Source organism: Leuresthes tenuis, unplaced genomic scaffold (genome assembly GCF_036924035.1).
Source record: "Leuresthes tenuis unplaced genomic scaffold, fLeuTen1.0.hap1 SCAF_5, whole genome shotgun sequence".
Classification (NCBI taxonomy): domain Eukaryota; kingdom Metazoa; phylum Chordata; class Actinopteri; order Atheriniformes; family Atherinopsidae; genus Leuresthes; species Leuresthes tenuis.
In genome coordinates, this window is record NW_027325359.1 from 25,520,456 (window position 1) to 25,583,484 (window position 63,029).

Here is a 63,029-nt window from a genome sequence, read left to right on the forward strand (position 1 = left end):
CTAAAATGTTAAATGTTATGGATACTATTGCTCCCATTAAGGTGAAGGTTATCTCTGGAAGGAAGAAGTCTCCATGGCGAAATTCCACACTGGTGAAAAATGGGAAAAGAGTGTGTCGGAAAGCTGAGCGCAGATGGAGAAAAACAAATCTCCAGGTTCATTATGACATCTATAAAGAGAAACTTCACTCTTATAATTTACAACTGAGGAATGCAAGGAAATCCTACTTCCCTGACATCATCACCAAAAACAGTCATAATGCTCGGGCCTTATTTGCTACAGTTGACAGGCTAACAAACCCTCCTGTGTCAGTGGTAAATGAACTCCATTCCACCATGGCCTGCAATGACTTTGCCAAATTCTTCATAGACAAAGTCCAAAATATTAGACAAGCAGTTGGTACATCAGCAGCAGGTTCAGCATATGTACTGTGTCCACCGAAAACCGGTTTAAACACCATGACACTATTTCAACCCATTAACAGTAAAGACCTGGAGGACATCTTACGTCACCTGAAGTCCTCCTCTTGCTGTTTAGACATCCTACCAACAGGTTTTTTCAAAGGGGTCTCAAAGACTTTGGAGTCAGACCTGTTACTGATTGTGAACCTGTCCTTAACGTCAGGTGTGTTTCCAGAGCCACTAAAAACAGCTGTAATTAAACCTCTGCTGAAAAAGGACAATCTTGATAAGACGCAAATGAACAACTACAGGCCCATCTCAAATCTCCCATTTTTAAGTAAGATCATTGAAAAAGCGGTTTTTCAACAGCTTAATTACTTTTTAACACAAAATAACTGCTATGATACCTTCCAGTCAGGCTTTAGACAGCACCACAGCACTGAGACTGCTCTGACCAAAGTGTTTAATGACATATGTCTGAACACAGACAGTGGAAAAATGTCAGTCTTAGTTTTACTGGATCTCAGTGCTGCCTTTGATACAGTTGACCACAATATATTACTCAAACAACTGGAGAACTGGGCTGGTCTTTCCGGAACTGTACTAAACTGGTTCAAAACATACTTAGAGAACAGGAAGTACTTTGTGTCAATAGGTAACTTTACATCTGAGCAGACAAGAATCACAAGTTCCCCAAGGTTCCATCCTGGGACCTCTTCTGTTTAACATCTACATGCTCCCACTGGCACAGATTATAAAAAACAACCAAATAAACTACCATAGCTATGCAGATGACACACAGATGTATATAACAATGTCACCAGGAGACAGAGGGCCTGTACAGGCCCTTGGAAAATGCATTGAGGAGATTAATGACTGGATGTGCCACAACTTCCTCCAGCTAAACAAAAACAAAACTGAGGTAATTGTCTTTGGAGCCAAAGATAAACGATTGAAAGTCACCACAGAGCTTCAATCTATAAATCTAAAAACGACCAACCAGGCCAGAAATCTGGGTGTAGTGATGGACTCAGACCTAAATTTGGACAAACACATTAAGGCATTAACAAAGTCAGCCTACTATCACCTTAAGAATATATCAAGGCTAAAAGATCTGATGTCTCAGCAGGACCTGGAAAAACTAGTCCATGCATTCATCTTTAGTAGGCTTGATTATTGTAATAGCATCTTTACAGGTCTGCCTAAAAAGTCAGTTAGACAACTGCAGCTCATCCAGAACTCAGCTGCTCGAGTCCTCACTAAGACCAAAAAAGTGGAGCACATCACAGTCCAGCTCTCAAGTCTTTACACTGGCTGCCTGTCCATCAGAGGATAGACTTTAAAGTTCTGATGCTGGTCTATAAAGCTCTGAATGGTCAAGGACCAAAATACATCAGTGACCTCCTGACCCACTATGAACCTTCCAGACCCCTCAGGTCATCTGGATCCGGTATTTTATCAGTTCCCAGAGTCAAAACCAGACATGGAGAAGCTGCATTCAGCTTCTATGCTCCACATGTCTGGAACAAAGTCCCAGAAAGCCTCAGATCAGCTGAAACACTCAGTGTATTTAAGTCCAGGTTGAAGACACATCTATTTTCAGCTGCATTTGAATAAGCTTGAGTTTCAAAACGGAATCATGTTTTAACTATTGATTTTATCTTTCATATATATAATTTTTTCTGATTTTATCTATTGTTCTTATTTCCTTCTTTTGTTTAAATTTTAAATCATGCTTTTTATTTCTTCTGTTTTAATGTCTCTGTGAAGCACTTTGAATCACCTTGTTGTTGAATTGTGCTATACAAATATACTTGCCTTGTCTTGCCTTGCCTTACATTGTCGGGCATTCGCACCTTGTCTTACCCGCTTTTTACAAACTATAGTCAGACATCCACACCTTCTTGCAGCTGAACCACCTCCGCTTACTGTTTTGATCATGTATGGTCTGGCAATACTACCTTTTCTTACCCGTTTGTGAGTAATTATGGCTGGACATTCACACCTACTTTCAGCAGAACACCACCTCTCTCGCTTTTGATGATGTATGGACCGGCATTCTTACCTTTTCTAACACATTTTTCAGCAATTATGTTCGGAGATTCACACCTACTCACAGACGAACAACTCCGCTCCCGCATTTGATGGTGTATAGTCGGGCATTCTCACCCTTTCTCATCAGCTTTTTGCAAATTATGATCTGACATCCACACCTACTTGCAGTCGAACAGTTCTGCTCCCGCTTTTGATTATGTTTGGTTGGATATTCGAACCTTTTCTTAACTGCTTTTTACAAACTTTGGTTGGACGTTCACACCTTCTTGTAGCCGAACACATCCACAGCTGCTTTTGATGATGTATGGTTGGGCATTCGCACCTTTTTTTTACCCATTTTTCAGGAATTATGGGTGGATATTCACACCTTCTTGCAGCTGAACACCTCCTCTCCCACTTATGATCATGTGCGGTTTGATTTTAGAAATTTTTACTTTCATGTTTTCTAGCAATTATTGATGGACATTCACACCTTCTTGCAGCTGAACACCTCCTCTCCCACTTATGATCATGCGCGGTTTGATATTAGAAATTTTTACTTTCATGTTTTCTAGCAATTATTGATGGACATTCAGACCTTCTTTGCAGCTGAACACCTCCGCTCCCGCTTTTGATCATACATTGTCGGGCATTCATAACTTGTCTTACCAGATTTTTACAAACTTTAGTCGAACATTCACACCTTCTTGCAGCTGAACACCTCCGCTCCCGCTTTTGATGGTGTAAAGTCGGGCTTTCGAGCCTTTTCTTACCCGGTTTTTAGAAATTATGGTTGGATATTCAGACCTTGCAGCCGAACACCTCCGCTCCCTCTTTTGATCATACATTGTCGGGCATTCGCACCTTGTCTTACCCGCTTTTTACAAACTATAGTCAGACATTCACACGTTGCAGCTGAACCACCTCCGCTCCCTGTTTTGATCATGTATGGAGTGGCAATACTACCTTTTCTTACCCATTTGTGAGTAATTATGGCTGGACATTCACACCTACTTGCAGTCGAACAGCTCTGCTCCTGCTTTTGATTTTGTTTGGTTGGATATTCGAACCTTTTCTTAACTGCTTTTTACAAACTTTGGTCGGACGTTCACACCTTCTTGCAACCGAACACCTCCGCTTCCGCTTTTGATGGTATATATTCGGGAATTCGAACATTATCTTACCCGTTTTTTACAAACCATGGTCGGACTTTCACACCTTCTTGTAGCCGAACAACTCCACTCCCGCTATTGATTGTGTACAGTCGTGTAGTTTAACCTTTTCTTACCCGCTTTTTACCAACTATGGTCGGACATTCACACCGTCTACAGCGGAACACCTCCGCTTCCGCTTTTGATGGTGTATAGTCGGGCATTCGAACCTTTTCTTACCCGCTTTTTACAAACTATGGTCGGACATTCAAACCTTCTTGTAGCCGAAAAGCTCCGCTCCCTCTTTTGATCATACATTGTCGGGCATTTGCACCTTTTCTTACCCGCTTTTTACAAACCATGGTCGGACTGTCACACCTTCTTGTAGCCGAACAGATCTGCTCCCGCTATTGATTGTGTACAGTCGGGTTTTTTTAACCTTTTCTTACCCGCTTTTTACCAACTCTGGTCGGACATTCACACCTTCTTACAGCGGAACACCTCCGCTCCCTCTTTTGATGGTGTATGTTCGGGCATTCGAACCTTTTCTTACCCGCTTTTTACAAACTATGCTCGGACATTCAAACCTTCTTATAGCCGAACACATCCACTCCTGCTTTTGATGATGTGTGGTTGGGCATTCGAACCCACTTCTTGCCCGCTTTTCATTAATTATGGGTGGACATTCACACCTTGTCGCAGCCAAACACCTCCGCTCCCTGTTTTGATGGTGTATGGTTGGACATTCGCACCTTTTCTCACCCGCTTTTTGCAAACTATGGTCAGCAATTCACAGCTTCCTCTCCACCATACTTGTATGGTAGGATATTCACACCCACTTGCATCCGAAGACCTCCGCCCCCACTTTTGTTGATATTTAGTCGGTCATTCGCACCTTACCCGCTTTTGGCAAACTATGGCCTTCTTGCAGCCAAACACCTCTGATCTCGCTTTTGATGATGTAAGGTTGGGCATTCAGACCTTGCTTCCCCTGCTTTTCACCAAATATAGTCGGACATTCACACCTTCTTGCAGCCGAACACTTCCGCTCCACCTTTTAGTGTTCTATCACACCTTTTTTTCACCGCATTTTATAGATTATGGTTGGAAATTCTCAACCACTCTCATCCGAAGACCTCTCCTCCCGCTTTTGTTAATATATTTGAACTTTAGTCGGACATTCACACCTTCTTGCAGCTGAACCACCTCCGCTCCCTGTTTTTATCATGTATGGTCTGGCAATACTACTTTTTCTTACCCGTTTGTGAGTAATTATGGCTGGACATTCACACCTACTTTCAGCAGAACACCACCTCTCTCGCTTTTGATGATGTATGGACCGGCATTCTTACCTTTTCTAACACATTTTTCAGCAATTATGGTCGGAGATTCACACCTACTCACAGACAAACAACTCCGCTCCCGCATTTGATGGTGTATAGTTGTTGTTTTGCAAATTATGATCTGACATTCACACTTACTTGCAGTCGAACAGTTCTGCTCCCGCTTTTGATTATGTTTGGTTGGATATTCGAAACTTTTCTTAACTGCTTTTTACAAACTTTGGTTGGACGTTCAAACCCTCTTGTAGCCGAACACATCCACAGCTGCTTTTGATGATGTATGGTTGGGTATTCGCACCTTTTTTTTACCCATTTTTCAGGAATTATGGGTGGATATTCACATCTTCTTGCAGCTGAACACCTCCTCTCCCACTTATGATCATGTGCGGTTTGATTTTCGAAATTTTTACTTTATTTTTTTCTAGCAATTATTGATGGACATTCAGACCTTCTTGCAGCTGAACACCTCCGCTCCCGCTTTTGATCATACATTGTCGGGCATTCGCACCTTGTCTTACCAGATTTTTACAAACTTTAGTCGAACATTCACACCTTCTTGCAGCTGAACACCTCCGCTCCCTCTTTTGATTATACATTGTCGGGCATTCGCACCTTGTCTTACCCGCTTTTTACAAACTATAGTCAGACATTCACACGTTGCAGCTGAACCACCTCCGCTCCCTGTTTTGATCATGTATGGTCTGGCAATACTACCTTTTCTTACCCGATTGTGAGTAATTATGGCTGGACATTCACACCTACTTTCAGCAGAACACCACCTCTCTCGCTTTTGATGATGTATGGACCGGCATTCTTACCTTTTCTAACACATTTTTCAGCAATTATGGTCGGAGATTCACACCTACTCACAGACAAACAACTCCGCTCCCGCATTTGATGGTGTATAGTCGGGCATTCTCACCCTTTCTCATCAGCTTTTTTGCAAATCATGATCTGACATCCACACCTACTTGCAGTCGAAGAGTTCTGCTCCCGCTTTTGATTATGTTTGGTTGGATATTCGAACCTTTTCTTAACTGCTTTTTACAAACTTTGGTTGGACGTTCACACCTTCTTGTAGCCGAACACATCCACAGCTGCTTTTGATGATGTATGGTTGGGCATTCGCACCTTTTTTTTACCCATTTTTCAGGAATTATGGGTGGATATTCACACCTTCTTGCAGCTGAACACCTCCTCTCCCACTTATGATCATGTGTGGTTTGATTTTAGAAATTTTTACTTTCATGTTTTCTAGCAATTATTGATGGACATTCAGACCTGCTTGCAGATGAACACCTCCGCTCCCGCTTTTGATCATACATTGTCGGACATTCATACCTTGTCTTACCAGATTTTTACAAACTTTAGTCGAACATTCACACCTTCTTGCAGCTGAACACCTCCGCTCCCGCTTTTGATGGTGTAAAGTCGGGCTTTCGAGCCTTTTCTTACCCGGTTTTTAGAAATTATGGTTGGATATTCAGACCTTGCAGCCGAACACCTCCGCTCCCACTTTTGATCATACATTGTCGGGCATTCGCACCTTGTCTTACCCGCTTTTTACAAACTATAGTCAGACATTCACACGTTGCAGCTGAACCACCTCCGCTCCCTGTTTTGATCATGTATGGAGTGGCAATACTACCTTTTCTTACCCGTTTGTGAGTAATTATGGCTGGACATTCACACCTACTTGCAGTCGAACAGCTCTGCTCCTGCTTTTGATTTTGTTTGGTTGGATATTCGAACCTTTTCTTAACTGCTTTTTACAAACTTTGGTCGGACGTTCACACCTTCTTGCAACCGAACACCTCCGCTTCCGCTTTTGATGGTATATATTCGGGAATTCGAACCTTTTCTTACCCGTTTTTTACAAACCATGGTCGGACTTTCACACCTTCTTGTAGCCAAACAACTCCACTCCCGCTATTGATTGTGTACAGTCGTGTAGTTTAACCTTTTCTTACCCGCTTTTTAACAACTATGGTCGGACATTCACACCGTCTACAGCGGAACACCTCCGCTTCCGCTTTTGATGGTGTATAGTCCGGCATTCGAACCTTTTCTTACCCGCTTTTTACAAACTATGGTCGGACATTCAAACCTTCTTGTAGCCGAAAAGCTCCGCTCCCTCTTTTGATCATACATTGTCGGGCATTTGCACCTTTTCTTACCCGCTTTTTACAAACCATGGTCGGACTGTCACACCTTCTTGTAGCCGAACACATCTGCTCCCGCTATTGATTGTGTACAGTCGGGTTTTTTAACCTTTTCTTACCCGCTTTTTACCAACTCTGGTCGGACATTCACACCTTCTTACAGCGGAACACCTCCGCTCCCTCTTTTGATGGTGTATGTTCGGGCATTCGAACCTTTTCTTACCCGCTTTTTACAAATTATGCTCGGACATTCAAACCTTTTTATAGCCGAACACATCCACTCCTGCTTTTGATGATGAGTGGTTGGGCATTCGAACCTACTTCTTGCCCGCTTTTCATTAATTATGGGTGGACATTCACACCTTGTCGCAGCCAAACACCTCCGCTCCCTGTTTTGATGGTGTATGGTTGGACATTCGCACCTTTTCTCACCCGCTTTTTGCAAACTATGGTCAGCAATTCACAGCTTCCTCTCCACCATACTTGTATGGTGGGATATTCACACCCACTTGCATCCGAAGACCTCCGCCCCCACTTTTGTTGATATTTAGTCGGTCATTCGCACCTTACCCGCTTTTGGCAAACTATGGCCTTCTTGCAGCCAAACACCTCTGATCTCACTTTTGATGATGTAAGGTTGGGCATTCAGACCTTGCTTCACCTGCTTTTCACCAAATATAGTCGGACATTGACACCTTCTTGCAGCCGAACACTTCCGCTCCACCTTTTAGTGTTCTATCACACCTTTTTTTCACCGCATTTTATAGATTATGGTTGGAAATTCTCAACCAATCTATCCGAAGACCTCTCCTCCCGCTTTTGTTAATATATTTGAACTTTAGTCAGACATTCACACCTTCTTGCAGCTGAACCACCTCCGCTCCCTGTTTTGATCATGTATGGTCTGGCAATACTACTTTTTTTTACCCGTTTGTGAGTAATTATGGCTGGACATTCACACCTACTTTCAGCAGAACACCACCTCTCTCGCTTTTGATGATGTATGGACCGGCATTCTTACCTTTTCTAACACATTTTTCAGCAATTATGGTCGGAGATTCACACCTACTCACAGACAAACAACTCCGCTCCCGCATTTGATGGTGTATAGTCGGGCATTCTCACCCTTTCTCATCAGCTTTTTGCAAATTATGATCTGACATTAACACCTGCTTTTGATGATGTATGGTTGGGTATTCGCACCTTTTTTTTACCCATTTTTAAGGAATTATGGGTGGACATTCACACCTTCTTGCAGCTGAACACCTCCTCTCCCACTTATGATCATGTGCGGTTTGATTTTCGAAATTTTTACTTTAATTTTTTCTAGCAATTATTGATGGACATTCAGACCTTCTTGCAGCTGAACATCTCCGCTCCCGCTTTTGATCATACATTGTCGGACATTCATACCTTGTCTTACCAGATTTTTACAAACTTTAGTCGAACATTCACACCTTCTTGCAGCTGAACACCTCCGCTCCCACTTTTGATGGTGTAAAGTCGGGCTTTTGAGCCTTTTCTTACCCGGTTTTTAGAAATTATGGTTGGACATTCAGACCTTGCAGCCGAACACCTCCGCTCCCTCTTTTGATTATACATTGTCGGGCATTCGCACCTTGTCTTACCCGCTTTTTACAAACTATAGTCAGACATTCACACGTTGCAGCTGAACACCTCCGCTCCCGCTTTTGATGGTGTAAAGTCGGGCTTTTGAGCCTTTTCTTACCCGGTTTTTAGAAATTATGGTTGGACATTCAGACCTTGCAGCCGAACACTTCCGCTCCCTCTTTTGATTATACATTGTCGGGCATTCGCACCTTGTCTTACCCGCTTTTTACAAACTATAGTCAGACATTCACACGTTGCAGCTGAACCACCTCCGCTCCCTGTTTTGATCATGTATGGTCTGGCAATACTACCTTTTCTTACCCGTTTGTGAGTAATTATGGCTGGACATTCACACCTACTTTCAGCAGAACACCACCTCTCTCGCTTTTGATGATGTATGGACCGGCATTCTTACCTTTTCTAACACATTTTTCAGCAATTATGGTCGCAGATTCACACCTACTCACAGACAAACAACTCCGCTACCGCATTTGATGGTGTATAGTCGGGCATTCTCACCCTTTCTCATCAGCTTTTTGCAAATCATGATCTGACATTCACACCTACTTGCAGTCGAAAAGCTCTGCTCCCGCTTTTGATTATGTTTGGTTGGATATTCGAACCTTTTCTTAACTGCTTTTTACAAACTTTGTTCGGAGGTTCACGTCTTCTTGAAGCCGAACACCTCCGCTTCCGCTTTTGATGGTGTACAGTCGGGCATTTTAACCTTTTCTTACCCGCTTTTTACCAACTATGGTCGGACATTCACACCTTCTTGCAGCTGAACACCTCCGCTCCCGCTTTTGATGGTGTATAGTCGGGCTTTCGAGCCTTTTCTTCCCCGGTTTTTACAAATTATGGTTGGACATTCAGACCTTGCAGCCGAAAACCTCCGCTCCCTCTTTTGATCATACATTGTTGGGCATTCGCACCTTGTCTTACGCGCTTTTTACAAACTTTAGTCAGAAATTCACACCTTGCAGCTGAACCACCTCCGCTCCCTGTTTTGATCATGTATAGTCTGGCAATACTACCATTTCTTACCCGTTTGTGAGTAATCTTCTAAAAGGTCATACCTGTCATTTTTTCCATTGAAACCATAAATATTTAAGAGGTTAAAGTCTTGCCCCATAAAATTCAAGTGTGCTAAAAGTGCCCGTCCGTCTCGCACCAGAACATGCGGATTTTTAATTAGAATGGCCACACCATCATTTTTTATTTGATTTGAGCCACTCCATATCGATAAATTGGGCCACATTTCCTCCCATTGTCTATGGTTTTTCAAAAAAGGTAGTCCACATTCTTGTATTAAAAACACATCTGATTTTATGGAGTCTAAGAAGGATATAATACTCTGGGCTCTTGTCTTTGATTTCACACTTCTCACATTTAGTGTTGAGAAGGTGAGAACCATTAAAAGGATAAAGGAAAGTAGGTATGTCATTTTCGTTTTTCTAAGTTATCAAAACAAATTACACACTCAGGTTATTTCTTGGGAAACTAGCTCTCCTTTTCGGACTCTCGTGTTGGCCTCTGATGCAATGTTGCATTTAACTTTGAGTCCCTGGGGGTTGATTGCAGAGCTAAAGGGAATCAGAGGACAACTCAGATGCCGTCCTCCTCGGCTGTTGACCTTCGGGGAGGTGAGTACCTTCACTAGACTCACCTGTCTGCTCTTCCTCCTCATTTAGCTTAGCTCCACCCTCTGCCTGTGAATTCTCACAGACTTCAGCACTGAGTGGTGAGGCCTCTACAGGCCCCTCTCCTTTTTGCTCCTCACTTCCAATCCAAGCTTTTAGCGGGAAGTTTGAATTTATTGGGTCAACCTCTTCACTTTGTTCACCAACTGCCACCTCTGGTCCTTCTCTTTGTTGGCTTGACTGTGGCTTTACCGTCTTTAATTTGTTGGCAAAAGATTTAGGGCAATCTCAGAAGAGGTGATTTAATTCTCCACAGAGATTACATTTCCTGCCATTTGGACACTCTCCAAAAGTGTCCCCAATTTCTCTGCACTTCCCACATATCACCTTGGTACAAGCCTCAACCAGGTGCCCATGCTCACCACACTTGCGGCAGAGCTTGGGCTGCCCCTGGTACTGGATGTAACCTCGGTTTTCGAGGTGGCCAGAGTGTCACTTTGCATCTCCGCCCACCCGCTGCACTGAGCACTCTTCAGCCCTTTTAAATGGTATAACTTTGCACTCCCGCACGCTCCAGCGAGCACCATTCAAGCAACAACTTTGCACTCCAGCTTCAAACATCGGCACAGTCGCAACAAGTAAGGCAACTCTACTCAGAGAAGTCACTCTGCACAGTAACAAGATTTCTTTTGCACAGACAGAAAGGGCTTCACCCGCAAAGGTAAAGCCTGCCAAAAATAGCAACAACTCATTAGTGCTGCTCTCCACGGAAGTCTTTAGTAAAAGGCGAAAGACTTGTACATTATGAAGAGAAACCAGAGTACGATTATCTGTCACTGCGGGAGCAGGGCATCAGGCTAGTTGGCATAGCCACCTTCCCCATGGTGAGCTTTGCTTGGTTGAGACGCTTGCTCCCCCTCCTTGCTCCTCGGCTGACCAAGTAGGAAAAATCGGGCCCTATTCGATGGCTGCCTTGTCTTTTACTCTGTGCAAAAGACAAGGCAGCCACAAACACCACGGGAACACCGTATTGAGGCTTTGTTCTGACCGCTCATTCAGTGTCGCGTTTCTTTCAAGCAATTCTCCCGGTTAGCCCGCACTCGGCTCGCCCCCAGAGCTGTGTTAAAGTCTACTTCGCATTCACTCTCTTTTCTCAGCAGACTAAAAGAAACTTCCATCCTGCACCACTGTTTGCTTTTTCACAAGAGCAGAGAAGAGCGCACCGTTCCCAGCGGCACTGCAGTACCGGGTCGATGCTTGGAGTGAACGGAGCAAGCTCCTTTTTCAACTCCTATTGCTAAAAATCCATTTAATATGTAGTCCTCGTACAAAGGCCATATCAGATATTAAACTGATAAGAACAGGTACTACACTTGATCTTAGCCAAAAGGCCGAGAAGCGATAACTGTCCACTGGTTCACGTCCGAGGGCCCTTCCTGGCACAATGCACACTTGTAGCGGTGTTCTTTTTATGGCCATAGGTGGCCAGAGTGTCACTTTGCACCTCCACCCACCCGCTGCACTGAGCACTCTTCAGCCCTTTTAAATGGTATAACTTTGCACTCCCGCACGCTCCAGCAAGCACCATCCAAGCAACAACGTTGCACTCCAGCTTCAAACATCGGCACAGTCGCAACAAGTAAGGCGACTCTACTCAGAGAAGTCACTCTGCACAGTAACAAGATTTATTTTGCACAGACAGAAAGGGCTTCACCCGCAAAGGTAAAGCCTGCCAAAAATAGAAACAACTCATTAGTGCTGCTTTCCACGGAAGTCTTTAGTAAAAGGCGAAAGACTTGTACGTTATGAAGAGAAACCAGAGTACGATTATCCGTCACTGCGGGAGCAGGGCATCAGGCTAGTTGGCATAGCCACCTTCCCCATGGTGAGCTTTGCTTGGTTGAGACGCTTGCTCCCCCTCCATGATCCTCGACTGACCAAGTAGGAAAAATCGGGCCCTATTCGATGGCTGCCTTGTCTTTTACTCTGTGCAAAAGACAAGGCAGCCACAAACACCACGGGAACACTGTATTGAGGCTTTGTTCTGACCGCTCATTCAGTGTCGCGTTTCTTTCAAGTAATTCTCCCGGTTAGCCCGCACTCGGCTTGCCCCCAGAGCTGTGTTAAAGTCTACTTCGCATTCACTCTCTTTTCTCAGCAGACTAAAAGAAAGTTTCATCTTGGGCTCCCTGAAACTTCCATCCTGCACCACTGTTTGCTTTTTCACAAGAGCAGAGAAGAGCGCACCGTTCCCAGCGGCATTGCAGTACCGGGTCGATGCTTGGAGTGAACGGAGCAAGCTCCTTTTTCAACTCCTATTGCTAAAAATCAATTTAATATGTAGTCCTCGTACAAAGGCCATATCAGATATTAAACTGATAAGAACAGGTACTACACTTGATCTTAGCCAAAAGGCCGAGAAGTGATATCTGTCCACTGGTTCACGTCCAAGGGCCCTTCCTGGCACAATGCGCACTTGTAGCGGTGTTCTTTTTATGGCCATAGGTGGCCAGAGTGTCACTTTGCACCTCCGCCCACCCGCTGCACTGAGCACTCTTCAGCCCTTTTAAATGGTATAACTTTGCACTCCCGCACGCTCCAGCAAGCACCATCCAAGCAACATCGGCACAGTTGCAACAAGTAAGGCGACTCTACTCAGAGAAGTCACTCTGCACAGTAACAAGATTTCTTTTGCACAGACGGAAAGGGCTTCACCCGCAAAGGTAAAGCCTGCCAAAAATAGAAACAACTCATTAGTGCTGCTTTCCACGGAAGTCTTTAGTAAAAGGCGAAAGACTTGTACGTTATGAAGAGAAACCAGAGTACGATTATCCATCACTGCGGGAGCAGGGCATCAGGCTAGTTGGCATAGCCACCTTCCCCATGGTGAGCTTTGCTTGGTTGAGACGCTTGCTCCCCCCCTTGCTCCTCGGCTGACCAAGTAGGAACAATCGGGCCCTATTCGATGGCTGCCTTGTCTTTTACTCTGTGCAAAAGACAAGGCAGCAACAAAAACACCACGGGAAAACCGTATTGAGGCTTTGTTCTGACCGCTCATTCGGTGTCGCGTTTCTTTCAAGCAATTCTCCCGGTTAGCCCACACTCGGCTCGCTCCTAGAGCCGTGTTAAAGTCTACTTCTCATTCATTCTTGTTTCTCAGCAGACTCTTGGGATTTTATCTATAAAATGAATTCCTTCACTCAAACTATGTTAAAACTGCTTTGTCCTTCATATTTACCATGTCTAGAAAGATTTAAACAAAAAAAACAACGTTGTACTTTGCAGTAAAAGACAGAGCAAATCTAAAGTTTCATGAATCCGAGAATAAGCTTACTTTCATGAGTTCTTCACGATTTGGGATTTTGCTATAAAATGAATTCCTTCACTCAAACTAAATCGCTAATCTGTTACATGTAAGGCAGATGTCAAATTCACCGAAATAGGATCTAAGGGTATTCGGCCAATCGAGCTGTAGCAGCTTCGGTAAAAGAGTATAAGTTGAAGAGTTTGTGAATAAAGGTGTGCGCACACATAGTGAGCTGTAGGAAAATAGGCAGGGAGCAATGCCGGCTGGGGTATATGTTCTTGTATGTTGTCTGACTGTTTGATTTGAATGTGTTGTGTAAGTGTCCCGTTGAATGTTACATGTTTGGGCTTTGACACGCTTCACTGTGGTTGTTAACTGTGTGGTGTGTCCTGAAATGTTATATGTTTGGGCTGTGTGACATGCTTAATGCTTGTCAGTAGCTACCCACTTATTCATATATAGCAACTGACAACATAAGAAGTCCGGACATACTTTGATAGTAGTTGTAGAAGTATCCTTATTGATAATAGATAAACTAATTCATAGTGATAGAACAGTAGATGAACAGGTGCCTGCACATGTCTCACGAAAATAAAATGGGTGTATGATTGCTGACGGCAGAGCAATACTGCCAAACTTATGAGTTCTTGTGGCAAACTTGATTCAGTGTCTTGACGTGTATACGCTGTTTCGCTGACTTGATTGTCACAAGAAACAAAGTGTGTTTGATAAGATCCGACCATTTTATTACGGGAGGATCAGTATCAGTATTCGGCTGCAAGTAGGTGTGAATGTCCAACCATAATTTGTAAAAAGCGGGTAAGAAAAGGTTCTCATGCCCGACTATACATTAACAAAAGCGGGAGGAGAGGTCTTCGGATGAGAGTGGGTGAGAATTTCCAACCATAATCTATAAAATGCGGTGAAGAAAAAGGTGTGAATGCTACATAGAACACTCAAAAGTGGAGCGGAAGTGTTCGGCTGCAAGAAGGTGTGAATGTCCGACTATATTTGGTGAAAAGTAGGTGAAGCAAGGTCTGAATGCCCAACCTTACATCATCAAAAGCGAGATCAGGTGTTTGGCTGCAAGAAGGCCATAGTTTGCCAAAAGCGGGTAAGGTGCGAATGACCGACTAAATATCAACAAAAGTGGGGGCGGAGGTCTTCGGATGCAAGTGGGTGTGAATATCCCACCATACAAGTATGGTGGAGAGGAAGCTGTGAATGGCCGACCATAGTAAAAAGCGGGTGAGAAAAGGTGCGAATGTCCACCATTATACACCAACAAAACAGGGAGCGGAGGTGTTTGGCTGCGACAAGGTGTGAATGTCCACCCATAATTAATGAAAAGCGGGCAACAAGTAGGTTTGAATGCCCAACCATACATCATCAAAATAAGGAGCGGAGGTGTTCCGTTGTAAGAAGTTATGAATGTCCGACCATAGTTGGTAAAAAGCGGGTAAGAAAAGGTTAAAATACCCGACTGTACACAATCAATAGCGGGAGCGGAGTTGTTCGGCTACTAAAAGGTGTGAAAGTCCGACCAAGTTTTGTAAAAAGCGGGTAAGAAAAGGTTCGAATGCCCGACAATTTATGATCAAAAGAGGGAGCGGAGTTGTTCAGCTGCAAGAAGGTCTGAATGTCCATCAATAATTGCTAGAAAAAATTAAAGTAAAAATTTTGAAAATCAAAACGCACATGATCATAAGTGGGAGAGGAGGTGTTCAGCTGCAAGAAGGTGTGAATGTCCACCCATAATTACTGAAAAATGGGTAAAAAAAAGGTAAGAATACCCAACCATACATCATCAAAAGCAGCTGTGGATGTGTTCGGCTACAAGAGGGTTTGAACGTCCAACCAAAGTTTGTAAAAAGCAGTTAAGAAAAGTTTCGAATATCCAACCAAACATAATCAAAAGCGGGAGCAGAACTGTTCGACTGCAAGTAAGTGTGAATGTCAGATCATAATTTGCAAAACAACAACTATACACCATCAAATGCGGGAGCGGAGTTGTTTGTCTGTGAGTAGGTGTGAATCTCCGACCATAATTGCTGAAAAATGTGTTAGAAAAGGTAAGAATGCCGGTCCATACATCATCAAAAGCGAGAGAGGTGGTGTTCTGCTGAAAGTAGGTGTGAATGTCCAGCCATAATTACTCACAAACGGGTAAGAAAAAGTAGTATTGCCAGACCATACATGATCAAAACAGGGAGCGGAGGTGGTTCAGCTGCAAGAAGGTGTGAATGTCCGACTAAAGTTCAAATATATTAACAAAAGCGGGAGGAGAGGTCTTCGGATGAGAGTGGTTGAGAATTTCCAACCATAATCTATAAAATGCGGTGAAAAAAAGGTGTGATAGAACACTAAAAGGTGGAGCGGAAGTGTTCGGCTGCAAGAAGGTGTGAATGTCCGACTATATTTGGTGAAAAGCAGGGGAAGCAAGGTCTGAATGCCCAACCTTACATCATCAAAAGCGAGATCAGAGGTGTTTGGCTGCAAGAAGGCCATAGTTTGCCAAAAGCGGGTAAGGTGCGAATGACCGACTAAATATCAACAAAAGTGGGGGCGGAGGTCTTCGGATGCAAGTGGGTGTGAATATCCTACCATACAAGTATGGTGGAGAGGAAGCTGTGAATTGCTGACCATAGTTTGCAAAAAGCGGGTGAGAAAAGGTGCGAATGTCCAACCATACACCATCAAAACAGGGAGCGGAGGTGTTTGGCTGCGACAAGGTGTGAATGTCCACCCATAATTAATGAAAAGCGGGCAAGAAGTGGGTTCGAATGCCCAACCACACATCATCAAAAGCAGGAGTGGATGTGTTCGGCTATAAGAAGGTTTGAATGTCCGAGCATAGTTTGTAAAAAGCGGGTAAGAAAAGGTTCGAATGCCCGAACATACACCATCAAAAGAGGGAGCGGAGGTGTTCCGCTGTAAGAAGGTGTGAATGTCCGACCAGAGTTGGTAAAAAGCGGGTAAGAAAAGGTTAAAAAAACCCGACTGTACACAATCAATAGCGGGAGCAGATCTGTTCGGCTACAAGAAGGTGTGACAGTCCGACCATGGTTTGTAAAAAGCGGGTAAGAAAAGGTGCAAATGCCCGACAATGTATGATCAAAAGAGGGAGCGGAGCTTTTCGGCTACAAGAAGGTTTGAATGTCCGACCATAGTTTGTAAAAAGCGGGTAAGAAAAGGTTCGAATGCCCGACTATACACCATCAAAAGCGGAAGCGGAGGTGTTCCGCTGTAGACGGTGTGAATGTCCGACCATAGTTGGTAAAAAGCGGGTAAGAAAAGGTTAAACTACACGACTGTACACAATCAATAGCGGGAGTGGAGTTGTTCGGCTACAAGAAGGTGTGAAAGTCCGACCATGGTTTGTAAAAAACGGGTAAGATAATGTTCGAATTCCCGAATATATACCATCAAAAGCGGAAGCGGAGGTGTTCGGTTGCAAGAAGGTGTGAACGTCCGACCAAAGTTTGTAAAAAGCAGTTAAGAAAAGGTTCGAATATCCAACCAAACAAAATCAAAAGCAGGAGCAGAGCTGTTCGACTGCAAGTAGGTGTGAATGTCCAGCCATAATTACTCACAAATGGGTAAGAAAAGGTAGTATTGCCACTCCATACATGATCAAAACAGGGAGCGGAGGTGGTTCAGCTGCAACGTGTGAATGTCTGACTATAGTTTGTAAAAAGCGGGTAAGACAAGGTGCGAATGCCCGACAATGTATGATCAAAAGAGGGAGCGGAGGTGTTCGGCTGCAAGGTCTGAATATCCAACCATAATTTCTAAAAACCGGGTAAGAAAAGGCTCGAAAGCCCGACTTTACACCATCAAAAGCGGGAGCGGAGGTGTTCAGCTGCAAGAAGGTGTGAATGTTCGACTAAAGTTTGTAAAAATCTGGTAAGACAAGTTATGAATGCCCGACAATGTATGATCAAAAGCGGGAGCGGAGGTGTTCAGCTGCAAAGAAGGTCTGAATGTCCATCAATAATTGCTAGAAAACATGAAAGTAAAAATTTCTAATATCAAACCGCGCATGATCATAAGTGGGAGAGGAGGTGTTCAGCTGCAAGAAGGTGTGAATGTCCATCAATAATTGCTAGAAAACATGAAAGTAAAAATTTCTAAAATCAAACCGCACATGATCATAAGTGGGAGAGGAGGTGTTCAGCTGCAAGAAGGTGTGAATATCCACCCATAATTCCTGAAAAATGGGTAAAAAAAAGGTGCGAATGCCCAACCATACATCATCAAAAGCAGCTGTGGATGTGTTCGGCTACAAGAAGGTGTGAACGTCCAACCAAAGTTTGTAAAAAGCAGTTAAGAAAAGGTTCGAATATCCAACCAAACATAATCAAAAGCGGGAGCAGAACTGTTCGACTGCAAGTAGGTGTGGATGTCAGATCATAATTTGCAAAAAGCTGATGAGAAAGGGTGAGAATGCCCGACTATACACCATCAAATGCGGGAGCGGAGTTGTTCGTCTGTGAGTAGGTGTGAATCTCCGAACATAATTGCTGAAAAATGTGTTAGAAAAGGTAAGAATGCCGGTCCATACATCATCAAAAGCGAGAGAGGTGGTGTTCTGCTGAAAGTAGGTGTGAATGTCCAGCCATAATTACTCACAAACGGGTAAGAAAAGGTAGTATTGCCAGACCATACATGATCAAAACAGTAAGCGGAGGTGGTTCAGCTGCAAGAAGGTGTGGATGTCTGACTATAGTTTGTAAAAAGCGGGTAAGACAAGGTGCGAATGCCCGACAATGTAAGGCAAGGCAAGACAAGGCAAGTATATTTGTATAGCACAATTCAACAACAAGGTGATTCAAAGTGCTTCACAGAGACATTAAAACAGAAGAAATAAAAAGCATGATTTAAAATTTAAACAAAAGAAGGAAATAAGAACAATAGATAAAATCAGAAAAAATTATATATATGAAAGATAAAATCAATAGTTAAAACATGATTCCGTTTTGAAACTCAAGCTTATTCAAATGCAGCTGAAAATAGATGTGTCTTCAACCTGGACTTAAATACACTGAGTGTTTCAGCTGATCTGAGGCTTTCTGGGACTTTGTTCCAGACATGTGGAGCATAGAAGCTGAATGCAGCTTCTCCATGTCTGGTTTTGACTCTGGGAACTGATAAAATACCGGATCCAGATGACCTGAGGGGTCTGGAAGGTTCATAGTGGGTCAGGAGGTCACTGATGTATTTTGGTCCTTGACCATTCAGAGCTTTATAGACCAGCATCAGAACTTTAAAGTCTATCCTCTGATGGACAGGCAGCCAGTGTAAAGACTTGAGAGCTGGACTGTGATGTGCTCCACTTTTTTGGTCTTAGTGAGGACTCGAGCAGCTGAGTTCTGGATGAGCTGCAGTTGTCTAACTGACTTTTTAGGCAGACCTGTAAAGATGCTATTACAATAATCAAGCCTACTAAAGATGAATGCATGGACTAGTTTTTCCAGGTCCTGCTGAGACATCAGATCTTTTAGCCTTGATATATTCTTAAGGTGATAGTAGGCTGACTTTGTTAATGCCTTAATGTGTTTGTCCAAATTTAGGTCTGAGTCCATCACTACACCCAGATTTCTGGCCTGGTTGGTCGTTTTTAGATTTATAGATTGAAGCTCTGTGGTGACTTTCAATCGTTTATCTTTGGCTCCAAAGACAATTACCTCAGTTTTGTTTTTGTTTAGCTGGAGGAAGTTGTGGCACATCCAGTCATTAATCTCCTCAATGCATTTTCCAAGGGCCTGTACAGGCCCTCTGTCTCCTGGTGACATTGTTATATACATCTGTGTGTCATCTGCATAGCTATGGTAGTTTATTTGGTTGTTTTTTATAATCTGTGCCAGTGGGAGCATGTAGATGTTAAACAGAATAGGTCTCAGGATGGAACCTTGGGGAACTTGTGATTCTTGTCTGCTCAGATGTAAAGTTACCTATTGACACAAAGTACTTCCTGTTCTCTAAGTATGTTTTGAACCAGTTTAGTACAGTTCCGGAAAGACCAGCCCAGTTCTCCAGTTGTTTGAGTAATATATTGTGGTCAACTGTATCAAAGGCAGCACTGAGATCCAGTAAAACTAAGACTGACATTTTTCCACTGTCTGTATTCAGACATATGTCATTAAACACTTTGGTCAGAGCAGTCTCAGTGCTGTGGTGCTGTCTAAAGCCTGACTGGAAGGTATCATAGCAGTTATTTTGTGTTAAAAAGTAATTAAGCTGTTGAAAAACCGCTTTTTCAATGATCTTACTTAAAAATGGGAGATTTGAGATGGGCCTGTAGTTGTTCATTTGCGTCTTATCAAGATTGTCCTTTTTCAGCAGAGGTTTAATTACAGCTGTTTTTAGTGGCTCTGGAAACACACCTGACGTTAAGGACAGGTTCACAATCAGTAACAGGTCTGACTCCAAAGTCTTTGAGACCCCTTTGAAAAAACCTGTTGGTAGGATGTCTAAACAGCAAGAGGAGGACTTCAGGTGACGTAAGATGTCCTCCAGGTCTTTACTGTTAATGGGTTGAAATAGTGTCATGGTGTTTAAACCGGTTTTCGGTGGACACAGTACATATGCTGAACCTGCTGCTGATGTACCAACTGCTTGTCTAATATTTTGGACTTTGTCTATGAAGAATTTGGCAAAGTCATTGCAGGCCATGGTGGAATGGAGTTCATTTGCCACTGACACAGGAGGGTTTGTTAGCCTGTCAACTGTAGCAAATAAGGCCCGAGCATTATGACTGTTTTTGGTGATGATGTCAGGGAAGTAGGATTTCCTTGCATTCCTCAGTTGTAAATTATAAGAGTGAAGTTTCTCTTTATAGATGTCATAATGAACCTGGAGATTTGTTTTTCTCCATCGGCGCTCAGCTTTCCGACACACTCTTTTCCCATTTTTCACCAGTGTGGAATTTCGCCATGGAGACTTCTTCCTTCCAGAGATAACCTTCACCTTAATGGGAGCAATAGTATCCATAACATTTAACATTTTAGTATTAAAGCTACTGACGAGCTCACTGACTGAACCCCCGGACAGGGCAGGTGCTAAGGAGAAAACCTGGTTAAAGATCTTACTACTGTTTTCAGTTTTGAGATCACTGCTGTTGAGACATTTGTGTGCACTGAAATCGTACTCTCAAAGAAAACACAGGAATGGTCAGACAGGCCCACATCAGACACAGTAATCTTTGAAATGCTTAGACCCTTGGAGATCACTAAGTCTAGAGTGTGCCCCCTATTGTGCGTAGGCTCTGTTATATGCTGAGTCAGCCCAAAGTTGTCCAGAGTGTTACTCAGGTCTTTAGTCCCTCTGTCCTGAGGATTGTCCATATGGATGTTAAAATCACCAACAATAATTATACAGTCAAAATCAACACAGATCATAGACAGCAGTTCACTGAGGTCTTCAGAAAAATCTGAACAGTATTTAGGGGGCCTGTAAATATTCAGAAACAGGACACTGGGTGAGGCCTTCACCTGTATAGCCATATATTCAAAGGACTGAAAACTTCCAGGAGATAACTGCTTACATTGAAAGGATTCATTGAATAAGACTGCGACCCCTCCTCCTCTCCTGCTCACTCTGGCCTCGCTGATAAAACTGTAACCAGGAGGGGTTGACTCAATAAGAACAGCAGCACTGTTATTTTGTTCCAACCAAGTTTCAGTTAAAAACATAAAATCCAGGGTGTGCTCAGTGATAAAATCATCAATTAAGAATGTTTTCCCAGCTAAAGACCTAACATTTAATAAAGCCAACTTAAGTGTTTTAGAGGTATTATTTGCCCCCTCGTGTTTGGGTGCAGTCTGTGGCACACAAGGTATGTTTACTTTATTTAAAGATCTTTTTGAGTGCAACTCTCTGTGTTTTGACTGGGTCACATTTCTCCTTCTGTCACCTAAAAGTACAGAAATTTTAAGATCTTCTAATAAACAGGGTCCCAGCTTGTCCTGGGAAAAGTCACGACTGTCAGAATTCACACAGCCTGGACCCCTCACACATCACACATCAGACTGCGGAGACAGTACATGGTGGCAGCGTGAAGGGACAGAAGGGGGTGGGGCTGGGCTCCGTCGCTTCGGCTGCTCTAGTAGGGGCGGGGCTCGGCGGGGAACCTTTGGCCGCTTTGGTGGGGGGTTTATGGGGGATAAAAAGGGATTGGGCTGGGGGGTAGATCTAAGCCCAGCATTGACCCGTTCCATCATCTCCTCAGTGAATTTCAGGTGAGGGGAGGAGGAGGGAGAAAGGGAGGGTGAGGAGCACAATGACCTGTCAGGGGTTTGGGGGGCTGGGGAAGGTCCTGGTCCTGGTCCCTGGTCCTGGTCATTAGTGCTGTTGAGAGGGTTTGGGGCAAATAAAGACCTCTCTTCTTGCCTCTGATGTCTCTCCTTTCCAAAGTTCCTCTTGGGTGGGGGCAGATGGAGTTCCTCCTCAAGGTTTCTGCTGGGATTTGTTTGTTCCTCTCTATGAGATAACTCCTTGTTTATCTCAGCCTTGGCCCCGAGCACAGATGGATGACGTAGGAAATAAAATATGTTGGAGGTGAACAGTTTCACCCCTGACTTGTTAAAATTAAATCCATTTGCCATGTATGATCAAAAGAGGGAGCGGAGGTGTTTGGCTGCAAGGTCTGAATGTCCAACCATAATTTCTAAAAACCGGGTAAGAAAAGGCTCGAAAGCCCGACTTTACACCATCAAAAGCGGGAGCGGAGGTGTTCAGCTGCAAGAAGGTGTGAATGTTCGACTAAAGTTTGTAAAAATCTGGTAAGACAAGGTGCGAATGCCCGACAATGTATGATCAAAAGCGGGAGCGGAGGTGTTCAGCTGCAAGAAGGTCTGAATGTCCATCAATAATTGCTAGAAAACATGAAAGTAAAAATTTCGAAAATCAAACCGCACATGATCATAAGTGGGAGAGGAGGTGTTCAGCTGCAAGAAGGTGTGAATATCCACCCATAATTCCTGAAAAAAGGGGAAAAAAATGGTGCGAATGCCCAACCATACATCATCAAAAGCAGCTGTAGATGTGTTCGGCTACAAGAAGGTGTGAACGTCCAACCAAAGTTTGTAAAAAGCAGTTAAGAAAAGGTTCGAATATCCAACCAAACATAATCAAAAGCGGGAGCAGAACTGTTCGACTGCAAGTAGGTGTGGATGTCAGATCATAATTTGCAAAAAGCTGATGAGAAAGGGTGAGAATGCTCAACTATACACCATCAAATGCGGGAGCGGAGTTTTTCGTCTGTGAGTAGGTGTGAATCTCCGACCATAATTGCTGAAAAATGTGTTAGAAAAGGTAAGAATGCCGGTCCATACATCATCAAAAGCGAGAGAGGTGGTGTTCTGCTGAAAGTAGGTGTGAATGTCCAGCCATAATTACTCACAAACGGGTAAGAAAAGGTAGTATTGCCAGACCATACATGATCAAAACAGGGAGCGGAGGTGGTTCAGCTGCAAGAAGGTGTGAATGTCCGACTAAAGTTCAAATATATTAACAAAAGCGAGAGGAGAAGTCTTCGGATGAGAGTGTTTGAGAATTTCCAACCATAATCTATAAAATGCGGTGAAAAAAAGGTGTTATAGAACACTAAAAGGTGGAGCGGAAGTGTTCGGCTGCAAGAAGCTGTGAATGTCCGACTATACTTGGTGAAAAGCAGGTGAAGCAAGGTCTGAATGCCCAACCTTACATCATCAAAAGTGAGATCAGAGGTGTTTGGCTGCAAGAAGGCCATAGTTTGCCAAAAGCGGGTAAGGTACGAATGACCGACTAAATATCAACAAAAGTGGGGGCGGAGGTATTCGGATGCAAGTGGCTGTGAATATCCCACCATACAAGTATGGTGGAGAGGAAGCTGTGAATTATTGACCATAGTTTGCAAAAAGCGGGTGAGAAAAGGTGCGAATGTCCAACCATACATGATCAAAACAGGGAGCGGAGGTGTTTGGCTGCGACAAGGTGTGAATGTCCACCCATAATTAATGAAAAGCGGGCAAGAAGTAGGTTCGAATGCCCAACCACACATCATCAAAAGCAGGAGTGGATGTGTTCGGCTACAAGAAGGTTTGAATGTCCGAGCATAGTTTGTAAAAAGCGGGTAAGAAAAGGTTAGAATGCCCGACCATACACCATCAAAAGAGGGAGCGGAGGTGTTCCGCTGTAAGAAGGTGTGAATGTCCGACCAGAGTTGGTAAAAAGCGGGTAAGACAAGGTTAAAAAACCCGACTCTACACAATCAATAGCGGGAGCGGATGTGTTCGGCTACAAGAAGGTGTGACAGTCCGACCATGGTTTGTAAAAAGCGGGTAAGAAAAGGTGCGAATGCCCGACAATGTATGATCAAAAGCGGAAGCGGAGGTGTTCGGCTGCAAGAAGGTGTGAACGTCCGACCAAAGTTTGTAAAAAGCAGTTAAGAAAAGGTTCGAATATCCAACCAAACAAAATCAAAAGCGGGAGCAGAGCTGTTCGACTGCAAGTAGGTGTAAATGTCCAGCCATAATTACTCACAAACGGGTAAGAAAAGGTAGAATTGCCAGACCAAACATGATCAAAATAGGGAGCGGAGGTGGTTCAGCTGCAACGTGTGAATGTCTGACTATAGTTTGTGAAAAGCGGGTAAGACAAGGTGCGAATGCCCGACAATGTATGATCAAAAGAGGGAACGGAGGTGTTCGGCTGCAAGGTCTGAATGTCCAACCATAATTTCTAAAAACCGGGTAAGAAAAGGCTCGAAAGCCCGTCTATACACCATCAAAAGCGGGAGCGGAGGTGTTCAGCTGCAAGAAGGTGTGAATGTCCATCAATAATTGCTAGAAAACATGAATGTAAAAATTTCGAAAATCAAACCGCACATGATAATAAGTGGGAGAGGAGGTGTTCAGCTGCAAGAAGGTGTGAATGTCCACCCATAATTACTGAAAAATGGGTAAAAAAAAAATGTGCGAATGCCCATCCATACATCATCAAAAGCAGCTGTGGATGAGCAAACCAAAGTTTGTAAAAAGCAGTTAAAAAAGGTTCGAATATCCAACCAAACATAATCAAAAGCGGGAGCAGAACTGTTCGACTGCAAATAGGTGTGAATGTCAGATCATAATTTGCAAAAAGCTGATGAGAAAGGGTGAGAATGCCCGACTATACACCATCAAATGCGGGAGCGGAGTTGTTCGGCTGTGAGTAGGTGTGAATCTCCGACCATAATTGCTGAAAAATGTGTTAGAAAAGGTAAGAATGCCGGTCCATACATCATCAAAAGCGAGAGAGGTGGTGTTCTGCTGAAAGTAGGTGTGAATGTCCAGCCATAATTACTCACAAACGGGTAAGAAAAGGTAGTATTGCAAGACCATACATGATCAAAACAGGGAGCGGAGGTGGTTCAGCTGCAAGAAGGTGTGAATGTCCGACTAAAGTTCAAATATATTAACAAAAGCGGGAGGAGAGGTCTTCGGATGAGAGTGGTTGAAAATTTCCAACCATAATCTATAAAATGCGGTGAAAAAAAGGTGTTATAGAACACTAAAAGGTGGAGCGGAAGTGTGAAGAAGGTGTGAATGTCCGACTATATTTGGTGAAAAGCAGGTGAAGCAAGGTCTGAATGCTCAACCTTACATCATCAAAAGCGAGATCAGAGGTGTTTGGCTGCAAGAAGGCCATAGTTTGCCAAAAGCGGGTAAGGTGCAAATGACCAACTCAATATCAACAAAAGTGGGGGCGGAGGTCTTCGGATGCAAGTGGGTGTGAATATCCCACCATACAAGTATGGTGGAGAGGAAGCTATGAATTGCTGAACATTGTTTGCAAAAAGCGGGTGAGAAAAGGTGCGAATGTCCAACCATACATGATCAAAACAGGGAGTGGACGTGTTTGGCTGCGACAAGGTTTTAATGTCCACCCATAATTAATGAATAGCGGGCAACAAGTAGGTTCCAATGCCCAACCATACACCATCAAAAGCGGGAGCGGAGGTGTTCAGCTGCAAGAAGGTGTGAATGTCCATCAATAATTGCTAGAAAACATGAATGTAAAAATTTCGAAAATCAAACCGCACATGATAATAAGTGGGAGAGGAGGTGTTCAGCTGCAAGAAGGTGTGAATGTCCACCCATAATTACTGAAAAATGGTTAAAAAAAATGTGCGAATGCCCATCCATACATCATCAAAAGCAGCTGTGGATGAGCAAACCAAAGTTTGTAAAAAGCAGTTAAAAAAGGTTCGAATATCCAACCAAACATAATTAAAAGCGGGAGCAGAACTGTTCGACTGCAAATAGGTGTGAATGTCAGATCATAATTTGCAAAAAGCTGATGAGAAAGGGTGAGAATGCCCGACTATACACCATCAAATGCGGTAGCGGAGTTGTTCGGCTGTGAGTAGGTGTGAATCTCCGACCATAATTGCTGAAAAATGTGTTAGAAAAGGTAAGAATGCCGGTCCATACATCATCAAAAGCGAGAGAGGTGGTGTTCTGCTGAAAGTAGGTGTGAATGTCCAGCCATAATTACTCACAAACGGGTAAGAAAAGGTAGTATTGCAAGACCATACATGATCAAAACAGGGAGCGGAGGTGGTTCAGCTGCAAGAAGGTGTGAATGTCCGACTAAAGTTCAAATATATTAACAAAAGTGGGAGGAGAGGTCTTCGGATGAGAGTGGTTGAAAATTTCCAACCATAATCTATAAAATGCGGTGAAAAAAAGGTGTTATAGAACACTAAAAGGTGGAGCGGAAGTGTGAAGAAGGTGTGAATGTCCGAATATATTTGGTGAAAAGCAGGTGAAGCAAGGTCTGAATGTCCAACCATACATGATCAAAACAGGGAGCGGACGTGTTTGGCTGCGACAAGGTTTTAATGTCCACCCATAATTAATGAATAGCGGGCAACAAGTAGGTTCCAATGCCCAACCATACATCATCAAAAGCAGGAGTGGATGTGTTCGGCTACAAGAAGGTGTGAACGTCCAACCAAAGTTTGTAAAAAGCAGTTAAGAAAAGGTTCGAATATCCAACCAAACATAATCAAAAGCGGGAGCAGAACTGTTCGACTGCAAGTAGGTGTGGATGTCAGATCATAATTTGCAAAAAGCTGATGAGAAAGGGTGAGAATGCCCGACTATACACCATCAAATGCGGTAGCGGAGTTGTTCGGCTGTGAGTAGGTGTGAATCTCCGACCATAATTGCTGAAAAATGTGTTAGAAAAGGTAAGAATGCCGGTCCATACATCATCAAAAGCGAGAGAGGTGGTGTTCTGCTGAAAGTAGGTGTGAATGTCCAGCCATAATTACTCACAAACGGGTAAGAAAAGGTAGTATTGCAAGACCATACATGATCAAAACAGGGAGCGGAGGTGGTTCAGCTGCAAGAAGGTGTGAATGTCCGACTAAAGTTCAAATATATTAACAAAAGTGGGAGGAGAGGTCTTCGGATGAGAGTGGTTGAAAATTTCCAACCATAATCTATAAAATGCGGTGAAAAAAAGGTGTTATAGAACACTAAAAGGTGGAGCGGAAGTGTGAAGAAGGTGTGAATGTCCGAATATATTTGTTGAAAAGCAGGTGAAGCAAGGTCTGAATGCTCAACCTTACATCATCAAAAGCGAGATCAGAGGTGTTTGGCTGCAAGAAGGCCATAGTTTGCCAAAAGCGGGTAAGGTGCAAATGACCAACTCAATATCAACAAAAGTGGGGGCGGAGGTCTTCGGATGCAAGTGGGTGTGAATATCCCACCATACAAGTATGGTGGAGAGGAAGCTATGAATTGCTGAACATTGTTTGCAAAAAGCGGGTGAGAAAAGGTGCGAATGTCCAACCATACATGATCAAAACAGGGAGCGGACGTGTTTGGCTGCGACAAGGTTTTAATGTCCACCCATAATTAATGAATAGCGGGCAACAAGTAGGTTCCAATGCCCAACCATACATCATCAAAAGCAGGAGTGGATGTGTTCGGCTACAAGAAGGTTTGAATGTCCGAGCATAGTTTGTAAAAAGCGGGTAAGAAAAGCTTCGAATGCCCGAACATACACCATCAAAAGACAGAGCGGACGTGTTCCGCTGTAAGTAGGTGTGAATGCCCGACCATAGTTGGTAAAAAGAAGGTAAGAAAAGGTTCAAATATCCGACTGTACACAATCAATAGCGGGAACGGATGTGTTCGGCTACAAGAAGGTGTGAAAGTATCACCATGGTTTGTAAAAAGCGGGTAAGAAAAGGTGCGAATGCCCGACAATGTATGATCAAAAGAGGGAGCGGAGGTTTTCGGCTACAGGCGGAGGTTTTCGGCTTTGGTCTGAATGTCCGACCAAAGATTGTAAAAAGCGGGTAAGAAAGGTTTGAATGCCCGACTATACACCATCAAAAGCGGGAGCGGAGGTGTTGCACTGTAAGACGGTGTGAATGTCCGACCATAGTTTGTAAAAAGCAGTAGGTGTGAATGTCAGATCATAATTTGCAAAAAGCTGATGAGAAAGGGTGAGAATGCCCTACTATACACCATCAAATGCGAGAGCGGAGGTGTTTGTCTGTGAGTAGGCGTGAATGTCCCACCCTAGTTGCTGAAAAATGTGTTAGAAAAGGTAAGAATGCCGGCCCATACATCATCAAAAGCGGGAGAGGTGGTGTTCGGCTGCAAGAAGGTGTGAATATCCAGCCATAATTACTCACAAACGGGTAAGAAAAGGTAAGAATGCCAAACCATAAATTATCAAAAGCGGCAGCAGAGATGTTCGGCTGGTATTTATAAATGTCTAGATAGATTTGAACAAAAAACAACGTAGTATTTTGCAGTAAAAGAAAGAAAGGTTCAGAAATCCGAGAAAAAGCTTTTCATGAGTTCTGCATGATTTGGGATTTTGCTTATAAAATGCATTCCTTCAATCAAACTATGGTAAAACGGCTTTTACCTTCATATTTATCAATGTCTAGATCGACTTCAACAAAGAACAACATTAGATTTTGCAGTAGAAGAAAGAGAGACACTGAAGGATCAGGAATCCGAGAATAAGCTTATTTTCATACGTTCTGCATGATTTGGGATTTTGCTATAAAATTAATTCCTTCACTCAAACTATGTTAAAACTGCTTTTACCTTCATATTTATCAATGTCTAGATCGACTTCAACAAAGAACAACATTGTATATTGCAGTAGAAGAAAGAGCAACACTGAAGGAACAGGAATCCGAGAATAAGCTTATTTTTATACGTTCTGCATGATTTGGGATGTTGCTATAAAATGAATTCCTTCACTCAAACCAAGTGAAAACTTCTTTGTCCTTCATATTTATCAATGTCTAGATCGACTTCAACAAAGAACAACATTGTATATTGCAGTAGAAGAAAGAGAGACACTGTAGGATCAGGAATCCGAGAATAAGCTTCTGTTCATGAGTTCTGCATGATTTGGGATTTTGCTTATAAAATGCATTCCTTCAATCAAACTATGGTAAAACGGCTTTTACCTTCATATTTATCAATGTCTAGATCAACTTCAACAAAGAACAACATTAGATTTTGCAGTAGAAGAAAGAGAGACACTGAAGGATCAGGAATCCGAGAATAAGCTTACTTTCATACGTTCTGCATGATTTGGGATTTTATGTATAAAATGAATTCCTTCACTCAAACCAAGTGAAAACTTCTTTGTCCTTCATATTTATCAATGTCTAGATCGACTTCAACAAAGAACAACATTGTATATTGCAGTAGAAGAAAGAGAGACACTGAAGGATCAGGAATCCGAGAATAAGCTTCTTTTCATACGTTCTGCATGATTTGGGATTTTGCTATAAAATGAATTCCTTCACTCAAACTATGTTAAAACTGCTTTTAACTTCATATTTATCAATGTCTAGATCGACTTCAACAAAGAACAACATTGTATATTGCAGTAGAAGAAAGAGCAACACTGAAGGCACAGGAATCCGAGAATAAGCTTATTTTCATACGTTCTGCATGATTTCGGATTTTCCTATAAAATGAATTGCTTTGCTCAAACCAAGTTAAAATTGCTTTGTCTTCATATTTATCAATGTCAAAGCAGTTTTAACATAGTTTGAGTGAATAGTTTGAGTGAATATTGCAAAGTACAACGTGTTTTTTTTGTTTTGTTTAAATCTATCTCGACATTGATAGATATGGAAGGACAAAGCAGGTTTAACTTGGTTTGAGCAAAGCAATTCATTTTGTAGCAAAATCCGAAATCGTGAAGAACTCATGAAAGCAAGCTTATACTCGGATTCCTGAAACTTTTAGATCTTAGATTTGCTCTTTCTTTTACTGCAAAGTACGTTGGGTTTTTTTTGTTTAAATCTTTCTAGACAAGGTAAATATGAAGGACAAATCAGTTTTAACATAGTTTGAGTGAAGGAATGCATTTTATAAGCAAAATCCCAAATCATGCAAAACTAACGAAAAGCTTTTTCTCGCTTTTCACTGCTTTTTACAAACTGGTCGGACGTTCACACCTTCTTGCAGCCGAACAATTCCGCTTCCACTTTTGATGGTGTATATTCGGGCATTCAAACCTTTTCTTACCCGCTTTTTACAAACCATGGTCGGACTTTCACACCTTCTTGCAGCCGAACACCACCTCTCCCGCTTTTGATGATGTATGGTCCAGCATTCTTACCTTTTCTAACACATTTTTCAGCAATTATGGTCGGACATTCACACCTACTCACAGCCAAACACTTCCGCTCCCGCATTTGATGGTGTTTAGTCTGGCATTCTCACCCTTTCTCATCAACTTTTTGCATATGATCTGATATTCACACCTACTTGCAGTCGAACACCACCGCTTCCGCTTTTGATGGTATATATTTGGGCATTCGAACCTTTTGTTACCCGCTTTTTACATACCATGGGTGGACTTTCACACCTTCTTGTAGCCGAACAACTCTGCTCCCGCTATTGATTGTGTACAGTCGGGTATTTTAACCTTTTCTTACCCGCTTTTTACAAACTATGGTCGGACATTCACACCTTCTTACAGCGGAACACGTCCGCTCCCTCTTTTGATGGTGTATGTTCGGGCATTCGAACCTTTTCTTACCCGCTTTTTACAAACCATGGTCGGACTTTCACACTTTCTTGTAGCCGAACACCTCCGCTCCCTCTTTTGATCATACATTGTCGGGCATTCGCACCTTGTCTTACCCGCTTTTTACAAATTATAGTCAGACATTCACACGTTGCAGCTGAACCACCTCCGCTCCCTGTTTTGATCATGTATGGAGTGGCAATACTACCTTTTCTTACCCATTTGTGAGTAATTATGTCTGGACATTCACACCTACTTGCAGTCTAACAGCTCTGCTCCCGCTTTTGATTTTGTTTGGTTGGATATTTGACGCTTTTCTTAACTGCTTTTTACAAACTTTGGTCGGACGTTCACACCTTCTTGCAACCGAACACCTCCGCTTCCGCTTTTGATGGTATATATTCGGGAATTCGAACCTTTTCTTACCCGCTTTTTACAAAACATGGTCGGACTTTCACACCTTCTTGTAGCCGAACAACTCCACTCACGCTGTTGATTGTGTACAGTCGGGTAGTTTAACCTTTTCTTACCCGCTTTTTACCAACTATGGTCGGACATTCACACCGTCTACAGCGGAACACCTCCGCTTCCGCTTTTGATGGTGTATAGTCGGGCATTCGAACCTTTTCTTACCCGCTTTTTACAAACTATGGTCGGACATTCAAACCTTCTTGTAGCCGAAAAGCTCCGCTCCCTCTTTTGATCATACATTGTCGGGCATTTGCACCTTTTCTTACCCGCTTTTTACAAACCATGGTCGGACTGTCACACCTTCTTGTAGCTGAACACATCCGCTCCCGCTATTGATTGTGTACAGTCAGGTTTTTTAACGTTTTCTTACCCGCTTCTTACCAACTCTGGTCGGACATTCACACCTTCTTACAGCGGAACACGTCCGCTCCCTCTTTTGATGGTGTATGTTTGGGCATTCGAACCTTTTCTTACCCGCTTTTTACAAACTATGCTCGGACATTCAAACCTTCTTGTAGCCGAACACATCCACTCCTGCTTTTGATGATGTGTGGTTGGGCATTCGAACCTACTTCTTGCCCGCTTTTCATTAATTATGGGTGGACATTCACACCTTGTCGCAGCCAAACACGTCCGCTCCCTGTTTTGATCATGTATGGTTGGACATTCGCACCTTTTCTCAACCGCTTTTTGCAAACTATGGTCAGCAATTCACAGCTTCCTCTCCACCATACTTGTATGGTGGAAGATTCACACCCACTTGCATCCGAAGACCTCCGCCCCCACTTTTGTTGATATTTAGTCGGTCATTCGCACCTTACCCGCTTTTGGCAAACTATGGCCTTCTTGCAGCCAAACACCACTGATCTCGTTTTTGATGATGTAAGGTTGGACAATCAGACCTTGCTTCACCTGCTTTTCACCAAATATAGTCGGACATTCACACCTTCTTGCAGCCGAATACTTCCGCTCCACCTTTTAGTTTTCTATCACACCTTTTTTTCACCGCATTTTATAGATTATGGTTGGAAATTCTCAACCATTGTCATCCGAAGACCTCTCCTCCCGCTTTTGTTAATATATTTGAACTTTAGTCGGACATTCACACCTTCTTGCAGCTGAACCACCTCCGCTCCCTGTTTTGATCATGTATGGTCTGGCAATACTACCTTTTCTTACCCGTTTGTGAGTAATTATGGCTGGACATTCACACCTACTTTCAGCAGAACACCACCTCTCTCGCTTTTGATGATGTATGGACCGGCATTCTTACCTTTTCTAACACATTTTTCAGCAATTATGGTCGGACATTCACACCTACTCAGAGCCGAACACCTCCGCTCCCGCATTTGATGGTGTATAGTCGGGCATTCTCACTCTTTCTCATCAGCTTTTTGCAAATTATGATCTGATATTCACAGCTGCTTTTGATAATGTATGGTTGGGCATTCGCACCTTTTTTTACCCATTTTTCAGGAATTATGGGTGGACATTCACACCGTCTTGCAGCTGAAAACATCCTCTCCCGCTTATGATCATGTGCGGTTTGATATTCGAAAATTTTCTTTCATGTTTTAAAGAAATTATTGATGGACATTCAGACCTTCTTGCAGCTGAACCCCTCTGCTCGCGCTTTTGATGGTGTATAGTAGGGCTTTCGAGCCGTTTCTTCACGGTTTTTACAAATTATGGTTGGACATTCAGACCTTCTTGCAACCTAACACCTCCGCTCCCTCTTTTGATCATACATTGTCTGGCATTCGCACCTTGTCTTACGCGCTTTTTACAAACTTTAGTCGGACATTCAGACCTTCTTGCAGCTGAACCACCTTCGCTCCCTGTTTTGATCATGTATGGTCTGGCAATACTACCTTTTCTTACCCGTTTGTGAGTAATTTTGGCTGGACATTCACACCTACTCAAAGCCGAAAAACTCCGCTACCGCATTTGATGGTGTATAGTCGGGCATTCTCACCCTTTCTCATCAGCTTTTTGCAAATTATGATCTGACATTCACACCTACTTGCAGTCGAACAGCTCTGCTCCCGCTTTTGATTATGTTTGGTTGGATATTCGAACCTTTTCTTAACTGCTTTTTACAAATTTTGTTCGGAAGTACACGTCTTCTTGAAGCCGAACACCTCCGCTTCCGCTTTTGATGGTGTATAGTCGGGCTTTCGAGCCTTTTCTTACCTGGTTTTTAGAAATTATGGTTGGACATTCAGACCTTGCAGCCGAACATCTCCGCTCCCTCTTTTGATCATACATTGTCGGGCATTCGCACCTTGTCTTACCCGCTTTTTACAAACTATAGTCAGACATTCACACGTTGCAGCTGAACCACCTCTGCTCCCTGTTTTGATTATGTATGGTCTGGCAATACTACCTTTTCTTACCCGGTTGTGAGTAATTATGGCTGGACATTCACACCTACTTGCAGTCGAACAGCTCTGCTCCCGCTTTTCATTTTGTTTGGTTGGATATTCGAACCTTTTCTTAACTGCTTTTTACAAACTTTGGTCGGACGTTCACACCTTCTTGCAGCCGAACAACTCCACTCCCGCTATTTATTGTGTACAGTCAGGTAGTTTAACCTTTTCTTACCCGCTTTTTACCAACTATGGTCGGACATTCACACGTCTTACAGCGGAACACCTCCGCTTCCGCTTTTGATGGCGTATAGTCGGGCATTCGAACCTTTTCTTACCCGCTTTTTACAAACTATGGTCGGACATTCAAACCTTCTTGTAGCCGAAAGCCTCCGCTGCCTCTTTTGATCATACATTGTCGGGCATTCGCACCCTTTCTTACCCGCTTTTTAAAAAACCATGGTCGGACTGTCACAACTTCTTGTAGCCGAACACATCCGCTCCCGCTATTGATTGTGTACAGTTGGCTTTTTTAACCTTTTCTTACCCGCTTTTTACCAACTCTGGTCGGACATTCACACCTTCTTACAGCGGAACACCTCCGCTCCCTCTTTTGATGGTGTATGTTCGGGTATTCGAACCTTTTCTTACCCGCCTTTTAAAAACTATGCTCGGACATTCAAACCTTCTTGTAGCCGAACACATCCACTCCTGCTTTTGATGGTGTATGGTTGGCTATTCGTGCCTTTTCTTAACCATTTTTCAGTAATTATTGGTGGACATTCAGACCTTCTTGCAGCTGAATCCCCTCCGCTCCCTGTTTTGATTATGTATGGTCTGGCAATACTACCTTTTCTTACCCGTTTGTGAGTAATTTTGGCTGGACATTTACACCTACTCACAGCCGAACAACTCCGCTACCGCATTTGATGGTGTATAGTCGGGCATTCTCACCCTTTCTCATCAGCTTTTTGCAAATTATGATCTGACATTCACACCTACTTGCAGTCGAACAGCTCTGTTCCCGCTTTTGATTATGTTTGGTTGGATATTCGAACCTTTTCTTAACTGCTTTTTACAAACTTTGTTCGGAGGTTCACGTCTTCTTACAGCGGAACACCTCCGCTCCCTCTTTTGATGGTGTATGTTCGGGTATTCGAACCTTTTCTTACCCGCCTTTTAAAAACTATGGTCGGACATTCAAACCTTCTTGTAGCCGAACACATCCACTCCTGCTTTTGATGGTGTATGGTTGGCTATTCGTGCCTTTTCTTAACCATTTTTCAGTAATTATTGGTGGACATTCAGACCTTCTTGCAGCTGAACACCTCCGCTCCCGCTTTTGATGGTGTATAGTCGGGCTTTCGAGCCTTTTCTTCCCCCGTTTTTACTAATTATGGTTGGACATTCAGACCTTGCAGCCGAAAACCTCCGCTCCCTCTTTTTATCATACAATGTCGGGCATTCGCACCTTTTCGCTTTTGATGATGTATGGTCCGGCATTCTTACCTTTTCTAACACATTTTCAGCAATTATGGTCGGATATTCACACCTACTCACAGCCGAATACTTCCGCTCCCGCATTTGACGTTCACGTCTTCTTGAAGCCGAACACCTCCGCTTCCGCTTTTGATGGTGTATATTCGGGCATACGAACCTTTTCTTACCCGCTTTTTACCAACCATGGTTGGACATTCAAACCTTCTTGTAGCCGAACACCTCCGCTCCCTCTTTTGATGATGTATATTTGGGCATTCGCACATTTTCTTACCCGCCTTTTAAAAACTATGGTCGGACATTCACACCTACTTGCAGTCGAACAGCTCTGCTCCCGCTTTTGATTATGTTTGATTGGATATTCGAACCTTTTCTTAACTGCTTTTTACAAACTTTGTTCGGAGGTTCACGTCATCTTGAAGCCGAACACCTCCGCATCCGCTTTTGATGGTGTACAGTCGGGCATTTTAACCTTTTCTTACCCGCTTTTTACCAACTATGGTCGGACATTCACACCTTCTTACAGCGGAACACCTCCGCTCCCTCTTTTGATGTTGTATGATCGGGCATTCGAACCTTTTCTTACCCGCCTTTTAAAAACTATGGTCGGACATTCAAACCTTCTTGTAGCCGAACACATCCACTCCTGCTTTTGATGATGTATGGTTGGGCATTCGCGCCTTTTCTTAACCATTATTCAGTAATTATTGGTGGACATTCAGACCTTCTTGCAGCTGAACACCTCCGCTCCCGCTTTTGATGGTGTATAGTCGGGCTTTCGAGCCTTTTCTTCCCGGTTTTTACAAATTATGGTTGGACATTCAGACCTTCTTGCAACCTAACAGCTCCGCTCCCTCTTTTGATCATACATTGTCGGGCATTCGCACCTTGTCTCACCCGCTTTTTACAAACTTTAGTCGGACATTCAGACCTTCTTGCAGCTGAACCACCTCCGCTCCCTGTTTTGATCATGTATGGTCTGGCAATACTACCTTTTCTTACCCGTTTGTGAGTAATTTTGGCTGGACATTCACACCTACTCACAGCCGAACAACTCCGCTACCGCATTTGATGGTGTATAGTCGGGCATTCTCACCCTTCCTCATCAGCTTTTTGCAAATTATGATCTGACATTCACACCTACTTGCAGTCGAACAGCTCTGCTCCCGCTTTTGATTATGTTTGGTTGGATATTCGAACCTTTTCTTAACTGCTTTTTACTTACTTTGTTCGGAGGTTCACGTCTTCTTGAAGCCGAACACCTCCGCTTTTGATGGTGTACAGTCGGGCATTTTAATCTTTTCTTACCCGCTTTTTACCAACTATGGTCGGACATTCACACCTTCTTACAGCGGAACACCTCCGCTCCCTCTTTTGATGGTGTATGTTCGGGCATTCGAACCTTTTCTTACCCGCCTTTTAAAAACTATGGTCGGACATTCAAACCTTCTTGTAGCCGAACACATCCACTCCTGCTTTTTATGATGTATGGTTGGGCATTCGCACCTTTTCTTAACCATTTTTCAGTAATTATTGGTGGACATTCAGACCTTCTTGCAGCTGAACACCTCCGCTCCCGCTTTTGATGGTGTATAGTCGGGCTTTCGAGCCTTTTCTTCCCCGGTTTTTACAAATTATGGTTGGACATTCAGACCTTGCAGCCGAAAACCTCCGCTCCCTCTTTTGATCATACATTGTTGGGCATTCGCACCTTGTCTTACGCGCTTTTTACAAACTTTAGTCAGAAATTCACACCTTGCAGCTGAACCACCTCCGCTCCCTGTTTTGATCATGTATTGTCTGGCAATACTACCATTTCTTACCCGTTTGTGAGTAATCTTCTAAAAGGTCATACCTGTCATTTTTTCCATTGAAACCATAAATATTGAGGTTAAAGTCTTGCCCCATAAAATTCAAGTGTGCTAAAAGTGCCCGTCCGTCTCTCACCACTGTGCTACCTTTCACCAGAACATGCAGATTTTTAATTAGAATGGCCACACCATCATTTTTATTTTTATTTGAGCCACTCCATATCGATAAATGGGGCCACATTTCTTCCCATTGTCTACTTGCAGTCGAACAGCTCTGCTCCCGCTTTTGATTATGTTTGGTTGGATATTCGAACCTTTTCTTAACTGCTTTTTACGAACTTTGGTCGGACGTTCACACCTTCTTGCAGCCGAACACCTCCGCTTCCGCTTTTGATAGTATATATTCGGGCATTCGAACCTTTTCTTACCCGCTTTTTACAAACCATGGGTGGACTTTCACACCTTCTTGTACCCGAACAACCCTGCTCCCGCTATTGGTGGTGTACAGTCGCGTATTTTAACCTTTTCTTACCCGCTTTTTACAAACTATGGTCGGACATTCACACCTTCTTACAGCGGAACACGTCTGCTCCACCTTTTAGTGTTCTATCACACCTTTTTTTCACCGCATTTTATGGATTATGGTTGGAAATTCTCAACCACTCTCATCCGAAGACCTCTCCTCCCGCTTTTGTGAATATATTTGAACTTTAGTCGGACATTCACACCTTCTTGCAGCTGAACCACCTCCGCTCCCTGTTTTGATCATGTATGGTCTGGCAATACTACCTTTTCTTACCCGTTTGTGAGTAATTATGGCTGGACATTCACACCTACTTTAAGCAGAACACCACCTCTCTCGCTTTTGATGATGTATGGACCGGCATTCTTACCTTTTCTAACACATTTTTCAGCAATTATGGTCGGAGATTCACACCTACTAACAGACGAACAACTCCGCTCCCGCATTTGATGGTGTATAGTCGGGCATTCTCACCCTTTCTCATCAGCTTTTTGCAAATTATGATCTGACATTCACACTTACTTGCAGTCGAACAGTTCTGCTCCCGCTTTTGATTATGTTTGGTTGGATATTCGAAACTTTTCTTAACTGCTTTTTACAAACTTTGGTTGGACGTTCAAACCTTCTTGTAGCCGAACACATCCACAGCTGCTTTTGATGATGTATGGTTGGGTATTCGCACCTTTTTTTTACCCATTTTTCAGTAATTATGGGTGGACATTCACACCTTGTTGCAGCCGAACACCTCCTCTCATGTGCGGTTTGATTTTCAAAATTTTTACTTTAATTTTTTCTAGCAATTATTGATGGACATTCAGACCTTCTTGCAGCTGAACAACTCCGCTCCCTCTTTTGATCATAAATTGTCGGGCATTCGCACCTTTTCTTACCCGCTTTTTACAAAACTTGGTCGGACTTTCACACCTTTTAGTAGCCGAACAACTCCGCTCCCGCTATTGATTGTGTACAGTCGGGTATTTTAACCTTTTCTTACCCGCTTTTTACCAACTATGGTCGGACATTCATAACTTCTTACAACGGAACACCTCCGCTCCTTATTTTGATGATGTATGGTTGGGCATTCAAACCTACTTGTTGCCCGCTTTTCATTAATTATGGGTGGACATTCACACCTTGTCGCAGCCAAACACCTCCGCTCCCTGTTTTGATGGTGTATAATGGTGGACATTCGCACCTTTTCTCACCCGCTTTTTACTATGGTCGGCCATTCACAGCTTCCTCTCCACCATACTTGTATGGTGGGATATTCACACCCACTTGCATCCGAAGACCTCCACCCCCACTTTTGTTGATATTTAGTCGGTCATTCGCACCTTTTGGCAAACTATGGCCTTCTTGCAGCCAAACACCTGATCTCGCTTTTGATGATGTAAGGTTGGGCATTCAGACCTTGCTTCACCTACTTTTCACCAAATATAGTCGGACATTCACACCTTCTTGCAGCCGAACACTTCCGCTCCACTTTTGAGTGTTCTATGTAGCATTCACACCTTTTTCTTCACCGCATTTTATAGATTATGGTTGGAAATTCTTACCCACTCTCATCCGAAGACCTCTCCTCCCGCTTTTGTTAATGTATAGTCGGGCATGAGAACCTTTTCTTACCCGCTTTTTACAAATTATGGTTGGACATTCACACCTACTTGCAGCCGAATACTGATACTGATCCTCACGTAATAAAATGGTCGGATCTTATCAAACACACTTTGTTTCTTGTGACAATCAAGTCAGCGAAACAGCGTATACACGTCAAGACACTGAATCAAGTTTGCCACAAGAACTCATAAGTTTGGCAGTATTGCTCTGCCGTCAGCAATCATACACCCATTTTATTTTCGTGAGACATGTGCAGGCACCTGTTCATCTACTGTTCTATCACTATGAATTAGTTTATCTATTATCAATAAGGATACTTCTACAACTACTATCAAAGTATGTCCGGACTTCTTATGTTGTCAGTTGCTATATATGAATAAGTGGGTAGCTACTGACAAGCATTAAGCATGTCACACAGCCCAAACATATAACATTTCAGGACACACCACACAGCTAACAACCACAGTGAAGCGTGTCAAAGCCCAAACATGTAACATTCAACAGGACACTTACACAACACATTCAAATCAAACAGTCAGACAACATACAAGAACATATACCCCAGCCGGCATTGCTCCCTGCCTATTTTCCTACAGCTCACTATGTGTGCGCACACCTTTATTCACAAACTCTTCAACTTATACTCTTTTACCGAAGCTGCTACAGTTCGATTGGCCGAATACCCTTAAATCCTATTTCGGTGAATTTGACATCTGCCTTACATGTAACAGATTAGCGGTTTAGCAGTTTTAATTTAGTTTGAGTGAAGGAATTCATTTTATAGCAAAATCCCAAATCGTGAAGAACTCATGAAAGTAAGCTTATTCTCGGATTCATGAAACTTTAGATTTGCTCTGTCTTTTACTGCAAAGTACAACGTTGTTTTTTTTGTTTAAATCTTTCTAGACATGGTAAATATGAAGGACAAAGCAGTTTTAACATAGTTTGAGTGAAGGAATTCATTTTATAGATAAAATCCCAAGAGTCTGCTGAGAAACAAGAATGAATGCGAAGTAGACTTTAACACGGCTCTAGGAGCGAGCCGAGTGTGGGCTAACCGGGAGAATTGCTTGAAAGAAACGCGACACCGAATGAGCGGTCAGAACAAAGCCTCAATACGGTTTTCCCGTGGTGTTTTTGTTGCTGCCTTGTCTTTTGCACAGAGTAAAAGACAAGGCAGCCATCGAATAGGGCCCGATTGTTCCTACTTGGTCAGCCGAGGAGCAAGGGGGGGAGCAAGCGTCTCAACCAAGCAAAGCTCACCATGGGGAAGGTGGCTATGCCAACTAGCCTGATGCCCTGCTCCCGCAGTGACGGATAATCGTACTCTGGTTTCTCTTCATAACGTACAAGTCTTTCGCCTTTTACTAAAGACTTCCGTGGAAAGCAGCACTAATGAGTTGTTTCTATTTTTGGCAGGCTTTACCTTTGCGGGTGAAGCCCTTTCCGTCTGTGCAAAAGAAATCTTGTTACTGTGCAGAGTGACTTCTCTGAGTAGAGTCGCCTTACTTGTTGCGACTGTGCCGATGTTTGAAGCTGGAGTGCAACGTTGTTGCTTGAATGGTGCTTGCTGGAGCGTGCGGGAGTGCAAAGTTATACCATTTAAAAGGGCTGAAGAGTGCTCAGTGCAGCGGGTGGGCGGAGGTGCAAAGTGACACTCTGGCCACCTCTGGCCATAAAAAGAACACCGCTACAAGTGCGCATTGTGCCAGGAAGGGCCCTCGGACGTGAACCAGTGGACAGTTATCGCTTCTCGGCCTTTTGGCTAAGATCAAGTGTAGTACCTGTTCTTATCAGTTTAATATCTGATATGGCCTTTGTACGAGGACTACATATTAAATGGATTTTTAGCAATAGGAGTTGAAAAAGGAGCTTGCTCCGTTCACTCCAAGCATCGACCCGGTACTGCAGTGCCGCTGGGAACGGTGCGCTCTTCTCTGCTCTTGTGAAAAAGCAAACAGTGGTGCAGGATGGAAGTTTCAGGGAGCCCAAGATGAAACTTTCTTTTAGTCTGCTGAGAAAAGAGAGTGAATGCGAAGTAGACTTTAACACAGCTCTGGGGGCGAGCCGAGTGCGGGCTAACCGGGAGAATTGCTTGAAAGAAACGCGACACTGAATGAGCGGTCAGAACAAAGCCTCAATACGGTTTTCCCGTGGTGTTTTTGTTGCTGCCTTGTCTTTTGCACAGAGTAAAAGACAAGGCAGCCATCGAATAGGGCCCGATTGTTCCTACTTGGTCAGCCGAGGAGCAAGGGGGGGAGCAAGCGTCTCAACCAAGCAAAGCTCACCATGGGGAAGGTGGCTATGCCAACTAGCCTGATGCCCTGCTCCCGCAGTGACGGATAATCGTACTCTGGTTTCTCTTCATAACGTACAAGTCTTTCGCCTTTTACTAAAGACTTCCGTGGAAAGCAGCACTAATGAGTTGTTTCTATTTTTGGCAGGCATTACCTTTGCGGGTGAAGCCCTTTCCGTCTGTGCAAAAGAAATCTTGTTACTGTGCAGAGTGACTTCTCTGAGTAGAGTCGCCTTACTTGTTGCAACTGTGCCGATGTTTGAAGCTGGAGTGCAACGTTGTTGCTTGGATGGTGCTTGCTGGAGCGTGCGGGAGTGCAAAGTTATACCATTTAAAAGGGCTGAAGAGTGCTCAGTGCAGCGGGTGGGCGGAGGTGCAAAGTGACACTCTGGCCACCTATGGCCATAAAAAAAACACCGCTACAAGTGCGCATTGTGCCAGGAAGGGCCCTCGGACGTGAACCAGTGTACAGTTATCGCTTCTCGGCCTTTTGGCTAAGATCAAGTGTAGTACCTGTTCTTATCAGTTTAATATCTGATATGGCCTTTGTACGAGGACTACATATTAAATGGATTTTTAGCAATAGGAGATGAAAAAGGAGCTTGCTCCGTTCACTCCAAGCATCGACCCGGTACTGCAGTGCCGCTGGGAACGGTGCGCTCTTCTCTGCTCTTGTGAAAAAGCAAACAGTGGTGCAGGATGGAAGTTTCAGGGAGCCCAAGATGAAACTTTCTTTTAGTCTGCTGAGAAAAGAGAGTGAATGCGAAGTAGACTTTAACACAGCTCTGGGGGCGAGCCGAGTGCGGGCTAACCGGGAGAATTACTTGAAAGAAACGCGACACTGAATGAGCGGTCAGAACAAAGCCTCAATACGGTGTTCCCGTGGTGTTTGTGGCTGCCTTGTCTTTTGCACAGAGTAAAAGACAAGGCAGCCATCGAATAGGGCCCGATTTTTCCTACTTGGTCAGCCGAGGAGCAAGGAGGGGGAGCAAGCGTCTCAACCAAGCAAAGCTCACCATGGGGAAGGTGGCTATGCCAACTAGCCTGATGCCCTGCTCCCGCAGTGACGGATAATCGTACTCTGGTTTCTCTTCATAACGTACAAGTCTTTCGCCTTTTACTAAAGACTTCCGTGGAAAGCAGCACTAATGAGTTGTTTCTATTTTTGGCAGGCTTTACCTTTGCGGGTGAAGCCCTTTCCGTCTGTGCAAAAGAAATCTTGTTACTGTGCAGAGTGACTTCTCTGAGTAGAGTCGCCTTACTTGTTGCGACTGTGCCGATGTTTGAAGCTGGAGTGCAACGTTGTTGCTTGGATGGTGCTTGCTGGAGCGTGCGGGAGTGCAAATTTATACCATTTAAAAGGGCTGAAGAGTGCTCAGTGCAGCGGGTGGGCGGAGGTGCAAAGTGACACTCTGGCCACCTCTGGCCATAAAAAGAACACCGCTACAAGTGCGCATTGTGCCAGGAAGGGCCCTCGGACGTGAACCAGTGGACAGTTATCGCTTCTCGGCCTTTTGGCTAAGATCAAGTGTAGTACCTGTTCTTATCAGTTTAATATCTGATATGGCCTTTGTACGAGGACTACATATTAAATGGATTTTTAGCAATAGGAGTTGAAAAAGGAGCTTGCTCCGTTCACTCCAAGCATCGACCCAGTACTGCAGTGCCGCTGGGAACGGTGCGCTCTTCTCTGCTCTTGTGAAAAAGCAAACAGTGGTGCAGGATGGAAGTTTCAGGGAGCCCAAGATGAAACTTTCTTTTAGTCTGCTGAGAAAAGAGAGTGAATGCGAAGTAGACTTTAACACAGCTCTGGGGGCGAGCCGAGTGCGGGCTAACCGGGAGAATTGCTTGAAAGAAACGCGACACTGAATGAGCGGTCAGAACAAAGCCTCAATACGGTGTTCCCGTGGTGTTTGTGGCTGCCTTGTCTTTTGCACAGAGTAAAAGACAAGGCAGCCATCGAATAGGGCCCGATTTTTCCTACTTGGTCAGCCGAGGAGCAAGGAGGGGGAGCAAGCGTCTCAACCAAGCAAAGCTCACCATGGGGAAGGTGGCTATGCCAACTAGCCTGATGCCCTGCTCCCGCAGTGACAGATAATCGTACTCTGGTTTCTCTTCATAATGTACAAGTCTTTCGCCTTTTACTAAAGACTTCCGTGGAGAGCAGCACTAATGAGTTGTTGCTATTTTTGGCAGGCTTTACCTTTGCGGGTGAAGCCCTTTCTGTCTGTGCAAAAGAAATCTTGTTACTGTGCAGAGTGACTTCTCTGAGTAGAGTTGCCTTACTTGTTGCGACTGTGCCGATGTTTGAAGCTGGAGTGCAAAGTTGTTGCTTGAATGGTGCTCGCTGGAGCGTGCGGGAGTGCAAAGTTATACCATTTAAAAGGGCTGAAGAGTGCTCAGTGCAGCGGGTGGGCGGAGATGCAAAGTGACACTCTGGCCACCTCGAAAACCGAGGTTACATCCAGTACCAGGGGCAGCCCAAGCTCTGCCGCAAGTGTGGTGAGCATGGGCACCTGGTTGAGGCTTGTACCAAGGTGATATGTGGGAAGTGCAGAGAAATTGGGGACACTTTTGGAGAGTGTCCAAATGGCAAGAAATGTAATCTCTGTGGAGAATTAAATCACCTCTTCTGAGATTGCCCTAAATCTTTTGCCAACAAATTAAAGACGGTAAAGCCACAGTCAAGCCAACAAAGAGAAGGACCAGAGGTGGCAGTTGGTGAACAAAGTGAAGAGGTTGACCCAATAAATTCAAACTTCCCGCTAAAAGCTTGGATTGGAAGTGAGGAGCAAAAAGGAGAGGGGCGTGTAGAGGCCTCACCACTCAGTGCTGAAGTCTGTGAGAATTCACAGGCAGAGGGTGGAGCTACGCTAAATGAGGAGGAAGAGCAGACAGGTGAGTCTAGTGAAGGTACTCACCTCCCCGAAGGTCAACAGCCGAGGAGGACCTTTTAGAAGATTACTCACAAACGGGTAAGAAATGGTAGTATTGCCAGACAATACATGATCAAAACAGGGAGCGGAGGTGGTTCAGCTGCAAGGTGTGAATTTCTGACTAAAGTTTGTAAAAAGCGCGTAAGACTAGGTGCGAATGCCCAACAATGTATGATCAAAAGAGGGAGCGGAGGTTTTCGGCTGCAAGGTCTGAATGTCCAACCATAATTTCTAAAAACCGGGGAAGAAAAGGCTCGAAAGCCCGACTATACACCATCAAAAGCGGGAGCGGAGGTGTTCAGCTGCAAGAAGGTCTGAATGTCCACCAATAATTACTGAAAAATGGTTAAGAAAAGGTGCGAATGCCCAACCATACATCATCAAAAGCAGGAGTGGATGTGTTCGGCTACAAGAAGGTTTGAATGTCCGACCATAGTTTTTAAAAGGCGGGTAAGAAAAGGTTCGAATGCCCGAACATACACCATCAAAAGAGGGAGCGGAGGTGTTCCGCTGTAAGAAGGTGTGAATGTCCGACCATAGTTGGTAAAAAGCGGGTAAGAAAAGGTTAAAATGCCCGACTGTACACCATCAAAAGCGGAAGCGGAGGTGTTCGGCTTCAAGAAGACGTGAACCTCCGAACAAAGTTTGTAAAAAGCAGTTAAGAAAAGGTTCGAATATCCAACCAAACATAATCAAAAGCGGGAGCAGAGCTTTTCGACTGCAAGTAGGTGTGAATGTCAGATGATAATTTGCAAAAAGCTGATGAGAAAGGGTGAGAATACCCGACTATACACCATAAAATGCGGTAGCGGAGTTGTTCGGTTGTGAGTAGGTGTGAATGTCCAGCCAAAATTACTCACAAACGGGTAAGAAAAGGTAGTATTGCCAGACCATACATGATCAAAACAGGGAGCGGAGGTGGTTCAGCTGCAAGAAGGTCTGAATGTCCGACTAAAGTTTGTAAAAAGCGGGTAAGACAAGGTGCGAATGCCCGACTATACACCATCAAAAGCGCGAGCAGAGGGGTTCAGCTGCAAGAAGGTCTGAATGTCCATCAATAATTTCTTTAAAACATGAAAGAAAATTTTCGAATATCAAACCGCACATGATCATAAGCGGGAGAGGAGGTGTTCAGCTGCAAGACGGTGTGAATGTCCACCCATAATTCCTGAAAAATGGGTAAAAAAAGGTGCCAATGCCCAACCATACATTATCAAAAGCAGGTCTGAATGTCAGATCATAATTTGCAAAAAGCTGATGAGAAAGGGTGACAATGCCCGACTCTACACCATCAAATGCGGGAGCGGAGGTGTTCGGCTCTGAGTAGGTGTGAATGTCCGACCATAAGTGCTGAAAAATGTATTAGAAAAGGTAAGAATGCCGGACCATACATCATCAAAAGCGAAAAGGTAAGAATGCCCGACAATGTATGATCAAAAGAGGGAGCGGAGGTGTTCGGCTGCAAGGTCTGAATGTCCAACCATAATTTCTAAAAACCGGGTAAGAAAAGGCTCGAAAGCCCGACTATACACCATCAAAAGCGGGAGCGGAGGTGTTCAGCTGCAAGAAGGTGTGAATGTTCGACTAAAGTTTGTAAAAAGCTGGTAAGACAAGGTGCGAATGCCCGACAATGTATGATCAAAAGCGGGAGCGGAGGTGTTCAGCTGCAAGAAGGTCTGAATGTCCATCAATAATTGCTAGAAAAAATTAAAGTAAAAATTTCGAAAATCATTCCGCACATGATCATAAGTGGGAGAGGAGGTGTTCAGCTGCAAGAAGGTGTGAATGTCCACCCATAATTCCTGAAAAATGGATAAAAAAAAGATGCGAATGCCCAACCATACATCATCAAAAGCAGCTCTGGATGTGTTCGGCTACAAGAAGGTGTGAACGTCCAACCAAAGTTTGTAAAAAGCAGTTAAGAAAAGGTTCGAATATCCAACCAAACATAATCAAAAGCGGGAGCAGAACTCTTCGACTGCAAGTAGGTGTGGATGTCAGATCATAATTTGCAAAAAGCTGATGAGAAAGGGTGAGAATGCCCAACTATACACCATCAAATGCGGGAGCGGAGTTGTTTGTCTGTGAGTAGGTGTGAATCTGCGACCATAATTGCTGAAAAATGTGTTAGAAAAGGTAAGAATGCCGGTCCATACATCATCAAAAGCGAGAGAGGTGGTGTTCTGCTGAAAGTAGGTGTGAATGTCCAGCCATAATTACTCACAAACGGGTTAGAAAAGGTAGTATTGCCAGACCATACATGATCAAAACAGGGAGCGGAGGTGGTTCAGCTGCAACGTGTGAATGTCTGACTATAGTTTGTAAAAAGCGGGTAAGACAAGGTGCGAATGCCCGACAATGTATAATCAAAAGAGGGAGCGGAGGTGTTCGGCTGCAAGGTCTGAATGTCCAACCATAATTTCTAAAAAACGGGTAAGAAAAGGCTCGAAAGCCCGACTTTACACCATCAAAAGCGGGAGCGGAGGTGTTCAGCTGCAAGAAGGTGTGAATGTTCGACTAAAGTTCGTAAAAATCTGGTAAGACAAGGTGCGAATGCCCGACAATGTATGATCAAAAGCGGGAGCGGAGGTGTTCAGCTGCAAGAAGGTCTGAATGTCCATCAATAATTGCTAGAAAAAATTAAAGTAAAAATGTCGAAAATCAAACCGCACATGATCATAAGTGGGAGAGGAGGTGTTCAGCTGCAAGAAGGTGTGAATGTCCACCCATAATTGCTGAAAAATGGGTAAAAAAAAGGTGCGAATACCCAACCATACATCATCAAAAGCAGGTGTTAATGTCAGATCATAATTTGCAAAAAGCTGATGAGAAAGGGTGAGAATGCCCGACTATACACCATCAAATGCGGGAGCGGAGTTGTTTGTCTGTGAGTAGGTGTGAATCTCCGACCATAATTGCTGAAAAATGTGTTAGAAAAGGTAAGAATGCCGGTCCATACATCATCAAAAGCGAGAGAGGTGGTGTTCTGCTGAAAGTAGGTGTGAATGTCCAGCCATAATTACTCACAAACGGGTAAGAAAAAGTAGTATTGCCAGACCATACATGATCAAAACAGGGAGCGGAGGTGGTTCAGCTGCAAGAAGGTGTGAATGTCTGACTAAAGTTCAAATATATTAACAAAAGCGGGAGGAGAGGTCTTCGGATAGAGTGGTTGAGAATTTCCAACCATAATCTATAAAATGCGGTGAAAAAAAGGTGTGATAGAACACTAAAAGGTGGAGCGGAAGTGTTCGGCTGCAAGAAGGTGTGAATGTCCGACTATATTTGGTGAAAAGCAGGTGAAGCAAGGTCTGAATGCCCAACCTTACATCATCAAAAGCGAGATCAGAGGTGTTTGGCTGCAAGAAGGCCATAGTTTGCCAAAAGCGGGTAAGGTGCGAATGACCGACTAAATATCAACAAAAGTGGGGGCGGAGGTCTTCGGATGCAAGTGGGTGTGAATATCCCACCATACAAGTATGGTGGAGAGGAAGCTGTGAATTGCTGACCATAGTTTGCAAAAAGCGGGTGAGAAAAGGTGCGAATGTCCAACCATACACCATCAAAACAGGGAGCGGAGGTGTTTGGCTGCGACAAGGTGTGAATGTCCACCCATAATTAATGAAAAGCGGGCAAGAAGTAGGTTCGAATGCCCAACCACTCATCATCAAAAGCAGGAGTGGATGTGTTCGGCTATAAGAAGGTTTGAATGTCCGAGCATAATTTGTAAAAAGCGGGTAAGAAAAGGTTCGAATGCCTGAACATACACCATCAAAAGAGGGAGCGGAGGTGTTCCGCTGTAAGAAGGTGTGAATGTCCGACCAGAGTTGGTAAAAAGCGGGTAAGAAAAGGTTAAAAAACCCGACTGTACACAATCAATAGCGGGAGCAGATGTGTTCGGCTACAAGAAGGTGTGACAGTCCGACCATGGTTTGTAAAAAGCGGGTAAGAAAAGGTGCAAATGCCCGACAATGTATGATCAAAAGAGGGAGCGGAGCTTTTCGGCTACAAGAAGGTTTGAATGTCCGACCATAGTTTGTAAAAAGCGGGTAAGAAAAGGTTCGAATGCCCGACTATACACCATCAAAAGCGGAAGCGGAGGTGTTCCGCTGTAGACGGTGTGAATGTCCGACCATAGTTGTTAAAAAGCGGGTAAGAAAAGGTTAAACTACCCTACTGTACACAATCAATAGCGGGAGTGGAGTTGTTTGGCTACAAGAAGGTGTGAAAGTCCGACCATGGTTTGTAAAAAACGGGTAAGAAAAGGTTCGAATTCCCGAATATATACCATCAAAAGCGGAAGCGGAGGTGTTCGGTTGCAAGAAGGTGTGAACGTCCGACCAAAGTTTGTAAAAAGCAGTTAAGAAAAGGTTCGAATATCCAACCAAACAAAATCAAAAGCAGGAGCAGAGCTGTTCGACTGCAAGTAGGTGTGAATGTCCAGCCATAATTACTCACAAACGGGTAAGAAAAGGTAGTATTGCCACTCCATACATAATCGAAACAGGGAGCGGAGGTGGTTCTGCTGCAACGTGTGAATGTCTGACTATAGTTTGTAAAAAGCGGGTAAGACAAGGTGCGAATGCCCGACAATGTATGATCAAAAGAGGGAGCGGAGGTGTTCGGCTGCAAGGTCTGAATATCCAACCATAATTTCTAAAAACCGGGTAAGAAAAGGCTCGAAAGCCCGACTTTACACCATCAAAAGCGGGAGCGGAGGTGTTCAGCTGCAAGAAGGTGTGAATGTTCGACTAAAGTTTGTAAAAATCTGGTAAGACAAGGTATGAATGTCCGACAATGTATGATCAAAAGCGGGAGCGGAGGTGTTCAGCTGCAAGCAGGTCTGAATGTCCATCAATAATTGCTAGAAAACATGAAAGTAAAAATTTCTAAAATCAAACCACACATGATCATAAGTGGGAGAGGAGGTGTTCAGCTGCAAGAAGGTGTGAATATCCACCCATAATTCCTGAAAAATGGGTAAAAAAAAGGTGCGAATGCCCAACCATACATCATCAAAAGCAGCTGTGGATGTGTTCGGCTACAAGAAGGTGTGAACGTCCAACCAAAGTTTGTAAAAAGCAGTTAAGAAAAGGTTCGAATATCCAACCAAACATAATCAAAAGCGGGAGCAGAACTCTTCGACTGCAAGTAGGTGTGGATGTCAGATCATAATTTGCAAAAAGCTGATGAGAAAGGGTGAGAATGCCCGACTATACACCATCAAATGCGGGAGCGGAGTTGTTTGTCTGTGAGTAGGTGTGAATCTGCGACCATAATTGCTGAAAAATGTGTTAGAAAAGGTAAGAATGCCGGTCCATACATCATCAAAAGCGAGAGAGGTGGTGTTCTGCTGAAAGTAGGTGTGAATGTCCAGCCATAATTACTCACAAACGGGTAAGTAAAGGTAGTATTGCCAGACCATACATGATCAAAACAGGGAGCGGAGGTGGTTCAGCTGCAACGTGTGAATGTCTGACTATAGTTTGTAAAAAGCGGGTAAGACAAGGTGCGAATGCCCGACAATGTATAATCAAAAGAGGGAGCGGAGGTGTTCAGCTGCAAGGTCTGAATGTCCAACCATAATTTCTAAAAACCGGGTAAGAAAAGGCTCGAAAGCCCGACTTTACACCATCAAAAGCGGGAGCGGAGGTGTTCAGCTGCAAGAAGGTGTGAATGTTCGACTAAAGTTTGTAAAAATCTGGTAAGACAAGGTGCGAATGCCCGACAATGTATGATCAAAAGCGGGAGCGGAGGTGTTCAGCTGCAAGAAGGTCTGAATGTCCATCAATAATTGCTAGAAAAAAATAAAGTAAAAATTTCGAAAATCAAACCGCACATGATCATAAGTGGGAGAGGAGGTGTTCAGCTGCAAGAAGGTGTGAATGTCCACCCATAATTGCTGAAAAATGGGTAAAAAAAAGGTGCGAATACCCAACCATACATCATCAAAAGCAGGTGTTAATGTCAGATCATAATTTGCAAAAAGCTGATGAGAAAGGGTGAGAATGCCCGACTATACACCATCAAATGCGGGAGCGGAGTTGTTTGTCTGTGAGTAGGTGTGAATCTCCGACCATAATTGCTGAAAAATTTGTTAGAAAAGGTAAGAATGCCGGTCCATACATCATCAAAAGCGAGAGAGGTGGTGTTCTGCTGAAAGTAGGTGTGAATGTCCAGCCATAATTACTCACAAACGGGTAAGAAAAAGTAGTATTGCCAGACCATACATGATCAAAACAGGGAGCGGAGGTGGTTCAGCTGCAAGAAGGTGTGAATGTCTGACTAAAGTTCAAATATATTAACAAAAGCGGGAGGAGAGGTCTTCGGATGAGAGTGGTTGAGAATTTCCAACCATAATCTATAAAATGCGGTGAAAAAAAGGTGTGATAGAACACTAAAAGGTGGAGCGGAAGTGTTCGGCTGCAAGAAGGTGTGAATGTCCGACTATATTTGGTGAAAAGCAGGGGAAGCAAGGTCTGAATGCCCAACCTTACATCATCAAAAGCGAGATCAGAGGTGTTTGGCTGCAAGAAGGCCATAGTTTGCCAAAAGCGGGTAAGGTGCGAATGACCGACTAAATATCAACAAAAGTGGGGGCGGAGGTCTTCGGATGCAAGTGGGTGTGAATATCCCACCATACAAGTATGGTGGAGAGGAAGCTGTGAATTGCTGACCATAGTTTGCAAAAAGCGGGTGAGAAAAGGTGCGAATGTCCAACCATACACCATCAAAACAGGGAGCGGAGGTGTTTGGCTGAGACAAGGTGTGAATGTCCACCCATAATTAATGAAAAGCGGGCAAGAAGTGGGTTCGAATGCCCAACCACACATCATCAAAAGCAGGAGTGGATGTGTTCGGCTATAAGAAGGTTTGAATGTCCGAGCATAGTTTGTAAAAAGCGGGTAAGAAAAGGTTCGAATGCCAGAACATACACCATCAAAAGAGGGAGCGGAGGTGTTCCGCTGTAAGAAGGTGTGAATGTCCGACCAGAGTTGGTAAAAAGCGGGTAAGAAAAGGTTAAAAAACCCGACTGTACACAATCAATAGCGGGAGCAGATGTGTTCGGCTACAAGAAGGTGTGACAGTCCGACCATGGTTTGTAAAAAGCGGGTAAGAAAAGGTGCAAATGCCCGACAATGTATGATCAAAAGAGGGAGCGGAGCTTTTCGGCTACAAGAAGGTTTGAATGTCCGACCATAGTTTGAAAAAAGCGGGTAAGAAAAGGTTCGAATGCCCGACTATACACCATCAAAAGCGGAAGCGGAGGTGTTCCGCTGTAGACGGTGTGAATGTCCGACCATAGTTGGTAAAAAGCGGGTAAGAAAAGGTTAAACTACACGACTGTACACAATCAATAGCGGGAGTGGAGTTGTTCGGCTACAAGAAGGTGTGAAAGTCCGACCATGGTTTGTAAAAAACGGGTAAGATAATGTTCGAATTCCCGAATATATACCATCAAAAGCGGAAGCGGAGGTGTTTGGTTGCAAGAAGGTGTGAACGTCCGACCAAAGTTTGTAAAAAGCAGTTAAGAAAAGGTTCGAATATCCAACCAAACAAAATCAAAAGCAGGAGCAGAGCTGTTCGACTGCAAGTAGGTGTGAATGTCCAGCCATAATTACTCACAAATGGGTAAGAAAAGGTAGTATTGCCACTCCATACATGATCAAAACAGGGAGCGGAGGTGGTTCAGCTGCAACGTGTGAATGTCTGACTATAGTTTGTAAAAAGCGGGTAAGACAAGGTGCGAATGCCCGACAATGTATGATCAAAAGAGGGAGCGGAGGTGTTCGGCTGCAAGGTCTGAATATCCAACCATGATTTCTAAAAACCGGGTAAGAAAAGGCTCGAAAGCCCGACTTTACACCATCAAAAGCGGGAGCGGAGGTGTTCAGCTGCAAGAAGGTGTGAATGTTCGACTAAAGTTTGTAAAAATCTGGTAAGACAAGGTATGAATGCCCGACAATGTATGATCAAAAGCGGGAGCGGAGGTGTTCAGCTGCAAAGAAGGTCTGAATGTCCATCAATAATTGCTAGAAAACATGAAAGTAAAAATTTCTAAAATCAAACCGCACATGATCATAAGTGGGAGAGGAGGTGTTCAGCTGCAAGAAGGTGTGAATATCCACCCATAATTCCTGAAAAATGGGTAAAAAAAAGGTGCGAATGCCCAACCATACATCATCAAAAGCAGCTGTGGATGTGTTCGGCTACAAGAAGGTGTGAACGTCCAACCAAAGTTTGTAAAAAGCAGTTAAGAAAAGATTCGAATATCCAACCAAACATAATCAAAAGCGGGAGCAGAACTGTTCGACTGCAAGTAGGTGTGGATGTCAGATCATAATTTGCAAAAAGCTGATGAGAAAGGGTGAGAATGCCCGACTATACACCATCAAATGCGGGAGCGGAGTTGTTCGTCTGTGAGTAGGTGTGAATCTCCGAACATAATTGCTGAAAAATGTATTAGAAAAGGTAAGAATGCCGGTCCATACATCATCAAAAGCGAGAGAGGTGGTGTTCTGCTGAAAGTAGGTGTGAATGTCCAGCCATAATTACTCACAAATGGGTAAGAAAAGGTAGTATTGCCAGACCATACATGATCAAAACAGTAAGCGGAGGTGGTTCAGCTGCAAGAAGGTGTGGATGTCTGACTATAGTTTGTAAAAAGCGGGTAAGACAAGGTGCGAATGCCCGACAATGTAAGGCAAGGCAAGACAAGGCAAGTATATTTGTATAGCACAATTCAACAACAAGGTGATTCAAAGTGCTTCACAGAGACATTAAAACAGAAGAAATAAAAAGCATGATTTAAAATTTAAACAAAAGAAGGAAATAAGAACAATAGATAAAATCAGAAAAAATTATATATATGAAAGATAAAATCAATAGTTAAAACATGATTCCGTTTTGAAACTCAAGCTTATTCAAATGCAGCTGAAAATAGATGTGTCTTCAACCTGGACTTAAATACACTGAGTGTTTCAGCTGATCTGAGGCTTTCTGGGACTTTGTTCCAGACATGTGGAGCATAGAAGCTGAATGCAGCTTCTCCATGTCTGGTTTTGACTCTGGGAACTGATAAAATACCGGATCCAGATGACCTGAGGGGTCTGGAAGGTTCATAGTGGGTCAGGAGGTCACTGATGTATTTTGGTCCTTGACCATTCAGAGCTTTATAGACCAGCATCAGAACTTTAAAGTCTATCCTCTGATGGACAGGCAGCCAGTGTAAAGACTTGAGAGCTGGACTGTGATGTGCTCCACTTTTTTGGTCTTAGTGAGGACTCGAGCAGCTGAGTTCTGGATGAGCTGCAGTTGTCTAACTGACTTTTTAGGCAGACCTGTAAAGATGCTATTACAATAATCAAGCCTACTAAAGATGAATGCATGGACTAGTTTTTCCAGGTCCTGCTGAGACATCAGATCTTTTAGCCTTGAGATATTCTTAAGGTGATAGTAGGCTGACTTTGTTAATGCCTTAATGTGTTTGTCCAAATTTAGGTCTGAGTCCATCACTACACCCAGATTTCTGGCCTGGTTGGTCGTTTTTAGATTTATAGATTGAAGCTCTGTGGTGACTTTCAATCGTTTATCTTTGGCTCCAAAGACAATTACCTCAGTTTTGTTTTTGTTTAGCTGGAGGAAGTTGTGGCACATCCAGTCATTAATCTCCTCAATGCATTTTCCAAGGGCCTGTACAGGCCCTCTGTCTCCTGGTGACATTGTTATATACATCTGTGTGTCATCTGCATAGCTATGGTAGTTTATTTGGTTGTTTTTTATAATCTGTGCCAGTGGGAGCATGTAGATGTTAAACAGAAGAGGTCCCAGGATGGAACCTTGGGGAACTTGTGATTCTTGTCTGCTCAGATGTAAAGTTACCTATTGACACAAAGTACTTCCTGTTCTCTAAGTATGTTTTGAACCAGTTTAGTACAGTTCCGGAAAGACCAGCCCAGTTCTCCAGAGTAATATATTGTGGTCAACTGTATCAAAGGCAGCACTGAGATCCAGTAAAACTAAGACTGACATTTTTCCACTGTCTGTGTTCAGACATATGTCATTAAACACTTTGGTCAGAGCAGTCTCAGTGCTGTGGTGCTGTCTAAAGCCTGACTGGAAGGTATCATAGCAGTTATTTTGTGTTAAAAAGTAATTAAGCTGTTGAAAAACCGCTTTTTCAATGATCTTACTTAAAAATGGGAGATTTGAGATGGGCCTGTAGTTGTTCATTTGCGTCTTATCAAGATTGTCCTTTTTCAGCAGAGGTTTAATTACAGCTGTTTTTAGTGGCTCTGGAAACACACCTGACGTTAAGGACAGGTTCACAATCAGTAACAGGTCTGACTCCAAAGTCTTTGAGACCCCTTTGAAAAAACCTGTTGGTAGGATGTCTAAACAGCAAGAGGAGGACTTCAGGTGACGTAAGATGTCCTCCATGTCTTTACTGTTAATGGGTTGAAATAGTGTCATGGTGTTTAAACCGGTTTTCGGTGGACACAGTACATATGCTGAACCTGCTGCTGATGTACCAACTGCTTGTCTAATATTTTGGACTTTGTCTATGAAGAATTTGGCAAAGTCATTGCAGGCCATGGTGGAATGGAGTTCATTTGCCACTGACACAGGAGGGTTTGTTAGCCTGTCAACTGTAGCAAATAAGGCCCGAGCATTATGACTGTTTTTGGTGATGATGTCAGGGAAGTAGGATTTCCTTGCATTCCTCAGTTGTAAATTATAAGAGTGAAGTTTCTCTTTATAGATGTCATAATGAACCTGGAGATTTGTTTTTCTCCATCTGCGCTCAGCTTTCCGACACACTCTTTTCCCATTTTTCACCAGTGTGGAATTTCGCCATGGAGACTTCTTCCTTCCAGAGATAACCTTCACCTTAATGGGAGCAATAGTATCCATAACATTTAACATTTTAGTATTAAAGCTACTGACGAGCTCACTGACTGAACCCCCGGACAGGGCAGGTGCTAAGGAGAAAACCTGGTTAAAGATCTTACTACTGTTTTCAGTTTTGAGATCACTGCTGTTGAGACATTTGTGTGCACTGAAATCGTACTCTCAAAGAAAACACAGGAATGGTCAGACAGGCCCACATCAGACACAGTAATCTTTGAAATGCTTAGACCCTTGGAGATCACTAAGTCTAGAGTGTGCCCCCTATTGTGCGTAGGCTCTGTTATATGCTGAGTCAGCCCAAAGTTGTCCAGAGTGTTACTCAGGTCTTTAGTCCCTCTGTCCTGAGGATTGTCCATATGGATGTTAAAATCACCAACAATAATTATACAGTCAAAATCAACACAGATCATAGACAGCAGTTCACTGAGGTCTTCAGAAAAATCTGAACAGTATTTAGGGGGCCTGTAAATATTCAGAAACAGGACACTGGGTGAGGCCTTCACCTGTATAGCCATATATTAAAAGGACTGAAAACTTCCAGGAGATAACTGCTTACATTGAAAGGATTCATTGAATAAGACTGCGACCCCTCCTCCTCTCCTGCTCACTCTGGCCTCGCTGATAAAACTGTAACCAGGAGGGGTTGACTCAATAAGAACAGCAGCACTGTTATTTTGTTCCAACCAAGTTTCAGTTAAAAACATAAAATACAGGGTGTGCTCAGTGATAAAATCATCAATTAAGAATGTTTTCCCAGCTAAAGACCTAACATTTAATAAAGCCAACTTAAGTGTTTTAGAGGTATTATTTGCCCCCTCGTGTTTGGGTGCAGTCTGTGGCACACAAGGTATGTTTACTTTATTTAAAGATCTTTTTGAGTGCAACTCTCTGTGTTTTGACTGGGTCACATTTCTCCTTCTGTCACCTAAAAGTACAGAAATTTTAAGATCTTCTAATAAACAGGGTCCCAGCTTGTCCTGGGAAAAGTCACGACTGTCAGAATTCACACAGCCTGGACCCCTCACACATCACACATCAGACTGCGGAGACAGTACATGGTGGCAGCGTGAAGGGACAGAAGGGGGTGGGGCTGGGCTCCGTCGCTTCGGCTGCTCTAGTAGGGGCGGGGCTCGGCGGGGAACCTTTGGCCGCTTTGGTGGGGGGTTTATGGGGGATAAAAAGGGATTGGGCTGGGGGGTAGATCTAAGCCCAGCATTGACCCGTTCCATCATCTCCTCAGTGAATTTCAGGTGAGGGGAGGAGGAGGGAGAAAGGGAGGGTGAGGAGCACAATGACCTGTCAGGGGTTTGGGGGGCTGGGGAAGGTCCTGGTCCTGGTCCCTGGTCCTGGTCATTAGTGCTGTTGAGAGGGTTTGGGGCAAATAAAGACCTCTCTTCTTGCCTCTGATGTCTCTCCTTTCCAAAGTTCCTCTTGGGTGGGGGCAGATGGAGTTCCTCCTCAAGGTTTCTGCTGGGATTTGTTTGTTCCTCTCTATGAGATAACTCCTTGTTTATCTCAGCCTTGGCCCCGAGCACAGATGGATGACGTAGGAAATAAAATATGTTGGAGGTGAACAGTTTCACCCCTGACTTGTTAAAATTAAATCCATTTGCCATGTATGATCAAAAGAGGGAGCGGAGGTGTTTGGCTGCAAGGTCTGAATGTCCAGCCATAATTTCTAAAAACCGGGTAAGAAAAGGCTCGAAAGCCCGACTTTACACCATCAAAAGCGGGAGCGGAGGTGTTCAGCTGCAAGAAGGTGTGAATGTTCGACTAAAGTTTGTAAAAATCTGGTAAGACAAGGTGCGAATGCCCAACAATGTATGATCAAAAGCGGGAGCGGAGGTGTTCAGCTGCAAGAAGGTCTGAATGTCCATCAATAATTGCTAGAAAACATGAAAGTAAAAATTTCGAAAATCAAACCGCACATGATCATAAGTGGGAGAGGAGGTGTTCCGCTGCAAGAAGATGTGAATATCCACCCATAATTCCTGAAAAAAGGGGAAAAAAATGGTGCGAATGCCCAACCATACATCATCAAAAGCAGCTGTAGATGTGTTCGGCTACAAGAAGGTGTGAACGTCCAACCAAAGTTTGTAAAAAGCAGTTAAGAAAAGGTTCGAATATCCAACCAAACATAATCAAAAGCGGGAGCAGAACTGTTCGACTGCAAGTAGGTGTGGATGTCAGATCCATCCATCCATCCATCATCTGCCGCTTATCCGGGGGTCGGGTCGCGGGGGCAGCAGCTTGAGCAGAGAAACCCAGACGTCTCTGTCCCCGGCCACTTCCTCCAGCTCTTCCGGGGGGACCCCGAGGCGTTCCCAGGACAGCCGAGAGACATAGTCTCTCCAGCGTGTCCTGGGTCTTCCCCGGGGTCTCCTCCCAGTGGGACGTGCCCGGAACACCTCCCCAGGGAGGCGCCCAGGGGGCATCCTAACCAGATGCCCGAGCCACCTCATCTGACTCCTCTCAATGCGGAGGAGCAGCGGTTCTACTCCGAGCCCCTCCCGGATGACTGAGCTTCTCACCCTATCTCTAAGGGAGAGCCCAGACACCCTGCGGAGGAAACCCATTTCGGCCGCTTGTATTCGCGATCTTGTTCTTTCGGTCACTACCCACAACTCGTGACCATAGGTGAGGATGGGAACGTAGATTGACCAGTAAGTAGAGAGCTTCGCCTTCTGGCTCAGCTCCCTCTTCACAACGACGGGTCAGTGCAGAGCCCGCAACACTGCAGACGCCGCACCGATCCGCCCGTCAATCTCCCGCTCCATTCGTCCCTCACTCGTGAACAAGACCCCGAGATACTTGAACTCCTCCACTTGGGGAAGGATCTCATTCCCGACCCGGAGAGAGCATTCCACCCTTTTCCGGCTGAGAACCATAGTCTCGGATTTGGAGGTGCTGATTCTCATCCCAGCCGCTTCACACTCGGCTGCGAATCGCTCCAGTGAGAGCTGAAGGTCACGGCCTGACGACGCTAACAGAACCACATCATCTGCAAAAAGCAGAGACCCGATTCTGAGGTCGCCAAATTGGACACCCTCAACGCCCTGGCTGCGCCTAGAAATTCTGTCCATAAAAGTTAGGAACAGAATCGGTGACAAAGGGCAGCCCTGACGGAGTCCAACTCTCACCGGAAACGTATCCGACTTACTGCCGGCAATGCGGACCAAACTCTGGCACCGGTCATACAGAGACCGAACGGACCCTATCAAGGGGTCCGGCACTCCATATTCCCGGAGCACCCCCCACAGGACTCCACGAGGGACACGGTCGAACGCTTTCTCCAAGTCCACAAAACACATGTAGACTGGTTGGGCGAACTCCCATGCACCCTCCAGGATCCTGCCGAGGGTATAGAGCTGGTCCACTGTTCCACGGCCAGGACGAAAGCCACACTGCATCTCCTGAATCCGAGGCTCGATTATCCGACGGATCCTCCTCTCCAATACCCCCGAATAGACCTTACCAGGGAGGCTGAGGAGTGTGATACCCCTATAGTTGGAACACACCCTCCGGTCCCCCTTTTTAAAGAGGGGGACCACCACCCCAATCTGCCAGTCCAGAGGCACTGTCCCCGATGTCCAAGTGATGCTGCAGAGGCGTGTCAGCCAAGACAGCCCTACAACATCCAGAGCCTTGAGAAACTCAGGACGGACCTCATCCACCCCCGGGGCCTTGCCACCGAGGAGCTTTTTGACCACCTCGGCAACCTCAGCCCCAGAAATGGGAGGCCCCGTCTCCGAGCTCTCCGACTCTGCCTCTTCCGAGCACGTGTTGGTAGGATTGAGGAGTTCCTCGAAGTACTCCCCCCACCGACTCACAACATCCCTAGTTGAGGTCAGCAAAGCCCCGTCCCCACTGTAAACAGTGTTGACTGTGAGCCGCTTCCCCCCCCTGAGACGCCGGATGGTGGACCAGAATCTCTTCGAGGCCGTCCGGAAATCGTTCTCCATGGTCTCACCGAACTCCTCCCAGGCCCGAGTTTTTTTCTCAGCAACCGCCGAAGCCGCAGCCCGTCTGGCCTGTCGGTACCTATCAGCTGCTTCCAGGGTCCCACTGGCCAAAAAGGCCCGATAGGACTCCTTCTTCAGCTTGACGGCTTCCCTCACCACTGGTGTCCACCAGCAGGTTCGAGGGTTGCCGCCACGACAGGCACCGACCACCTTACGGCCACAACTCCGATCAGCTGCCTCGGCAATGGAGTCACGGAACATGGCCCATTCGGACTCAATGTCCCCCACCTCCCCCGGGATATGGTTGAAGCTCTGCCGGAGGTGGGAGTTAAAGCTCCTTCTGACGGGGGATTCTGACAAACGCTCCCAGCAGACCCTCACAATACGTTTGGGCCTGCCAGGTCTGATCGGCATCCTCCCCCACCAGCGGAGCCAACTCACCACCAGGTGGTGATCAGTTGACAGCTCCGCCCCTCTCTTCACCCGAGTGTCCAGGACATACGGCCGCAAGTCCGATGATACAACCACAAAGTCGATCATCGAACTGCGGCCAAGGGTGTCCTGGTGCCAAGTGCACATATGGACACCCTTATGTCTGAACATGGTGTTCGTTATGGACAGTCCATGACCAGCACAGAAGTCCAACAACATAACACCACTCTGGTTCAGATCGGGGGGGCCGTTCCTCCCAATCACACCCCTCCAGGTCTCACTGTCATTGCCCACGTGAGCATTGAAGTCCCCCAGCAGAACGAGGGAGTCTCCGGTAGGAGCATTCTCCAGTGCCTCCCCCAGAGACTCCAAAAAGGGTGGGTACTCTGAACTGCTGTTTGGCGCATAGGCACAAACAACAGTCAGGACTCGTCCCCCCACCCGAAGGCGGAGGGAGGCTACCCTCTCGTTCACTGGGGTAAACCCCAATGTACTGGCACACAGCCGGGGGGCAATAAGTATGCCCACACCTGCTCTGCGCCTCTCACCACGGGCAACTCCAGAGTGGAAGAGAGTCCAACCCCTCTCAAGAGGACTGGTTCCAGAGCCCAAGCCGTGCGTCGAGGTGAGTCCGACTATATCTAGCCGGAACCGCTCAGCCTCGCGCACCAGCTCCGGCTCCTTCCCCAACAGAGAGGTGACATTCCACGTCCCAAGAGCTAGCTTCAGTAGCCGAGGATCAGACCGCCAAGGCCTCTGCCTTCGGCCGCTACCCAGCTCACATCGCACCCGACCCCCTTGGCCCCTCCCACGGGTGGTGAGCCCGTCGGAAGGGGGACCCACGTCATCATTTCGGGCTATGCCCGACCGAGCCCCATGGGCACAGACCCGGCCACCAGGCGCCCGCTGCCGGGCCCCACCCCCGGGCCTGGCTCCGGGGGGAGGCCCCGGTGTCCCATATCCGGGCAAGGGATCACGAGGTCCAAATTTTTTGTTCATCATAAGGGGTCTTTTGAGCTGTTCTTTGTCTGGTCCCTCATCTAGGATCTGCTTGCCTTGGGTGACCCTACCAGGGGCTTAAAGCCCCGAGCAACATAGCTCCCGGACTCATTGGGGCACGCAAACTCCCCCACCACGATAAGGTGACAGCTCAGGAGGGAGGGATGTCAGATCATAATTTGCAAAAAGCTGATGAGAAAGGGTGAGAATGCCCAACTATACACCATCAAATGCGGGAGCGGAGTTGTTCGTCTGTGAGTAGGTGTGAATCTCCGACCATAATTGCTGAAAAATGTGTTAGAAAAGGTAAGAATGCCGGTCCATACATCATCAAAAGCGAGAGAAGTGGTGTTCTGCTGAAAGTAGGTGTGAATGTCCAGCCATAATTACTCACAAACGGGTAAGAAAAGGTAGTATTGCCAGACCATACATGATCAAAACAGGGAGCGGAGGTGGTTCAGCTGCAAGAAGGTGTGAATGTCCGACTAAAGTTCAAATATATTAACAAAAGCGAGAGGAGAAGTCTTCGGATGAGAGTGTTTGAGAATTTCCAACCATAATCTATAAAATGCGGTGAAAAAAAGGTGTTATAGAACACTAAAAGGTGGAGCGGAAGTGTTCGGCTGCAAGAAGGTGTGAATGTCCGACTAAAGTTCAAATATATTAACAAAAGCGAGAGGAGAAGTCTTCGGATGAGAGTGTTTGAGAATTTCCAACCATAATCTATAAAATGCGGTGAAAAAAAGGTGTTATAGAACACTAAAAGGTGGAGCGGAAGTGTTCGGCTGCAAGAAGGTGTGAATGTCCGACTATATTTGGTGAAAAGCATGTGAAGCAAGGTCTGAATGCCCAACCTTACATCATCAAAAGCGAGATCAGAGGTGTTTGGCTGCAAGAAGGCCATAGTTTGCCAAAAGCGGGTAAGGTGCGAATGACCGACTAAATATCAACAAAAGTGGGGGCGGAGGTCTTCGGATGCAAGTGGGTGTGAATATTCCACCATACAAGTATGGTGGAGAGGAAGCTATGAATTGCTGACCATTGTTTGCAAAAAGCGGGTGAGAAAAGGTGCGAATGTCCAACCATACATGATCAAAACAGGGAGTGGACGTGTTTGGCTGCGACAAGGTTTTATTGTCCACCCATAATTAATGAATAGCGGGCAACAAGTAGGTTCCAATGCCCAACCATACATCATCAAAAGCAGGAGTGGATGTGTTCGGCTACAAGAAGGTTTGAATGTCCGAGCATAGTTTGTAAAAAGCGGGTAAGAAAAGCTTCGAATGCCCGAACATACACCATCAAAAGACAGACCGGACGTGTTCCGCTGTAAGTAGGTGTGAATGCCCAACCATAGTTGGTAAAAAGAAGGTAAGAAAAGGTTCAAATATCCGACTGTACACAATCAATAGCGGGAGCGGATGTGTTCGGCTACAAGAAGGTGTGAAAGTCTCACCATGGTTTGTAAAAAGCGGGTAAGAAAAGGTGCGAATGCCCGACAATGTATGATCAAAAGAGGGAGCGGAGGTTTTCGATAACAAGAAGGTCTGAATGTCCGACCAAAGTTTGTAAAAAGCGGGTAAGAAAGGTTTGAATGCCCGACTATACACCATCAAAAGCGGGAGCGGAGGTGTTGCACTGTAAGACGGTGTGAATGTCTGACCATAGTTTGTAAAAAGCAGTAGGTGTGAATGTCAGATCATAATTTGCAAAAAGCTGATGAGAAAGGGTGAGAATGCCCTACTATACACCATCAAATGCGAGAGCGGAGGTGTTTGTCTGTGAGTAGGTGTGAATGTCCCACCCTAGTTGCTGAAAAATGTGTTAGAAAAGGTAAGAATGCCAGCCCATACATCATCAAAAGCGGGAGAGGTGGTGTTCGGCTGCAAGAAGGTGTGAATATCCAGCCATAATTACTCACAAACGGGTAAGAAAAGGTAAGAATACCAAACCATAAATTATCAAAAGCGGCAGCAGAGATGTTCGGCTGGTATTTATAAATGTCTAGATAGATTTGAACAAAAAACAACGTAGTATTTTGCAGTAAAAGAAAGAAAGGTTCAGAAATCCGAGAAAAAGCTTTTCATGAGTTCTGCATGATTTGGGATTTTGCTTATAAAATGCATTCCTTCAATCAAACTATGGTAAAACGGCTTTTACCTTCATATTTATCAATGTCTAGATCGACTTCAACAAAGAACAACATTAGATTTTGCAGTAGAAGAAAGAGAGACACTGAAGGATCAGGAATCCGAGAATAAGCTTATTTTCATACGTTCTGCATGATTTGGGATTTTGCTATAAAATGAATTCCTTCACTCAAACTATGTTAAAACTGCTTTTACCTTCATATTTATCAATGTCTAGATCGACTTCAACAAAGAACAACATTGTATATTGCAGTAGTAGAAAGAGCAACACTGAAGGAACAGGAATCCGAGAATAAGCTTACTTTCATACGTTCTGCATGATTTGGGATTTTATGTATAAAATGAATTCCTTCA

The 63,029-nt window shown here is 44.4% G+C and overlaps 12 non-coding genes across 12 annotated transcripts; 7 read left to right on the forward strand and 5 right to left on the reverse strand.

The window, feature by feature from the left end:
* Window positions 1–11,052: 11,052 nt before the first annotated feature.
* LOC140308327 (U5 spliceosomal RNA) lies at window positions 11,053–11,166 on the reverse strand. The gene has a single exon (XR_011916285.1). It is a non-coding gene; the product is annotated as a U5 spliceosomal RNA (small nuclear RNA).
* Window positions 11,167–11,554: 388 nt separating this feature from the next.
* Window positions 11,555–11,745, reverse strand: LOC140307936 (U2 spliceosomal RNA). Its single transcript, XR_011915955.1, has one exon. It is a non-coding gene; the product is annotated as a U2 spliceosomal RNA (small nuclear RNA).
* Window positions 11,746–12,053: 308 nt separating this feature from the next.
* Window positions 12,054–12,167, reverse strand: LOC140308223 (U5 spliceosomal RNA). The gene has a single exon (XR_011916189.1). It is a non-coding gene; the product is annotated as a U5 spliceosomal RNA (small nuclear RNA).
* Window positions 12,168–12,578: 411 nt separating this feature from the next.
* On the reverse strand, window positions 12,579–12,769 carry LOC140307874 (U2 spliceosomal RNA). Its single transcript, XR_011915899.1, has one exon. It is a non-coding gene; the product is annotated as a U2 spliceosomal RNA (small nuclear RNA).
* A 285-nt stretch (window positions 12,770–13,054) lies between these two features.
* On the reverse strand, window positions 13,055–13,168 carry LOC140308224 (U5 spliceosomal RNA). The gene has a single exon (XR_011916190.1). It is a non-coding gene; the product is annotated as a U5 spliceosomal RNA (small nuclear RNA).
* Window positions 13,169–40,312: 27,144 nt separating this feature from the next.
* Window positions 40,313–40,426, forward strand: LOC140308225 (U5 spliceosomal RNA). Its single transcript, XR_011916191.1, has one exon. It is a non-coding gene; the product is annotated as a U5 spliceosomal RNA (small nuclear RNA).
* A 308-nt stretch (window positions 40,427–40,734) lies between these two features.
* Window positions 40,735–40,925, forward strand: LOC140307937 (U2 spliceosomal RNA). The gene has a single exon (XR_011915956.1). It is a non-coding gene; the product is annotated as a U2 spliceosomal RNA (small nuclear RNA).
* Window positions 40,926–41,337: 412 nt separating this feature from the next.
* Window positions 41,338–41,453, forward strand: LOC140308372 (U5 spliceosomal RNA). Its single transcript, XR_011916325.1, has one exon. It is a non-coding gene; the product is annotated as a U5 spliceosomal RNA (small nuclear RNA).
* A 306-nt stretch (window positions 41,454–41,759) lies between these two features.
* On the forward strand, window positions 41,760–41,950 carry LOC140307971 (U2 spliceosomal RNA). The gene has a single exon (XR_011915988.1). It is a non-coding gene; the product is annotated as a U2 spliceosomal RNA (small nuclear RNA).
* A 411-nt stretch (window positions 41,951–42,361) lies between these two features.
* LOC140308226 (U5 spliceosomal RNA) lies at window positions 42,362–42,475 on the forward strand. The gene has a single exon (XR_011916192.1). It is a non-coding gene; the product is annotated as a U5 spliceosomal RNA (small nuclear RNA).
* A 308-nt stretch (window positions 42,476–42,783) lies between these two features.
* On the forward strand, window positions 42,784–42,974 carry LOC140308018 (U2 spliceosomal RNA). Its single transcript, XR_011916031.1, has one exon. It is a non-coding gene; the product is annotated as a U2 spliceosomal RNA (small nuclear RNA).
* Window positions 42,975–43,385: 411 nt separating this feature from the next.
* LOC140308328 (U5 spliceosomal RNA) lies at window positions 43,386–43,499 on the forward strand. The gene has a single exon (XR_011916286.1). It is a non-coding gene; the product is annotated as a U5 spliceosomal RNA (small nuclear RNA).
* The last annotated feature ends 19,530 nt before the right edge of the window (window positions 43,500–63,029 follow it).